This window comes from Diadema antillarum, unplaced genomic scaffold (assembly GCF_040938485.1).
Source record: "Diadema antillarum isolate AM-2024a unplaced genomic scaffold, OU_Dant_1.0 seq00001510_RagTag, whole genome shotgun sequence".
Classification (NCBI taxonomy): Eukaryota; Metazoa; Echinodermata; class Echinoidea; order Diadematoida; family Diadematidae; genus Diadema; species Diadema antillarum.
The window spans coordinates 54,102-126,190 of record NW_027272244.1 but is presented as its reverse complement, the minus strand read 5'-3'; the positions used below and the strand labels follow the sequence as shown (position 1 = coordinate 126,190).

Here is a 72,089-nt window from a genome sequence, read left to right as displayed (position 1 = left end):
CTTCTTGACCTTAAGATTATGATATTTCAGCTAAGTGATCAAAGAGATGACAAATTTCATTAGCACTGAGCTACCAGACACTCCTACATGTATACAAATGTCTGACGATGCATATCTCGTATTCACACAAGATCGTAATGTAATATCAAAACTTTCCATGTTCGCGCGCACAGACACACACACAGATCAAACATACCGATGTGTTGGCTCAGTGAGTAGAGCGGCTGCCCTCACAATCGGGAGGTCGTGGGTTCAAACCCCGGCCGCGTCATACCAAAACACGTTAAAAGATGGGAGTTGCTGCTACCTTGTTTGCCGTTCAACAGTTGAAAAGGTTAGAGCAACGTCGATCTGGCGCTGCTCAGTGGCTGCCGGGCCCACGATCAATTGGGCAAAAAGAATTTCCTTTCTTGGACAATAAAATTTGGAGTTTGGAGTTTGGAGTTTATAAAAGACAGAGAAAGCACTAACAAGACTATAGGGGCAGCATCTAGTAGAAAATAAATAGGGTGCCAGCAAAGAAAAAAGAAATTATGACAAATTTAAGAAATTGAAAAATGAGGCCATGTTCAACAACCACGCTGTCGGTCTTAATGTTGCGGATTTCACATCATGTATTGTTTCTTTTTGTAAAGAGCGTACTGGGACAAACGAAGTTGAATTTTAAGCATCCAATGTCAACAAAAAAGAGAAGTTCAAGGTTTGGGGCCATAAAAATATCAAAGTGTTTTTTTAATATTCGTAGTCTAGCTTTGGGGGTATGTGATACATATCATTCTGTCTTGTTGAATATTAGATCTATTTCAATTTTTTTTTCTAAAATAAAGATTCCAGAAATTCAGGCAGTTGACAATTATTCAATGTATGCATTAGCAGGCTTACTCTTAAGTTCATTAAAGATGAATCATACATATTATCTAGAATATTACTTCCTAAGAAAGGCAGAGTGTTATGCATACATTAATTACTAACTTAATTGAGGTTTGAGGAAAATCGGTGTATCCTTTTAAAGGTTATACTTTGTTTAAGGTTCGGTGCTGCCTTTGCTGGACGAGACAACTACAACAATTCGTGACTTCGTGTATCAAAAAATGATGTAAAGAAAATGTAATACTACTTTGAAATGATTTTGTACCTTACGACTAGCTACTTGAAGACAGATGGAAAGGGCATTCGTCAATTGGGAGTTACTTCATTCGAAGTTTTGGCCGAAACTTGATATTGTCAGAGTGTGTAAAGGTATGCATTGCTCATCTTGTGCCTCTGATCTCACTGCTCAAGGGACCCCCGTCGTATGATGAAAACGCTATTATGGACTTGAACAGGAGGGTCTTGGATTCGAATATTCTCACATTGTTAGCATTTTTAAACAGTATACGTCCCCTCTTCTTCTGTCTTGCCCATGCTCTAGATCATAACGAGTTGCTGCCAGTCCTGAGATAGGGATGTCATGATGGTGGTAGAACATAAAGGAAAATAATGTTTTTATACTGCAGAGGATTCCAAGGGTATTTAAGCCAGTATGAGCTTAATATCACCCAGTGGTTCTAAAGGTAAACGTGAATTTCAGGGAATTTTAGAAAGTTAACACGGTTAAGGAGAGCGGTCAGGATATGATCAAGGCATTGGCTTCTGGCCAACAGTGCAGACCAAATAGCATGGTTCAACAAAAAGAAAAAAAAAATCTTTCACAGTGATACGACGCCCAACTCTACAAGTGACTGAGAGCAAGCATAAATGGTCGGTTTAATGTCAGAAAATGATGTAACTTTCACGTGATCGAGGATAAAATTATCCACAGTATTCAAGTGACACCGAAATTCCTCGTATAGTGCCATCACGAATGTCTATAGCTTACATTTCATAATATGCAAGATGGCGACAGGGAGAGAGAGAGAGAGAGAGAGGCAGACACACAGACAGACGACCACATTATACATAAATAGCTTAATTAAGATACCAAAAAAATCCTAATAACTATGTTTATATTTATTTCTTATAGGAATTGGCCATAGAGAGAGAGAGAACGAGACAAGAAGAGAAGACGAAACAGCAGCAGCAATAGAAACCATGAGATTTCAACAAAAAGTTCTGGGTTTTTCCGGTGGTGTTATGACCACATTTGGTCTCGGAAGTCTGATTCTGGGCTGGCAAGTGTGGTCGACTGTTGTCTTAGCCTCTCTTACAGACGCCACAGAGGTAAACGCTGCGGCAGGCGTCGCCATGTGGACCGGTCTCGTGGTAAGCAAATTAATGACACTCGGATACACCTCTACAAATTCTCATAAACTTTGAAGAAGTTACTTTTATGCGAGTGTGCTTGAGTGTTTGTGCTTGAATCTGTGTACGTGTTTATAACACGTCTGTGCATAGTTCGCTGGGACGTTAGTCTAGATGAGTAATGTATTGTGCGTGCATGCATAATTACGATACATAATATCATCTTCAACAGTCTTATTTCTCATCTAACGATTATACCATCTTTCCTGTGTTTTACATCGTACACCCTTTCTCTGATGCGTAGGCCTACTCCTCACGGAGTGATATAGTTGGTCATTTATTAATAAACGTGATTAACTTAATCAAGAAGTTTTGATAATAAAAATGTACAGACTTTTTAAGAGTATGCAAAGTTGTTCCAGCGGCCAGAGTAGTAAGCAACTTATAGAAACCAGACTGCAAAGTTTGGCTGCAAAAGCAAAACAGGCAGAGCAGGATCATTGCACGGGCACTGATGTTGCAGTTTCATTATATCCGTACAGATCAATATTGAGTTGATTGCGAAATCTCTTCACAATGAAATTTCTTATCCAATGTCAAAAATACTTAAAGGTCCAGTTTACCACTGGTATCAGTAATTTAGAAAATGTTCAAAGTATCACTTTTCATGCATATATGCAGGTCTGTTGTATTACATATCATCCTATAATATACAATGTTCGCAATAAAGTATAAAATGTAAGGATGTGCAATGTAAGTATTTTTCACAATGATACATAACTGTATATATACGGTTTAGTCTGGAAACATGCCTATTATAACTATTGATCACATTTTGTGTATTTCAAATACTTAGTATCAATTATTCGGCCGGGTTCCATTTTTTACAGTGATTGTTTGTCTCCATAACTCACATTAATTAATTTTTAGAACTATTTTAAAGCACTAACGTTGAGTTTTTTACTCATCTGCAAATGGTAAATTATGCCTTTAATCAGTATCAATGTTTACAGCTAATACCTGAATTCTTAATTCCTTACTTTTATGCAACAACAGATAATCATGTGCGGAATCAGTAATATCATCGCCGCTTTCGACTCAAAGAAAAAGACGCCATCCCTCTACGCGCTTCCGGTAAGAGAGAATAGTGACCGTGGTCTTGTTTCATAAAGTTGTTTGTAAAGTTACGAACGACTTTGATACGAGCGACTGGAGATCAGTTCTGGTGCTGAATTGCGGAAATTCTAATAAGTATAGCTCATCAGAATTGATCACCAGTCGCTCGTAAGTTGTTCGTAACTGTACGAACAGCGTTATGAAACCGGACCAACAACAAGTCGCCAGACATGGATTTTTTAGTTGAGGACAGATACAAATATCAGCATATCCGCTCCATTTTTTTTCTATTACTGACATGATTATCAAAGTCAGGTAATAAAACCCTTTAAATTATACGGCACTTGATCAACAATTCGTGTTTTAGAGATATCTAAATCACCAAAAATATTTCAGTAATTTTCTTCGCTTTTCTGCAAAATCTTATCACAAATATCTCATACTAAATGAAAATGGGTATTTTTTTTTCATTTTAAAACGTAAGTCTTACGGAGCTAAAGGGTGGCATTTAAAACATACCTCAAACACGTCAAGAGAAAAACGAATCGATCCTCAAACAATGTAGGAATTCTAAAAGAAAACAAATAAACATTTATGTTTTTTCTTTTAACATTTTACATTCTTGCTTATCTTTTTTGGCTTGATGTGTTCCTCTTGCATTTCAACAAGTAGTGGAAGATTTATTAGTAACTATAAAAAAATATTGAGCAAATGAAATAAACGTATTCTTTATACTAAGAAAGTCATTCTTCTTAAGCTATAGTGGCGTTGTATTCCGCATGTTTGATGGAAGAGTGTGCTGTACGAGGAGTTTTGCTTGCTTATTCCAACTTTTGGAAAGCAACGCGATGGTACTGTATAAGTTGTATATTTAATATAAGTCATTTTTTGCATTTTTGACTAAATGCAATACAAACCAAATTCACATGCAAATGGATAATTCCTATAAATCATAAGCTTAAAAAAAAAAACCTTTTCCATGTTCTTCAAGCCAACTCCCTGGTATATATCGTCACTTACTTCATTTTTAATACTTCACTTAAGTTGTGTAGTATACCCGTGATCCTTGGATGATGTCCCGTCAGGGCTCTATATTCTCCATTACACTCGCTATGTCCTTTATGTCTTTGAGTCCAGTGTTTGCTCTAAGGTGTATCTACACAATAATGTGTGTTGAGGGCGTCCTCGTCGCGCTCTCCCATGTAGTGGTTCCCATAGTAGGACTCAGTGCAGTGTTAGCTCAGGGTGTCCTTTGGCATGTCCGGTAAGCCTTAGCCTCCTCTGAGCTACTTTGGAGCTGACTTTTTGTAAAGTCCCATACAGTTCTGAGTTGGTGATCCTCATCATTGTATTGGTTGATGTTTAGAGCCATCCTCAGCATCTTTTTGTAACAGGCATCTAAAGCTTTAGTTTGTTTGTTTGTTTGTTTTTTATTGTTCCATATTCCACATTTCAACAAATACATAAAACATAGACATCACGATACAAAAGCCTGGATGAATTGTCACGTACAGCTTATAAGACAATAAAACATGTGAAATATGAGGAATCTACATAGAAGCATTGCTTGTAGGGTGTAGATTCCCAGATGCGGATGTGAGATTATTTCTTACTTGGGTATGTAATTAAAGGAATGACAATTTCTGAATTGGAGAAATATAAACGCCAAAAAGTAAAAAGAAAAAGAAAAAAGAAAACAATGAAAACAATGTCCGCGGCACAGACTTCTTGAGTGTTGCGTGATCACCCGAGCGAGGTACAAGTCAGATGCAGTGTACAATAGCAGAGATACCAAATGTGTACAAAGGAAGTTCAGGAGATAATACAGAAATCACGAGCGAGGCACATGTTACATAATCGATAATGTCAGTAATGTGAAGTATGAACAGAGAATATCGAGGAGGATTGAAGTGATTCGTCTAGTCATAGTCCAAGTTCCCGGCCTATACATGAATACTGACTCAACTGTGGCAGTGAAGGGGCGAATTTTACGATCCTGTCAGGCTCAATTTCCAGACAGCTTTTAAGCTATAGACATGCTGTCCATGCTTTTTACTTTTCTCCTTTTTTTTTTTTTGAAGTTTTCAGTCTCGGTCTTCTTCATGAATCTCGTTGCCATCGCAACGGCTGCCATATGCATCGGCCTCCTGACATGGTCTCTCCACGAACAGTATCTCGAAAACGAGCAGACCACTGATAACGGTATGGCGGTGGTCGGACTGTACTCCACCCTGGTCGTCGCCCACTGCCTGATTCTCATCTTCGCCCTCCTAGCGATGTCCGTAGACTGCTGTCTCTCAGCTGTTATGCAGCCCCCCATCGTAAGTAGGATATTTTATAACTTTCTCTTTTTCTCTTTCTGTCTGTCCCTCTGTATGTCTCCACTCTTTCTCTCTCTCTCTCTCTCTTTCACTTTCACATGTGTGTATGTGCATAAATTTGTAAGCTGATTGATTAAAAAGATGATCAAAATATAACAAATACCTATAATAAACAATTGTGACCCTGCATCACAAAACCAACAAAAAGTCGCCTGACTAGGATTTTCAGTTTAGGGCAGATTCTGAAAAAGCTGACTTTAAAATGATATATAACACAATTCAATTGGACTCTCCTAACCTATCTAGATATTCATAAGAAAGCACATACTCTGGAAATGTGAACTGAGAAAAGATGCTCTGAAGTACTGAAGTATAGGGTCTCTTCAAGCACTTAATCCTTACCAATCTGTGCTGGCTGTGCGATGAATGGGACAAAAAGCAGGATGTAAACCACTGGAGCACCAACAATGACGGGATTATTTAAACACATTCCACCCATGAGTAATGCCAACTTTCAAAACAGTAGCATTATCCATTCAAAAATTAATTAGAGTTGAAAGTTAAGAGTATGCAAGGATTTTCAAAAAAAAAAATGGAAAGGGGCCTCCAAGACATACCTGAAGACACTACTCTCAAAGAAAAAAAAATGTTGTAGAAACACTGCTGAAAACACACTTTCCCATTTATTTTATGATCCCAAACTTGGGGATAGTGTAGAAGAAGGATAACTCTGTCAGATAATATTAAAAACTATGGATTGATATGGTTGACCCGTTTCACCTTTTTGAGTCCTCACGTAAAATCAAGGGGTGCGACTTTTTGTTGGTTTTGTGATGCACGGTCACAACTGATTAATTGTTAACTTGCTTTGCAATCGAATTCTTCGCATGCCGTGCACTTTAGAATTTAGCAGAAATTTGACAAAATGTTGTCGTTTAAAAAGAGTGATTGAATTTATGGGGATTTGGAAGAGATATGTCGAGTTTCAAGTTGATATAATTATATAATGAAATGCATGAAGTTTTTAGATTCCTCCTGGTCTTGGTGTTATCTTTTCTGCTATGACTTTTTTTGGTCTTTTCCATCTCCTCCTTCTCATTGTTATCCTTGCAGCCAGAACCTGTTTATGGACTGACCAAACCGAACGGCCTCTCTTTCATGAACTAGGCTCACCACCTTTGAACCAACTCTTCCTTTCGTGTGGGGAAATTATCCATAGTTCTTAATCTGAAATCTCATGTTCCGAGTTCGCGAAGGTGATTTAAACTTAAAGACCATATTACAAATTTAGACCATTTTCTAAAATAAGCATGAGAAAAGCGTACCTTTTACATGCGCGTATCAACGCGAATTTGTTACTGGACGTCACCTGTAACAGTTGGTGTACGCAATCTGTCAATCGTATCTCCGCAGACGAATTTTACAGCTAAATTTAAAGCACCTCCGTGAATTTGGGCCATTACGTACACAAAGATGAAAAAGTTAAGATTGCTCTTAGAGAATTATGTACACCTGGTCCATTGAAACACGATTTTATGCTTCAAAAGTGATCATTCGTGAGTGTAAGGTCATTATCATGATAGTAATGCATGTACGAACTACGTCACTTCAAATGTCATCTTAAAAGGCTTAACAAGGTCTTTCCTTTTTTATGTTTCATTAAGACTCTTCAAATTTTCAGGTCTATCTTGGGAATAAGAATTCATCTAGGACTATTAATGTTTGAGCTTTATTCATCTTGGAAATGTATGCTTTTTTATATTTATCATGTATTCTAAAATCATATTTAATTTACACTACCTTCATCCACCTTATCACTATTAGATTGTAATTTATGTAAATACAGTTTCATACTCAGACATCAATGTACATACTCGCATTTAGCCTGGAATAATGATGACGTGTCGTACTTCATGGTAAATGCTGAGAAACACATGTATTCTCAGGTTTGTTGTTATTTTTTGGTTTAATAATTTTTTATGATATGCAAAACAATAATTTTTACGGTACCAGGCTGTGCAGACAGAAAAAAAAAATAGATAACGAAAGTGTTCAACAGCAACGCATTTCCAATCACCATTAAGATTTTGTAGAGATACTATGAAAAAAAAAATCGGCTACCTTGAAAATCAAACGATGATTGAAATAGCAGTTCACATTCAAACGTGCCAAGAATAATGACATTCATATAATGCTTTTTTTTTCTGGACACTTCCAAGTAATTTGAAGAAAAGAAAAGAGTGTACATTTTCGGCAGTTTTGGGACAATCATTTACATATTAATTCCGCCACATAAGTGATGTTGAAGTATAAGTCTTCCTAATTTAGCATACACTTGCATTGTTATGTTTCCTTCTAGAAACTATTATATTTATGAAAAACATTTCTGTCAGTGCTCCCCCTGAACATCCGTGTTGTTGGGGCATTGCAAATTTGATGATTGATATTCGGAGGGTAGTTTCCTCATTTTGAAACAGCATTGTTACTGATTTCTATGGGAGAAATGTGTGTGTAATAAAGTATGAAGAAGGAGACATGGTGCTTTCTTTTCTCGTCCTGCCGTTTCCCATTGTTTGCCCAACAACGGTGAGTCTACTGGTATACCGTAGTTTGTGTCTGGATTATAAAGTGTCATCTAAATCGAAACATTACACTTGATAAGGCAGGACCGGTTAGATAATCATCTTTTAAACGACGGGTATTTCAGTTGAATATTTGATTTGTGTGTGTGAGTATGCCTATGTGTTTGTGTGTGTTTGTGTGTGTGTGTGTGTGTGCGTGTGAAAGTGCAGCTTGATTTTCTATTTTTCTTCTGCTAACTTCACGTTCATGTTTGCTATTATCTGTACTTATCTTAGAGTACTTTCTAAGTGAGAGAAGCCCGTGTTAATTAATCACAGCTTGCATGTAAAGATATTGACGTGCTGAAACCATTTTGATAAACACAACACCGTTTACAAACTGCACTGTACTTTTGCTCTGTGTCAGGTGCTTTACCCCTTACTACGCGCTCATTCTTACACCCACGTAGACGGTCCCGAAAGGTTACCTACCCGATGGAAAGGTGCATTGTTGTGGTTGTATTGTTTTGTGTGTGTGTGCAGTGGCGTATCTAGGGGGGGGGCACGTGCCCCGGGCGCCACTCCTTGGGGGCGCAAAAAACGAAAAAAAAAAACGAAGAAGAAGAAGAAAAAAAAAAGAAAAAAAGAAAAAAGAAAAAAAAAAGAAGAAGAAAAAAAAAAACAACTCGCCGGGGGGGGGGGGAGGGGCAGAAAACCAAATCAAACAAGATAAAAACAAAACATGATGATCACACGGACATAATGACAATGTTTATTGTGTTCACACAAGAATTCCATGTTCTGTCAGCTGAAATACAAAAATTTTCGGCTCGCTCGCTGCGCTCGCTCGCCAAACTTTATATGTGACCCTGCACCTCAAAACAAACAAAAAGTCGCCAGACATGAATTTCTAGTTAGGACCATATTCTGAAAGAGCAGACTTTAAGCTTTAAAATGATGTATAACTTAAATCAAATGGACTCTCCTAACCTATCTAAATATTGGAAAGAAAGCACAAACTCAGGAAAAGTGTGAACTGAGAAAAGAGGCTCTGAAGTACAGTGTCTATTCAAGCGCTTAATCTTTACCAAACCGTGCTGGCTGTGCGATGAATGAGACAAAAAACAGGAAGTAAACCACCAGAGTAACAACAATGAAGGGATTATCAGATTAAAGTGAAATTAACCATGCCTCATTAACACATTCTGTCCATAATTACTGCCAACTTTCAAAGCAGTAGCACTATCCTTTCAAAAGTTATTAGAGTTGAAAGTGAAGAGTGTGGACAAGGTTTTTCAGAAATGAAAAAGGGATTCTAAAGACACACCTAATCACACTATTCTACCAAAAATGTTCTAGATAAACTGCTAAAAAAACACACTTTCCCGCCCGTTTTATGACACCAAATTTTAACATAATGTCAAAGAAGACCCGCTCTTTCAGAAAATATGAAAACGTCAAGTTCGGCTAGGTTGACCCATTTCACTTATTTTCAGTCCTCATGCAAAATCAGTGTGTGCGACTTTATGTTCGTTTTGAGGTGCACGGTCACATATAAAAAAAGAAGGTAAGAACAAAACGTGATTATGACGCTGTAAAATGACAATGTCTATTGTGTTCACACATGTCATTTTATATCTTGCAGGCAATATGTTTCACGGAGCAGCGGCTGCAATTTCTTTCGTTTTGAAGCTATCGCCAATTGGATCAAAAGAAGGCGCCAACGGTTTCGAACATGGGGGGGGGGGGGGGGGAGGGCAGAAAAAAAATCAAGCAAGATAAGAACAAAACGTAATGATGACGCGGAAATATACAAATTTCGGCTCACTCGCTCGTACAATTTAGAGTATTTTTTTTAAGTCTACAGTTTGTTGGTATAAATCGTTATCTATAAGGCCGTCACTATATCTTGATTAGAATTGTGAGATTTAATAAGCAAAAAATGACAAGAATTCCATGTTTTGTAAGCTGAAGTACAAAAATTTTCGGCTCGCTCGCTGCGCTCGCTCGCCAAACACTCGCCAAAATTTATCCAAAAAAAGAAAGAGAAGAAGATAAAAACAGAACGTGACTATGACGCGGACAAAATGACAATGTCTATTGTGTTCACACATGACATTTTATATTCAGCAGGAAAATTGTTACACGGAGCAGCGGCTGCGATTTCATTCGTTCTGAAGCGATCGCCGATTGGATCAAAAGAGGACGCCAACGGATTCGAACATACGGGGGGGGGGGGCGCAAAAAAAAATCAAAAAAGATAAGAACAAAACGTTATGATGATGCGGAAATATACAAGTTTCGGCTCACTCGCTGGTACTAATTTAGAGTATTTAAGTGCTCAGTTTGTTGGTATAAATCGTTATCTATAAGGTCGTCACTATATCTTGATTGGAATTGTAAGATTTAATAAGCAAAAAAATGACAAGAATTCCATGTTTTGTAAGCTGAAATACAAAAAATTTCGGCTCGCTCGCTGTGCTCGCTCGCCAAAATTTATCAAAAAAAGAAGATAAGAACAAAACGTGATGATGACGCGGAAATATACAAATTTCGGCTCACTCGCGCATACTAATTTAGAGTATTTTTTTTAAGTCCTCAGTTTGTTGGTATAAATTTATCTATAAGGCCGTCACTATTGATTAGAATTGTAAGATTTGATGAGCAAAAAAATGACGAGAATTCCATGTTTTGTAAGCTGAAACATAAAATTTTAGGCTCGCTCGCTGCGCTCGCTCGCCATAATTTATCAAAATTCATTACATTTATATCACCCTCAAAAGACCCCCTTTTAAGTGCTTGAAAAAGCATATCATGTGTACTTTGTTTAAAGTCCCTACCGGGATGTGGTTGGGGTTGAACACTTTTTCAGAAATTAGGGGCGCAATTTTCGCGCTCGCCCCGGGCGCCGTTTTGCCTAGATACGCCACTGTGTGTGTGTGTGTGTGTGTGTGTGTGAGAGAGAGAGAGAGAGAGAGAGAGAGAGAGAGAGTGTGTGTGTGTGTGTGTGTGTGTTTATGTGTGTGTGTGTGTGTGTGTGTGTGTGTGTGCAATAAATATTCAGACTATTAGGTACGTACTTGAATATTCTCGTTTGATTCAAGGGAACATGTGACGATATGTTTTATGCATTTTACTGTCAGAAGCACCACGACGTGCACACATACATGCAAATTTATAAGTAAATAGATATGAATACTATTATATATATATATATATATATATATATATATATATATATATATACATATTCATCTATACATATATTTACATATACACAGAGAGAGAGACAGACAGAAAGACCGACCGACCGAAAGACAGATTGAACACATACTTTTTCTACTTATCTACATATGACAAATCACTAGATATGTAGAATTTAATATTAAACAATAAAATATACACATATTTAAGTATGCATATGACATGACGCGTACTGATCAAAAGTCACTCTAAGGAAACCGGTCGAGAAAGGTTGAGAAAGAGAAAAAAGAAAGAAAAAAGAAAGACAGAAAGACAGACAGACAGAAAGACAGAAAGAAAGAAAGAAAGAATTAAGAAAGAAAGAAAGAAAGAAAGAAAGAAAGAAAGAAAGAAAGAAAGAAAAGAGGAAGCACATGTATAAAAGACAGAAGGAGGTCAAATGTAAAATGGAAGGGGGTCAAAAGAAAGAGAAAAAAATCACATTTAAATTCAGACTCGGCTTCTGTAGGCGTGTTGGTACTCCAAAGCTGTATACCTACTACTTCTTTTCCATGTGTGCAAAGCACTTCACCTACACAGTGTGGTGGCTGCTACATATAAGCTCAGTTCTTCAAAATTGCATGCAGTGTATATAAAGTGTTGAGTGAAACAACCGTTATTCTTCTTGTTCAACAAATTCTGTTGTATAAGAACCCCATTATTCTAATCGACATCACTGCCAGATTCTACAAATCTTCTTAACTCGTGGTTACATGATTTACAGATGCGGTGATTAATGTTTAAATCCATCAATACCATTAGTTTATATCCCACGTGTCTTACGAGTCTGCATAATCGAGTCACAAAATCATGGTAATGTTAACACTTATTCAATACTTTTATGAATGGATAGGTGCTTATTTTGCTTAGAATATTTAAATTGTATGTGTGCATGCGCGAGCGCGTGTGTTTGTGAAACGTTACATTTATTTGATCTAAATTGTGAATTCGACCTTTACCTCATAAAGTGGTTCCCCGTATTTGTAACATTGCAGCTACACGTGTCAGTAATCTATGTCCTTCGAATATAGCCAAATAATTACAGTTGTACACCAGATGAAGGGATTTTAATTTTTCTGCAATTCATGAGAGAGAGAGAGAGAGAGAGAGAGAGAGAGAGAGGGAGAAAAAAAAACCAAACAAACAATGGTCCCGAAAACCTCTAACGTTACCTTACATGACTAATTTCCATCTATATGCCCTGATACATAATCAAGGACAATCTAAAGATATAACGTCAGATTTTTGTCTACTTTCTACTTAATCTAATGTTTCTAAGAGCATAGACTGATTCCTTGAAAGCTCTAATGGTTAAATATAGGGTTACTGCACATCTAAAAATAAGGATTAAACAAATGATTTTCATAAAATGAGCTACGTTAATTACAATGTAAAGTTTTACATGTTGGTTCACTTTAATAGTATGCGGACATTTGAAAACAAAGACATTAGTCATAAATAACACGATAAAATCGAGACTACCATTAGCCTACAGCTATGAGTTTGACCTGAGCAGTGTAATTAAAATGTTCGCTATCCAAATATTTTGTGGGGAAATTTGTACACATTCAACACATATATTCAATATTCCCGTCTTTCAAATCTCATTTTGTTTTCTAAAATGTCAATTTCAAATACTGCATAAACCCTTACTGTATAGTCAGTGAAGTAGTCTAGTGTCAAATTCACTAATCTCAGTTTTACTTGACATAGTAAAATCACGAGGGCCGTTTGATATACCTCGTGTCACCTCGTTTCTATCATATCCTCCGGAAGTCATATCGGAAACATGGAGTACGATCTTTATATGGTAATTGTGTGGAGACGTATTCAAGAAACTGGTACAGTTTTTTTTACATTTGAATTGGACAATTATATATGCTATGCGATGTAATTGTATTTGGAGTAAATACGTTTGTGTTTTCTCATTTTTTAAGTTCGATTCCTATTCCGTGACATTTTTTTTTTAATTCATGATAATACAATCTATATTGTTCAACAACCCAACCACTATGAGAAACAAAAACAAAACAAAACTTTAACACATGTAATTTCGTTTGATTCCATTTACTTTCCTTTCGTGACCTTTCACGTGAGCTTACTATAAAACAGTTAGGTGTGAATGTTAACTATGAAGTAATGAAACATTGCCGTAAAAAAAACCCAGTACGAAGTGAGGGAGAAAATACAGTAGACATATAACAGAGAGTTCACGGTAATATCATTTGATGAGGCAACTAAACTCCAAACTATTACCTCAAGGCTCAGCTTATAGTTTGACATGGCCACATAACACTTTCTACGTACAACTGCTAATTGATTACCTTCTACCATAGCCACACATTCTGTAGACGTGCAAAGCATTGTGAGAGTTGGGTATGAAACAAGCAGACTAATTGCCGTCTCATCTTGAGGACATTTTGCAGCATATTTTCAAGCTAGCTTAATTTCTAATTTTCCACTTCTCCTCTCTATCCCGTGAAGAAGTTCTGATAGCTAAACCCCACTTCAAAAAATAATATCCAAAATTTCGTATGAGAAGAGTTTACAAGCACATCCATGATAATACGATGTATGGCAAATGGGCAAATACATCTTTTATTTTTGTAAAGAAAACACACACACTCACACACACACACACACATACACACACACACACTCACACACACACACTAATTCTTTGATTTGTTGGATATTATATTGATTTCCAGCGTGTCTTCATGTGAGGATGCCTAACCCCGTCAAGTGAAGAGTTTGTTCGCAAAAACCGATAAGTCCATTTTTGAAGATTTTGAAGTTCAATCTCTGTCATAAAGTACAAAATAATACCTTTTAAATGATATATTGGTCACTACATATAAAGGTATATTTTTGAAGTTATGGTCAAAAGAAGCAACAATTTTCTTATTATTCTCTTTGTTTTCTTGACCTTTAATCGCAAATATCTCCATTTGGCAAATATGGACTTATCGGTTTTTGCAAACAAACTCTTCAAGTGGTCCCGTCTCACATCCAACTGGACCCTATGGAAGACCTGCCACATAGTGTACCTGAATATGGGCTATCCCGCCATCTTCTCAGATGGAAAATGGGACAAAACAAAAACAAACAAACAAACAAATTAAGAACATAACAAAACAAAAGTCTTGCTTTCTGCAGAGAGCTCAGTTTTCTTTGAAATTTCATTTTTTGGATGCGATTATGGGATACAATTTCAGTGGATATGACTTTTTAATAATCAAAACTTCGTTGTCACCCCTTATCCTCCCCACTCGCTAGCTCTAACTCTCTCTGTGTTTATCTATGTCACATACACACACACAAGCACACACACACACACACACACTAGCAGACACATTTTACCTTCAGATATACTATTCATGATGGCAGTTCTTCGGAAAGTCAACATTGTACCTAAAAACTAAAATAAAAAATGAATAAACACAACAAAATAATAAGTTACGTTATAAACGCATCAATATGCTATATCCTTGAATATTGACCATATCCGCCACGGACGCTTTACATCTTGAATATGGCTGGCTGTCGATTGTAGGTGTCATACGGGTTGCCATCTCTCTGTGGATATATATAAAAAAAAGAAATGATTATAAGAAGGGACTGATTAAAAAGAAAACACGGCAAGAGGAAATGATACAAAAATAAATTTAAAACTTATGTAATGTGCAATTACATGTACTTTGTCTGTAGTATATTGTTATGGTATTCTTTTATCTATTTTTTTTCACCGATGTATTCTAATGATTATGAAATTGTCATCACATCTGTTGTATACTTTAGTTATTACTGTGTGTTTATTGACCAGTATTCGAAATTAGATTGATGGTTATTAAAAAAAATAATAATTATGGTTATATTTGCAGTCAGGAAGTATCTTGTAGCAGGAAAAAAAAAATATATATATAGGCCTACATATAATTCTTGATATACCAGAATCAGCTGAACTATATGGCTTTTTTATCTACGATCTGGAGCATACTTTGTAAAAGTTTTCATAGCGCCTCTGCAAAATAAATTCAAAATGTTTTCAATTTTACTGATAAACTACACGGCATCTGCTTCAATAGTTCCTATCAGAAAGCAAACTAAGGAGAAAAAACTTTGGCAAATCCTATATAATCATGATTATCATCATCCCCATAAAAAGATGATAATGATGAAACATTCCCAAATAACTTGAACGTTCATTTAAGGTATAATTTCCCTTTGTTGTTTTTGTTGTTACAGGGGTCAATATAACACTGCCATTATGCCATAATGTTAAAACATGCAACTTAATGTTGCGTCTTACGTTGTGCATGTTTGGTGGAGGTACCATGGGCCCGCCCCAGCCAACGAACCCGTTGCCGCAGCAGTCGACGAACAGCGCGCAGACTGCGAAGACAAAGACGAGGCAGGCCAGGATGACCACGGTGGCGTACAGTCCTACCACGGCTTCGCTCAGGGTGTTCGGGGGAATCGTAGAGTCGAGGTAGACGTCGTGGAGAGACCACGAGAGCAGACCGAGGCAAATCGAGGCGGCGGTCAGAGCCACGAGGTTGGCAAAGACCACGCTAGCTGAAAACTGCAAAATGAAAAGCGTAAATTTGATGCGATGGTATTTAAAAGAGACGTCTAAATGATTTTCAGGTTTTTTACATTTGAACAACTATATTAATTATGCTTAGGACAGAGTTTCAGAATTTATGATCATTGGAATGAAGAATACGAACATTTTCAAAATGTATAATAAATTGCAACGAACGAGGATGATGACATGGCATTATCACCATAAGAATGCATGATTTGGGGCTAAAGGAAGCAGAACAAAAGGAGGAGGCATGCATACAATTTACACAGGTGAACTCGCAAGCAAGCAGTATTGTAATGGAATTACACTGCTACCTTTCTGAAATATGTGAGGCTCCTATATCATCATCCTTGTTCACTGTAACTAGTTTAAGATTTTCAAAGTATTGCTTCTCTGCTCAAGAACCACAAGAGATTCCACAAATCTATACATGGAGCTGTAATTTTATGTACTACATGATGAAAATTTATGCAAATAGTCTGGAATATCCCTTTAATCAAATTGGATGGGAAATGTGTGATGTTGTGAAAGGTTATGGTGTATTAGATCATTTCGTTTCTTAGAGTGACACGAGCTGCGCAGGCAAGGTGCATTTAAAATTCTGTGTAGAAAAAAAAAATCATTGCAAAAAAAAAAAAAAAAGAGAGAGAAAAAAACCACATGCTACCTTATGTAAATGAGCCGAAATATAGATTTAAGTGAAGGCGAGAAATTATGATGCAATTTCCTCATCTTATAGCAAAAAAATACTTTTGTAATACGACAATTGTTTACGTTATAATATTACCTACAATCACACTTGTCACGCGGTGTATGGGTGTGTACATCTGCGTGTGTGTGTATCCTTTATGACTGTGGTGAATAATATAAGGTCTATAATTGTGTGTCTTTGTGTGTGTTTGAGAGAGAGAGAGAGAGAGAGTTATTATTTTGTATGAATTTATAGTCTTTATACAGAATACCTCAAAACCAAACTATTCCTGATGTTGGTATTAAAACCGAGATTAGACAAATGCGCATCGCTAATTTGTTAACGTAATTTGTTACTAAAAACCGTGGGTTTTACTTCAGAAAAAAAAAAGTACTTCCTCTTGCTTTCCAGACTCAGATAATCCACGAGTCTCAGTTTACTAGTGAGTATACTATTCTCATAGAAGTAACCAAGCCAGTAACTTTGACTTACCGGAAGTAGGTATAAATCTCGCGGCTTCTTGGGTGTGTCGAACGCCGCAACGAGATTGAGCAGACCGCACATCATGATCTGTGGAGAGGGTAATGCATGTTGACCGTGTTATCAAAGTAGTAACAAAGCCAGAGAGAAAAGGTAAAACAAAACAATATAGCAGATATTATCTTCCTGCGGTACCAGGCTTCAACGGTCATTCGGTAAAAAGGGAAATACTGAACAGTGACATTTTCCATTGAAGGATGTAGACATATTTTGTCTTGTCCTGTAGGAGCGCGACGTAGTTAAACACGGAATTCGTTATGAACACATATGACATTTCATTGTTTATTAAAAAAAAATTAACAAACATGATAGATCACAGTACACTTTGATCATAAATAATTGAAAAAAAACCGATAATGAATTTAATATCGATTTATCATACAGTGTGATAGAATTCAACCATCTTTCGATGCAAGACAGAAAGCATTACATGGAATTGCTCTTTTAACCCACAAAGACAAAAAGAATGGGCTAGACACGTTTTTCGTGAATAAAGAGATAATTAACAAAGTTGTGATTATCACCCTATATACAGGCATGGTACCAAAACTGCTTGCATCATAATGGCAACGTTTCTTTCATTTGAACAAAATTTTGTGAGATTTTGTTTCGTATTTCTATTACATAACATTAAAAAAGCATGTTACTTTGTAACTGATCAGCAATTTGACAATCTTTTTCGAAGATCACAGATAATATTTCTGCAAAAACATTGACATTATTGTTACTTTTTTTCTAATTTTCCACATCGAATAAATCTAACCAGTCACACAATGTGTCTCTGAGGAAAGATGTGAGGGCAAATTTGGCGTTGCCAATTTAAGAAGTAGGTGATAATTTTTACATCCCTCCCCCCGACTTGATTGGTTACGCCTTTGAGTGCTTTGAGACCAATGGACACATGCAGACATCCCCATAGCATTGTACCCATGTCTGCAGTCCCTGTTGCGGGAAGGGTTAAACAAAAGAGGGCGCCTACCACTATACCAGTCCACATGGGTATGCCGGCTGCCCCGTTGACACCAGTGAGACCCTGTAAGTAGGCCGTGTCCTGACCGAGGATCACCATCAGCACTGCCGAGGTGAGCATGAAGCCGCCGGTGAATCCGAGAAACTTCTGGCGGAATTTCATCTTCGTATTCTTCGTATATGTGACCGTGCACCTCAAAACGAACATAAAGTCGCACACACTGATTTTGTGTGAGGACTGAAAATAAGTGAAATTGTTCAACCTAGCCGAACTTGACTTTTTCATATTTTCTGAAAGAGCGGGTCTTCTTTTACATTATGCTAAAATTTGGTATCATAAAACGGGCAGAAAAGTGTGTTTTTTTAGCAGTTTATCTCGAGCATTTTTGGTAGAATAGTGTGATTAGGTGTTTCTTTAGAATCCCTTTTTCATTTCTGAAAAACCTTGTCCACACTCTTCACTTTCACCTCTAATAACTTTTGAAAGGATGGTGCTATTGCTTTGAAAGTTGGCATTAATTATAGACAGAATGTGTTAATGAGGCATGCTACATTTTAGTTTAATCTGATAATCCCTTCATTGTTGTCACTCTGGTGGTTTACTTCCTGTTTTTTTCCCATTCATCGCACAGCCAGCACGGTTTGGTAAAGATTAAGTGCTTGAATAGACACTGTACTTCAGAGCCTCTTTTCTCAGTTCACACTTTTTCTGAGTTTGTGCTTTCTTTCCAATATTTAGATAGGTTAGGAGAGTCCATTTGATTTGAGTTATACATCATTTTAAAGCTTAAAGTCTGCTCTTTCAGAATGTGGTCTTAACTAAAAATTCATGTCTGGCGACTTTTTGTTTGTTTTGAGGTGCAGTGTCACATATTATGATCACAACCTGTCACACATAAAAGCACCGATAATGTGCACTGTGAAAAGTCCAGTGTTAAATATGAAACACTGAGCTGGTGCACATTTCTGGTGTTAGATTAACATTTCTGGGTGTCACTTTAAATTCTTTTTTTTTTTGAAAAGCTAATAAGTTACTGCTCTTCTTGTTGACTTAAACTTCAATAAGATGAACAAGAACTTTTCGATAAACTACTTGATTTTTGAGGGAAAAAAAATGTGTGAACATATTGGCACCACTGTGACAAGTTGGTGTGGTCTCCTATCAACACTGAGTAGGTGTTTTATACAATCGACATTAACACCAGCAATATCAAATCAACACCATGCGGTGTCATCGTTAAATTAACACAGCGCAGTGTCAAAAAGGCCATCACCTACAGTGTCAAATTAACGCCAAGAAGTGCCAGGTAAACACTTTCCAACACCATCACAACATACTTCCTACACCTGTATGTGCGGCCATCTGTAAACACTTGATCGGTGTTAGATTTAAACCCCATAATGGTGATACATCCAACACCAGTGTTTTTGCAGATCAGTATGCGTGTGTGAGAAGACCTGAGAGTTTATTGGAATGTCGTCATAACGATTTGTTGTTGTTTTTTATCCACTTAAAAAGAACATACTGAAAAGAAGAAATCACAGAGATGATCATTACATTAATATAACACTATAGTTACTTAATTATCTCAATATTTGTGGACTCAGTTACACATAACTGAAGCGTAGACATGATACAGAAATACACATGTAACCTATAAATAACTTTACATGTAGAATACGCATTGACGTTTGTGCAGTACTGCAAATGTAGTCCAGTGGATAGCAATTTTGAGAATAAAAACCAGAGCAATATTTGCAAACGACACAAATTATGAATAGCGTCGACCTCAAAATTTCAATGCTGCATCATGCGTCATTGACAGTTTCAATTGTCCGAGTTCACTCATCCTTGACGCGAGAAAGTTTCCAAAAGCTTTTGTTTGGAGTTCACAGCGTATAAACCAATAACGATGCAGTGGTTTCGTTTGAAAGCGGGAATATAGGGTGATACTAATTTGGTAAGGGCAGTCGCAATGTACAGTTTTATATATCGTATAGAAGAGTGTTTGCCATGGGTTTTGCATACTGGAATGAAGTTAAAAGATGTGAAGGCTTCTAGGGTTCTAGTTCTGTCGTTAGTTTTTTGTTTGTTTTAGTCACTGTATACCCATACGCTTGCCTTCCCGTACACTCTTACATCTTTTTCTTACTTTATCGATAATGGTTTTGAGGGGGAAGCATATTACAACGTCTGCTTTTTAACTTCCCGTCCGTCTTCAACATTTTCAACATTTTCAACATCTTGCATTAAGTAGCAATAATTTATTTCTTCCTCAATTTATTGTGTATTATTTTTGATGTATGTAAACTATGTATTCTTATAGACGATTATTGCAGATGGTATTGTTTTCACCTTGTTTGTGCTATGTTTTGTACACTGGCACTCTTGGTTTATAATGAAATAAATGAAATGAGAAATGAAATGAGAAATGAAATGAAAATGGGGTAGCTTCACTCGTACTGAATTTAACTAATGATAAATTTTGGTCATAGTTCGATCAACTCTATTATTTCAAAGCGGGCACAGAATATCAATGACGTTTTCGGGCTGTGTTCTTGAGATTTTAGAAGTACAGCTCAGTATAATGGGTCAGACGTAGGTTGAGAACAACGTACATCCATCCAATGTTCGTTGTTCCGTTATTTCAGAATCGTAGTACGTGTATATCCTTTGAGCGGTGTAAGCCATTGAATCCATGATGTGACTAGAACATTAACAGTGAGAAATATTAAGGTCATGTCAATGACTACTATCCCAGTAAGAAGAACACAAACTGAATAATGTATCTTAACCGAATGCCTAATGTAACTTGACTTGTCCTAAGCAGTGTCTATGTAGAATTCCTTATAAAAATGACTGATACACTACCAAAGAGAGAGAGAGAGAGAGAGAGAGATAGGGAGAGATGGCGAAACCAAAAATATTCCAGCAATTTCTATTCTGCAGACCCTTTAGTCATTCTTTGATATAACATGTCTTGCACGGTTAGAAAAAAAAAAAAGAGAACAATTGTGACCGTGCTGCACCTCAAAACGAACATAAAGTCGCACACACTGATTTTGCGTGAGGACTGAAAATAAGTGAAATGGGTCAACCTAGCCGAACTTGACTTTTTCATATTTTCTGAAAGAGCGGGTCTTCTTTTACATTATGCTAAAATTTGGTATCATAAAACGGGCAGGAAAGTGTGTTTTTTTAGCAGTTTATCTCGAACATTTTTGGTAGAATAGTGTGATTAGGTGTGTCTTTAGAATCCTTTTTTCATTTCTGAAAAACTTTGTCCACACTCTTCACTTTCAACTCTAATAACTTTTGAAAGGATGGTGCTACTGCTTTGAAAGTTGGCATTGATTATGAACAGAATGTGTTAATGAGGCATGTCAAATTTCAATTTAATTTGATAATCCCTTCATTGTTGTTACTCTGGTGGTTTACTTCCTGTTGTTTGTCCCATTCATCGCACAGCCAGCACGGCTTGGTAAAGATTAAGCGCTTGAATAGACATTATACTTCAGAGCCTCTTTTCTCAGTTCGCACACTTCCTGAGTTTGTGCTTTCTTTCCAATATTTAGATAGGTTAGGAGAGTCCATTTGATTTGAGTTATACATCATTTTAAAGCTTAAAGTCTGCTTTTTCAGAATATGGTCTTAACTAAAAATTCATGTCTGGCGACTTTTTGTTTGTTTTGAGGTGCATTGTCACAATTGACGGAAAAAGAACAATTTACACTCTTTCAAAAAATTAACGCAATAATAATATTTTCAGTGAAGTATAAGGCCATGCTCTTTACTTTGATTCCCTTTCCTCGATTTCACTATTATTAACACTTTTTTTTTTTTTCACTGCTCGCAGGTAGGTCTCACGTCATTGAAAAACGAATTGGGCAGGTCAATGCCCGGTAAAGGGGATCAAAGTTAAACATAATTCCGAACGCACGTCAAACTCACTTTCCTTATAATTGCGTAATGACAATGGTCTTGTTTCCTTTTCGTTTATATCTTTCTTTGCTTTGAGTCATACACATTTCATTTCTATAAGTCCTAACGCTCTTCAAGCTATAACTGCCAAGGACATTCACTGATCTAGGTGTATGCTATAAGCAATGATACAATGATTTCCTTTTGGTTACACTTCCCTCAATGTTGTAAGAAAGCGTTTAGAACTTACATTTCCAACAATCTAACAACTCAGTTTGCCACGAGCAAGCTATAAACAGAAATATCGTATCAAGCGAAGAAGCATCGTGTACTCTGCAACGTGCACCTGTTACGATTTTATTTACTTTCTCTTTAAACGTTCAACTTGGATTTACAATGGATTTAAACTTTTCTTAACGAAGAGGCACGAATCATTTTCACAATGTAATGCATTGATTTAAAACTACATAAATCTACACTTCTTCTCCACCTCCCCCCCCCCATATCATTACTGTACTGTAAATTGAATAAGTTACACAAGACGGTGACACATTTAATTTCCATCTCTCCTATAAATAAATTCTATCTTAATAAGCCTTATCGCGGGCAAAACTGCCTTTTCTATATAATTCATTTGTACTTAAAAAAAAAATAATTTCTGCATAGATGCTATCAGAAATGCAAGAATGAATCAACACTTTAACAATGTTTATAAGAATATTAAAAGAACCAACGTACGGTTAACTTTCAGTTTTACTTCAACACATTCATTTCCAGTAAATAATAAGCATAACTTAACTTACCACGGAAGAAACAAATCGCCCCGTTTCAGCTCGTCCACTATTACGCAAAGAATCCCTAATATCACGTAAAATAACTCCTCATTATCTATGTCACTGTGGAATTCTCAAGTTGTTCTATACCAGAGTGCACTCTCAACCGAGTTTGTTCACAGACTACCAGAATATAGCACACTCGTACTTACCGCTCGCTATTCAACAGCACTGTGATCTTCGGACGTGTAATATGGGTTTGGTCAATATGCATTCTTTTTATTCTCGGCCTGTTTACTTAATGATGATTTCTGTCGTCGGTACCTAGGTCGAGGCAAGGGAATGACGCCTTTTCTCGTGTTTTTCATTGCCATATAGAAAGGGTTGACATTTGTTTTGTTTGCGGACGTGCTCTTCGTATATCTACATTGTACCCCCCCCCCCCTCTATCTCTCTCTCTCTCTCTCTCTCTCTCTCTCTCTCTCTGTATGTGTGAAACTGGGGATATGGTGGATCCTGCATGGGTTCTTTCAGAAACCTGCATGCAAGATGCCAAAGGGTGTTTGTATGTGATGGTATATCATGTGTGTGTGTGTTTGTGTGTGTGTGTGTGTGTGCGTGTTTCATAAAACAATGTAGTGCAAGAAACAGCCTTTATAAGCAAAGGTTTTTAAGCAAAGCTAGATTAATATACTGGCCTTCATGCAGATCTACTTTGTTTTTTGGTGTGTTTTTTTTAAATCCAAAGCTAGCACCTATAAGACTGCCACAATTTCATTTCAACGTGATTAAACATACATGTTTTATGCTAGCGTAAATCTCTATTTCTTTACATTACCCTTTATGATCTTTTTTTTTGTCTATTCTTTTGTCTCAGTCACAAATCAAATGATAGACTATTTTAATGTATCCGAAATCGTAAAAAGAGTCTAAACTTATACAACTTGGTAGGTTTCATAAGATATGATAGATCCTATGTATCCATGAATATACGATCTGAAAATGGATAGGCTCTATCCTAACACTGATTTAGATCATGATGATTACGATGATCATTATTTGATATTTGAAGTATGATACACTGAACTGTACTTATTTTATACTATGCACGCATTTGAATTTATTTATGCGTCTGTGTGTGTGTGTGTGTGTGTGTGTGTACTCCATTCTACAGGAGTGAAATCCTTTAATTCATCACATTTTCCAAGCAACTACAAGTAAAAACCCTTGCACACTGCCTGTTTTTGCTCAGTGTTCTGTCATTTACTACTCACCACCAAGAACGATACGATATCACTATCATATCGATAATGTCGATAGTTAGTAGAAAGAAAATTCACATCAGTAGCAAGAGCCCATTTCTCTCTCTCTCTCTCTCTCTCTCTTACTCTCTCACTCTCTCTCTCTCTCTCTCTCCCTCTCCCTTATGTGCATCTACACTCACCCTTCTTCACTATCTAGTAAGAAATAAATTGAAAAGGTCAGGTTCTTTTCTACCTGTCGTTCTTAGTCAACGAATTGCATTATTTCATCGAATTATTTTAAGCTTGAGTATGGAATTGCGTTTCTCTTCATTGAAGGTGCATTACAAAGTAAACCATTCCTTCTTTTTTTCATCAATCCTTTTCTGAAATTGTAATTATTCACTAATTATCCCAAGGAAGACTGTCGTGTACATGTTTGATTGGATTTTTTTAAAATCTCTTCCACTTTGACATTTGATTGATTCCCACTGAAAGCGAATAATCGAGAAAAGTTTTAGAAATGGATCAGAATCATCGAGTTGTTATCAATGTATATATTCCACATCACAATAAAAAAACAGCCAATTCATGACGTCTGATCCATTTAAGACTGTACGGCCTAACCTGCGTTAAAGCTGATACAATTTAGAATCCCATGTAACAACAGCAGCAATAACAAAAAAAAAAAAAGCATTTAGTGTCAAAACTCGAAATCACCACAAAAAAAAAACATCACACTAAAATATTCGATCCGATAAGAAAAGGTATTATTGAAGACATAATTTACTATTTGAAGAGTTTGTTTGCAAAAACCGATAAGTCCATATTTGCCAAATGGAGATATTTGCAATTAAAGGTCAAGAAAAATAAAGAGAATAATAAGAAAATTTGTGCTTCTTTTGACCGTAACTTGAAAAATATACCTTTTTGTGTAGTTACCAATATATCATTTAAAAGGTATTATTTTGTACTTTGTGACAGAGATCGTACTTCAAAATCTTCAAAAATGGACTTATCGATTTTTGCAAACAAACCCTTCATTTGCAGATGAACAGAGGCCAGGCTTCAGTGCCAATAGTTCTAAAATGTGAGTTAGGGATAGAAACAACCAATGTGAATATATGTTAATCATTATAATCAGTATCAAATTTTGTTAATTTTAGAAAATGTGAACAACCGTTGTAATAACACAGTTTTTAGAATAACTCGTCTACAGTTATGTTTTGTTGAAGAAATTAAACAAATGATATCTCCTTATAAAATGTTTGTGATACATCTGAACTACACATTTGCATCAAATGTAATAATTTGGACTTTTTTTAAAATCAATCCTCCCAATGGCAACACAAACTTTGGTCTAGCTCATTGATGAACACTCACTAACATTGTTTTCTATGTACAATAGTATGCACTCGGCTCTGGGCTGAAGGTGGTAAGACCCCTGTCTCTTCATTAAGCCGGGGGGGGGGGGGGGGGGGTCGCCGTGCTCGGAGCTGCTTAGAAAGTTTACATGACCTGAGTGTGCGTGGAGTTATACGTTTAAAGACAGCCAATCCCTTTTGCATGCACCTTTTTTTTTGAAAAAAAAAAGTGATGAGGACACTTAGGTATTGAAAAAAAAACAAACATTATTTGGAAACGTCCTGTAAATTTTGAACTCAATAGGATCTTTATTTGTTTAGTCAAATTGACCATTAAGATTTGACTTTTTATTTCGGAGTAAGAAAAACTTACAAATCTAAACTACTAGTCTAGTTTTAGAGACTTGTGTGATGCACATAGTTGAACATGAAGTTCATGTAAGTGGTTTGTTGTTATTTACCATCGATAACAAAGAAACAGAAGCTAGTGAACCATTCTATTCCGACACCTTGAACATGATATGTTTTATTCGAAAAATAAGTATCATATTACAATCACAGGAAGATTAATGTATGCAGCTGTCCCTAGTACACGGAATCCGTAACACGGTGAGCGTTTGGTGCATTATTTGAATTTCAACTGCTAACAACCTTCAAATATCACAAAAAATCTTATAGGTTTACAATCGTCTTATCATTCTGGTGGAATATCATGTTCTGTGTTATTTTGGAAAGAATGAAAAAAGGATGGCACATCTTTATATGTAAAATTTAAATGATTCGTCCTGAGACTTCAATGCATTGGACTTATGTTGTGCTGCCTTTATCCATGTTTTCTGACTACAGCCTTTAAATCAGGGGGGCGTTTCATCAACGAGTTCGTCGGAGGTTTTCCCCGACAAATTTGCTATCAGCCTATCAGATGCAAGGATTTCAGTAGCTCCTTGCGTCTGATTGGCTGATAGCAAATTTGTCGGTGAAAACCTCCAACGAACTCGTTGATGAAACGCCCCCCAGGATCCACATTGTATAACAAGAGAATGTGCATTGATAGTTCCATTGATAAAATTACTATATTAATGTCAATATTTGAGTATGTGTTATGTAAGTATAAAGTATTCTGTAAAGCACTCTGTATTTCACTTGTGTTATACCATATCGTACATGTTATCGTATTATATTGTATTATATTGTATTATATTGTATTATATTGTCAAATTTACCAAGACATTATGTATCAGTAATTTGGTGACAGAAAATTGCATAATAGCTACGTTAACATCGCATTCATGATGGTATTGAAATTGACATATCATAAATTCTGTAGTACAATAACATTCTTCTCTGAATTTAAGGGTGAAAATGACAAGCAACACTAGTGAGAGTCATCGTATTTCTCAGGCTTGGATACGTCTATATTGCTGTTGACGGAGATTCATGATAGCCCTCTAGCGGTGACATTCTGCTAAACCGCTTGACTACGTCTGTCTTGGACGGAGACTTCTTTATCTTCTTCTGAGCAGCGACAGCTGACTTTACCAAAGATGACCTAACCATTCAGGATTGCATGAACGATTTTCGTGTAAAATTCCTCTTGCAGACTTGCTCCATTGATAAAATCACTGATCTCCCACTGTAGCTTCATCACTATTGATATCCTTTACCATTTCTCTGAGCTCAAAATCTTACAGTGATAGTAAGGTTTTTGGTTGGGATGGGAAATTCAGACTTTAACTTTTTTCAAGAATTAGAATCAAGTATTAAAATACATACAATACTAAGGGGAATTGAAAGTTGTTTTTTTATGAAAAAATGAGATATCCAAAAACGAAGTAAAGCAACATAGTTTTAATAAAAAGGACCTCTTCGTTTCTTGATATCTCAGTCATTTCAAATCGATTTTTTTTGTTATACAAACCTTGAATTCCTCTTGCAATTATACAATGTATGCTCTTTCATATTTCATAAGATGTTTTTCATTATTTCACTAAAATGTTGCAAAATTGAAGCCCCATCTCTTCCAAAACCATACCATCACTTTAAAGTCGACAATTCTAATATCTCTTTGTAGTTTCATCGTTGTTTCAATTACTACGTTCTTTCTTTTTGTTTTCTTTCTTTTGGTTGGCAATTGACATTTGTAAAAAAAAAACACACACAAAAATCACGTACTGTTTATGCCCTTTCCTAGTTAAGTGGAGTTACCTCATGGAATAGATGTTATTCAAGGAGATCAAATTGTTTGCTTACACTTTACATATTTTTGTACCACAACAGTGATACAGAATATATTAAAGCATTTGGCGCCTTCCATTCACGTGTTTTGTTATAGTTTGCCTGGTTGATCATAGTGAAACAAAGAGAAGATAGACATTCATAAAACCCGAATAAGTTCATTCTTCTCCTTTTCTCCTACACCAACATCATACAAATGAAGTTAATTCTTTATATCCAAACAAATATGCAAATGTACAAACATGTATGCAAACCCACTCGCGAACGTACTCGATATCATGCCTAACTGTAATTGTGTCTGTGAAAGTCAATCCATGCATCTATGTACGTATCTATTGCGCCTGGCTATTACGCTGGCTATGTATCTGGTATCATGTGCATTTGATGGGGGGGAAGTACAGTGATATTATTCTCACAAAGGATGACAAAAGTCAACAAAAACCGGTAATACGCCGAGCAGTGAAAACAATAGCAGTGAAACAAGAGATGGTACAGCGATAAAACATCATTATGTCGATAGACAGGAAGAGCTGGTGTGGGATATAAGATCTAGGACTGATTACCAGTGTTTTCTTTTCACAGTGGAATAACTCGTCCATTTTCACAATCGAGCCATTATAATATCTCTTTCAACGGAGATCTTCATGACCCTCTTACCATTTTGTTTCTTTCGTCTTTCATACTGCAAGTGAATAAAACAGTTGTTAATCGATTATCTTTTAGAAAACCTTCTCATAGTTTGATGCGTCTTTCTGAATACTCCATTAATCATCTACATTGCAATAAATTACATCCAATTCAAATTGTGAAGAAACCAACGACATGTTATCTTTATTTTCTTTTTTTCACATTAAATACATTATGTACTGACTCTCTTATGTGCTTGATAACCGTAATTGTCACATATATTTGATCATTTTATTTCTGAAAATTCCTTCAAGCTCGAGTCAAATGCCCCAAAACTGTTATTTACATTTTTTTTTTTGCTTTATTTCCGTGTTTCTTTTCTTACATATCATGATAGTGGAAATATTTGATTAATGCTACTTGGCCTCCAACCCTAAATATGAGCCTTCTGTAGCTTCTTAAGAATCGTTTTGTAATTCAAAACAAACGAAACACTGGAAAAGACGACTACTCAAAAATTGGAAATTGGCAGATTTTTTTTTAACCCTATCTCTCTGATATACAAGAGGAAATGAAATAACAACTGATATATATATATATATATATATATATATATATATATGAAGAGTTTGTTTGCAAAACCGATGTCCATATTTGCCAAATGGAGATATTTGCAATTAAAGGTCAAGAAAAATAAAGAGAATAATAAGAACATTTTTGCTTCTTTTGACCATAACTTCAAAAATACGCCTTTATATGTAATGACCAATATATCATTTAAAAGGTGTTATTTTGTACTTTATGACAGAGATCGTACTTCAAAATCTTAAAAATTTGACTTATCGGTTTTTGCAAACAAACCCTTCATATATATATATATATATATATATATATATATATATATATATATAGTGTCAGCTTGAAGGAACCTGAATGGCTCATTAAGTCACGCGGATGAATCTTGTGGATTTCATCATGTAAGATGTCTCTTTCATATGCACGTACCTTCCCGTGACTCAACAAAGAACAATAATTTTTATCGGGTGGTACCGAACTACATATATTACGAGGTTCGTGGTAAGCGAGGGAAAGAAGGTTATGTCTGGAGATTGGCGAATCTTACAACATTTCACGATTTCAACTTTTTCCCATTTTTTACAGAGATACTCGAGAGTATGTGTGAGAAAATATATATAAACCGATGTAGACTTTCTCTGTTTTTTCTTCGAATTATTGATATGCACATAGAACATAGAATAACTCCACGAAAAACCGCGGAAACTCGGGCATAACGACTGCTTTTGTGTTCAGTGTTTTTTTTTTTTCGCTTCGCTTTATGTCATTGAGTAATTGGTGAATGGTTTGATTGACTAATTAGCTAGTTGATCTTTTCCCTTTCTATCCATCAGAATTCTCACATCATACAGGAATCTACTCAAAATGAATGACATCCGATTGTTGGTCAAGGTTGGGCTTCTTCTCGTCAATATTCACCTCGGTGGTAAGGACCAGAAACATTGTTTAAGACACCGTTTATTTCTTCTCTTTCATTATTGAACACTTTTTGTCGTTTTGGTGTTTGTTTTGTGTACAACCACAAAGCCTAAGAAAAGAACAGAGTATGAAGGTTTTGTTCAAAAGTGATAGTTTAATAACGTTTAACAGAAATTTAAGAGCGGATTTAAGATATTCACGTGCATACAACTTGATGCTTCATTGGGAATGGACAATCACATGTAAATCAGATTCTGTCAACCTTTCTGTTGATTCCATCTCGATGTCTTTATCTAATACAAAGAAACACTTAATATCAATGATGCTATTCATTGTTTGCCTTAAAAAAAGTTATTATGAATAATGGATGCATGTCGGCAGGTATAGAAGACATTCTTCTCATTTTGTCACGTTCGATTTTACCGGGATCTATCAACCGATCTCCCTACATTTGTAATGTTGCAGCTGGAATAATGTTGGAACTCGAGGTACCATCGCCTCTACGGGCAGGCCGCGAAGACACTGCGGTGTGTACAGGAAAAGACGTCTCGGGCTGGGGAGCGCCGACCTGGCAGTTGAATAGCGTTGAAATCACTGAAGGGTTCACCACAGCTAGCAGTGCCATCGTACAAGATATAGTACAACCATCACGTTATTAGATTGGACGATGATTTTAGAGGAAATGGTATTTCAATTTATCACTATAAGGACTTTCAAGCAGACATGCAAACCAACCCTGTTGTGCAATTTATATCTGCAAAAATGTAGGAGCAGGTTTAAAAAACAAGACTTTTGTGGTGCAAATTTGGTGACATTTTCTGCTCCCCGCCATATCGAGATCGTCGTGTCGGCATGGTGCCAAGGCAAAATAAGACTTGAATTTTAGCAAATATTTCATTAAATTGTGCCATTTCAGATCATGAAAATGAAATAGACATACATAAAGAAATATACATATATACATGTAATGTACATACGTAATACGTAAACATATATTCATTGTACATAATGTTATATATGTTTATTCATATATTTTTCATAAGCTCATAAATGCACAAAAATAATAATGACGTGTCCTTACAAAGTTTCCCTACCATTAGTCACCATTAGTCTACATTAATTCATTCACAATGTAGATCACAAGAAAAAGTTAATAGCAATGGCTACGCAAATGGCTACTTGGAAAGTAGGGCATGTGCTTTTGTGTGTGTTTGGACGTAATAGTGATTCGTGAGCATGTTGAGAAATACACTGAAAATCACATTAAAATTTTATTTCTTTCAATTACTTACATCTATCTGTGAATCAATTTGTTCTGATATAAACAGAAACTGAAATGTTGCAAGGGAAAATGACACAACAGAGACAGAAAACGCTTCAGAAATCAAACCTGGAAGCCCAGACGGAAGTAACCTTTCACCTAGTGAGACACCCTCGATGGATCTCCGCACATTAATTCCACAAATAGCTCGTTTATTCCACTTAATATGATGTCTGAAGAAGAACAGATACTTCCTCTACCAGCACATAAATACCGAATCCGAAGATTAGACGGATTTTAAGAAATATTGGGTGTAAAATTCGTCTCTCGTGCATCAGAGCTCAGCTGAGTGAAAAGGAAGAAACTTTACAGGCTCTCAATGGACAATCTAAGGACTAGTTATAGGAGAGACACGAACATAAGAACAAATATACCTGATAACCCCTACTACAACCAAATATAAGAGGATGAACTTTGAAATTCTACTATGACTTCATAACTCTGATATGACTTCTACATTAGAAATCATTGATAAATTACACAGGAAAAATCACCTTCCCGTTCACACTCATAATGATAATGAGGTTATCCACTCTCAGTGTGGAACTCAATGCCCAGGTTGATCGGATATGAACTTTGGCCGACATGAAGAGAGCAAATCAAAACGGTCCTATTTGTAATCTTCACAAACATTGTGTTCGATTGGATTACAAGAAATCTTGGCCTTAAAGAATTATTCTTCAAAACCTTGTTGCTTATTTTGCCATTCATAATTTCATAAACATGATAAATCTGCTTCTTTGAAGGCATGGTGGTGAATATTTCCCAGCGAGGCATTAGGCATATTATGAGGCTTTCATAACGGAACCTCTACGGTGTGTGTTTAGACTGATCGCAAAAATATTCAAAGAGACAGATACATGTCAATTAATTTATGCTAGGACTGCCTTGAATGTAGACTAGTTTAGGACATGGTACCTTAACTCGTTCTGCTGACCAAATGTTGAACCAAAATGATCGTCACTGTTATTGGGAGACATTCATTTTCTGCCAATTTCTTATAAAGGTTACCATTAACCTTCTTGTACCAGCCGAGAGTCGTGTTCGTAAGGTTACAAAAACTTATCAGTGCAGAGTCTGAAGGTCTGGAAATAATCAAGGCAAAGAAGGAATCGATGGTATACTTCCTGTGTAACATATCGGTAATCTATTACAAGCGTCATGAATGTTTAAATTGTCGACAAGACCAAAACAATAAAGAACCTGCCACATGGACGGCAAAATGGAAAAGCATTGGAGGTTGAAAACGGAAGTGAACTTTCACCTACATTAATGAGTGAGCACAAAAACAGACTTTTTAACACCCCTTAAGGTTGACATTTTCTTCAACTATAGTAGGTGTATAGTGATTGAATACTTGTCTATCTTACCTACCTTGAAGTTAGTCCAACAGGTGTTTATTTGGTGTACATGAGTAACTTTGTTATACTCCCAGATAGAACGTGCAAGGAGAGTGATATGTGACATGATATAACGTCCGCTCTACGACTACGTGTAGATGGGCCGCATTAGAATTAACTATGCTAAATTATACATTTGTGATGTCTTCCTTTTATCAAACTTACCCTGAATATAAAACTAATAATGTCTGATTGTAAAAACACTGAAAGTTCATGAGACAATTGTCATAAACATATCGTCTATCAAAGAGTATATTCTGCCACTTCAATCTATAGGGAGTGTTTTATTTTTAACCCTTTGTGTTACGGTAGCACTGTAGGCTTAACAAAAGAAAGAGAGTACCAGTTGCAGTGGTGATAATTGTTCAGGAGAATATCATTAGGAGGGGTTTTCCTACCACTAAAATATTTTTCCTGACAGGTTTGGATTTCTGACAGACGGAAATGACAGCATTACGACCACCGAGTTCTTGGTAATATCACGATGCTTCCTGAACCATATTTGCTGCTTTTTCAATGGATCAGTGGTAAGGATTACTCCCGACTCTTCCCACCATCCAATCTCTCTAACAAATCGCCATTTTAACTCGATAAGAAGATGATGCTCTGTGGAATGGATGACCAGCTATATTAACTAACAGAGTCAGACCAAGTTTGAGAGTAAAGCGGCCACACTAATCTGCCTCGGTGGAACAAGTACGTGCGACGATTATGCGGGTGAGTACAATTCATGCAGCTTGATATCTTGGTAATGTTCCAAAACACACATCAGGCATTTAGGCTGAAGCGAAACGTGCATTAATGTGCGTTTTATCTTGCATCAATGCATGAACTATTCTACAATGGGAAACCTTGAATCATCAAGAGAGAGACAGAGAGAGAGACAGAGAGACAGAGACAGAGACAGAGAGAGAGAGAGACAGAGAAAGAGAGAGAGAGTGATGTTTTTTAATTTGTGTTTAAAGGGTGTGTTCAGTTGTGGTTGAGGTCAGGATTTACCTTTTAACGTCTTGCGAGATATTCAGAAACCACTCTATGAAATGGCAAAGAGCATGCAATTGTAATTGGTATCAAAAGTTTATTTGATGAATATCGGTTTTGAAATGACTGAGATGTCAAAAAAAAACCACAAAAAAAAAAACCAACAAAGAGATCGTAATAAAAGGCGTGGCCTATCGCTTTTTATCATTATCACTTTTTTGGATATCTCATCCATTTGAAAACCAATTTTCATCAAATAAACATTGAATCCTTCTTGAAATTATATGCTCTTTCATATTTCATAAGAGGTTTCTCATCATCTCACTTAGGAATGTTCAAAACATGAATCCCCACCTCAACCAGTACTGTACAGTCCCTTTATAATGTGGCACTATTTGGCACATTGAAAGAAAACATCTCCTTATTCCCATAAACATTACCTTGTATCAGTCTGTGGAACAGAAATAATATTGTTTCTCCAAAAAACTTCGAAGAAAAAGATCAAAACGAACTTTTTCCTATTGAAAGAAAAAACATCACATAGTAGCCTTCCCACACCTAGTTGTATACTGCCATGCATCTCATCTCATTTGAACAATTATTGGCCAAATGTTGTGAATTTGAATCTTACCATTCTTTGTGCAGTACTCGAACCAACTTAGTTTGGAAACCTTCCATTTGAACGATCAATGCCATGAATCCTTAAAAAATAATGTTAGGGCAATATATTTTCTTCGTTCTTTTTCCCCCATACTATTTAACAGGTCCCCATGCAAAACCAACAGCTCTATACTAATAATGTTGCTGAATCAGGGTTATCTAGCCGTCTTATCTTACATTACTCTCAGCAGTATTGCGTTATTTGCTCGGTTATTCTTTGCGGAGAAATTACTGGAATAACTCACCTGTGATTTCATCCTATATTTTTTGGAACAACTCTATGAACAAAATTTCTCTCTTTTCCACACACACACAAACGCGCGCGCGCGCACACACACAAACACCTGGGGGCATTTAATGAAGCATTTTGTTAGATATTATGTCTGACAAACTGTTAAAAACTACTGAAATCTGTGCATCTGATTGGCTGAGAGCAAATTTGTCCGACAAAGTTGCCAGACAAAAATGCTTCATGAAATGCCCCCCTGAACACACATATTTTTCATCATGTAGGACTATAAAACATGGATGAGTTGGTCTTTCAATTTTCCAATGCAAAATTTGTGTGAAATAAAGCTGATAAGTGTAACATATAGAGGGCATAGCGTATGTTTCTGTTATCTTTCTTTAATTTCCATTTCATGTAATTATCCTTTCACCTTTATATTGTTTGTAGTGAGGCTGGTTGGTGGATCAAACGAAAGGGAGGGTCGAGTTGAGATATTGTGTGACGGGCAATGGGGCACGGTGTGTGACGCTTGCTGGGATATCAACGACGCGAACGTGGTGTGCAGAGAGCTCGGCTACTCATCGGCCTCAGCTCATTATAGGGGAGCCCATTTCGGACAGGGATCTGGACCTATCTTGCTTCAAGAGGCTGGTTGTGATGGAACGGAAAACTCCCTGCTTCAATGCCCTCGAACATACTGGGGATGTGATACTACTTGTGATCACAGTTTAGACGCCGGGTTGAGATGTGAGGGAGACAGTAAGTTGGAATCATTCATTCACAAAAGTTCAAGCTGTGTTCGGTCATGATGACGTTATCATGCGTATTCTATCATATTTATTTCGTGGTTAATATGTAAACATTCCTGCAAAAAGATGGTGTTTCCCTTAGCGTTTTATGTACGTGTGTTTATTTTCCTTTTCTGCTTCAAAACCTGTAGTGGTGATATTTCCCTATTATAATGTACATGTAAATTCAAAATCTAACATGAAACATGTAAAATTTATGTACTCAAATTTATGTTAGCAGCAAAAATACGTAGTAAAAAGATCAATATGCAATACTCCAAAAGCATAATTATACTGCTATGATCGAGCCATTAAAGGGGAAGGCTAGTAACTGATCAATGGGAATCAGTTGAAATGTTGGGAGATGATTGTTCCAATCCTTATGGAATTCATTCAAGAGTTCATTGTATATCTATTGATGCGTGAAAATGATTTGCTTCAGAACGGTCTCATATTCAAGTAATGTGCAGATTAATGCTCCGTCACTGACCAGGGACGCTAACCTGGAAGCATTAAACTGCACATTACTTGAATATGAGACCATTCTGAAGCAAATCATTTTCACGCATCAATAGATATACAATGAACTCTTGAATGAATCCCATAATGATTGGAACAATCATCTCCCAGCATTTCCACTGATTCCCACTGATCAGTTACTAGCCTTCCCCTTTAAGGTAATATTTGAACAAATAAAAATGGGGCAAGCTGGATGCAATCTTTGAAGAATATTTTAAAATAGTTACATGTAGGTCAATACTCTAAGGTAAATAAAAACTGATTTCTTTGCTACCGATGTTCACTAGTTTTATATAATTATATCTTTACTATTAGTAGTAGTATTATCATCATTAGGTACTTTTAGAACTTCCAAGGTTCATGGTCAGTGGCAATAACAGGCTTTGCAAAACATTTGTACTCAAGGGATGGAATTTCCAAAAGACTTGAGCCCCTTATAATAATGGTAATTATCAAACTACAGATGCCAACTTGGATGCTCTCCTCTGAACAGATTTAATCTTCTTGCATCGCTCATTGTAAGATCATTCCATACACAAGAACATACTATGGTATGGGGCCTTAATGTCTAGATTTTTCACAATCAATTCTGGAGATGATAAAGCAGAAAACCTGCCAGTTACATATGAAACACATCGTTGGGAATATATTACTGCACATTGCTGTATAACTGATATATCTTTAATGATAATTTCGATTTGCAAGTGAGTATCCTTGCGGTTTAGTTTACAGCATTTGAAAACTAGGCTGAATGGACACAAATCATTTTTGAACTAATTATTATCAGTGTATCGAACTTTTAATGTTATCTTGGTTCCTTTCTCCGCTTTAAGAAACCACCAATTAGTTTCAAATGTTATACGAGAAGTAACGTTGGCGAAAACTGCGAATTTTCTATCCGTAATTTCGTGAATTATCGACATAAAGATACACTGATGTAACCTAATATTACATTATGTTAAGGAACCGCCAGTGCAGGTGCGTACAACGTGCGTAGCGACTTGACATTGATTCCCACGGCAGCGGACCATGGAGGCGTCCTACAGTGCAGCCTTCAGAGCAGTGAACAGTCCAGCACGTTACAAGTCCAATGTAAGTATTAGTCTTGTTGAAGTAGGTAGATAGTGAATAATATGTTTTGCCAACAATGTTTCTGTTGATAATATATATATATATATATATACGCTTTCATATTATGCGGTTCGCCCCTTTCACTGTTTTCGGTTATTTACTTATATATTCATTGAGGGCCTATGCAAATTTGTACATCTTGATCTGCGATATTTATATATATATATATATATATATATATATATATATATTTTTTTTTTTTTTTTGTACTGTATTCTTCCAGGTTGTCCTTTCTTTCCTTTGCCTATTGTTGTTGATAATTTGGACAAGTTGCGCCTTGAGTATTTGATTATTGGATGAATTTGGTGTCTTAAGAATTCCACGCATCATTATTATCATTACACACGCTCACACACACACACACACACACACACACACACACACACCATAAACAAAAAAAAAGGAACGTGAGAAAGTAACAAAAGAAGAAGTCGGTTTTTGTTTTCATTTCTATTCAGCGCCTGCTCATTGACTGGCATTAACGTAGCACATTGATATCCCCTGGGAATTGTGTTTATATATAAATTCTAAATCTTTAATGATAACCTGGTATTGCCTGGCTGAACACTTTGAAGTTTTTGTTTGAAAGATTATAAAGTGTCCAAAGGAAAGTAAGTATTGAAGTTTAGAAGATAAGTAAACAATTATTACCCATGCCAGCGTCACTCTTTATAAAGTGCATAGTTTTAAGCTAGTAGGTAGTATGTCCTTATATCTGGACGAGGTAGATAAACATCCAAATGAAAGCAACCAGTGATTGCTATGTAGACTTACACATGAGAGTGAAAATAGGTAAGGATATCAATGGTTATGAACTTATCGAAATGTTATGATTTAAGTATTCTTATATAGATAAATGGAATAGCAGGAACTTTAGTGATAACCTGAAACATTATCATTGACATAACTAAATGCATTACTTCACTGTTAAAACATCGGTGTTAGATTTAATACCATGGGTGTTAAATCTAACACCGATCAAACTTCAATAGAGGACCACACCCACAGGTGTAGAAAATGTATTGTGACGGTGTTAAAAAGTGTTCACCTGGCACTTCGTGGTGCTAATTTGACACTGTGGCTGGTGATATTTTTGACACTGCGCTAGAGTTAATTCAATAATGACACCGCATGGTGTTGATTTGATATTTGTGGTGTTAATTTCAATGGTATAACACCCGTCCAGCTCCAATAGGGGACCACACCAACTGGTGTTACTGTGGAGTAAATGTGTTTACACATTTTTTTTCAAAAATCAAGTACTTTATCGGAAAATTCTTTAAATTTTGAAATGACACCCGGAGGTGTTAATCTAACACCATGAATGAGCACCGGATGTAACACCAGCTCGGAGTTTCATACTTAACACCCGCCTTTTTGCAGTGTTGTTACCGCGAAAGATAGATAAAGACTGGGAATATCGACTACCTCATTATTTTTCAAGATTCCAGGCGGTAAACTTTCTAACCGTGTTTTGTTTGTTCTACATCATTTAGATAAAAGAAAACGTTAAGAACGCTGATGACTTAAAATGCATGCATTTTTTATCCAAGACTCCTTAGCAATAAGTCAATTATAAGCACCATGATTCAGAAAAAAAAAAATCAAATTTTCCTTCGCCTTAGAATTCAAGTAGGAAATTGAAAAAACAAAAATATCCAGCTCTAAATTTCCTACCAAAATATTCCAATTTCCTGGTTTGAAACCACATCTCTTTTTTTTTTCTGTTTCAATAACTTAACGCCTTACACTAATGGTCTTTAAGATAACTTTTGGCATATGACGTACGTACATGAATATGCAGCAACATAGCACTACCCAAGCTTTATTGACTTTTATTGATAAAGTGGCACATGCTCTTGACCATGCTTCACACACCATTGGTGTTTTTATTGATTTTTTCGAAGGCTTTTGACACGATAGACCATGATATTCTTCTTTATAAGTTAAGCCATTATGGCATTCGCGGGACGGCTATAGAATGGTTTAGAGATTATCTTACTGATAGAAAGCAGTATGTTTATTTAAATGGTCATGAGTCCTCCATGAAATCAATTACATGTGGTGTTCCCCAGGGTTCCCAGAGGCCTACTCGGCCCGCTATTATTTATCTTGTACAGAAATGACCTCCAAAATTCGTCAGAGATTCTTTCGTTTATATGCTTTGCAGATGACATAAATTTATATCTCTCACATCGTAATTCTAACACGCCTATTCATATGTCAAACAACGAACTGAAACTTGTTCAGTCCTGGAGTCATGGCATGAAGTTATCACTAAACATTGATAGAACATATTATATGCTGTTCAGTAACTCTTTGCAATTATTCCTGGTCATGTCCAAATTAATGACATTAATTTAACAAATGTTGATAGTATTAAGCTTTTAGGACTGCATATATGATAACGATTTATCTTGGAAATCTCACATCAGCTTTTTAACCAAAATTTGATCTAGGAATAAAGGAATTCTAAACAAACTAAAAGATTATATCCCCATCAACACATGAAGACTTTGTTCACAAAAACCGATAAGTCCATATCTGCCAAATGGAGATATTTGCGATTAAAGGTCAAGAAAGATAAAGAGAATAATAAGACAATTTTTGCTTCTTTTGACCATAACTTCAAAAATATGCCTTTATATGTAGTGACCAATATATCATTTAAAAGGTATTATTTTGTACTTTATGACAGAGACCATACTTCAAAATCTTCAAAAATGGACTTATCTGTTTCTGCAAACAAACTCTTCATATTGCAAATTATACACTCAACCATGATATCCCCTTACCTCAACTATGGAGTTCTGGCACGGGGTAACACGTCCCAATCTTTGCATGACTCGCTTTTTCTTCTACAAAAGCGCGCTATTAGAATAGTTAATAAGACTGGCTATTTCAATTCAATTCAATTCAATTTTATTTCCATTTCCATTGAATAAACAGAAAAAAATATGTACAATACATTTACAGAACGAATTTATAACAATTTCAAAGAAAACGTACAAGTGGTCACGAGTAACAACAGAATTTCGTTTCTAAGGTATATACCTAATACAAAGATTAGAATGGAAATGGAGGGTCCCACTTAAAAAGCAAAGCTTGTAGGGTATGGGACCCTCAAAAGATACGTACACAAAGTCAAAGAAACCAATGTCAACTGACATGAAATTAACTTAGGAAGGGGAAAAAAAGAAGAAAAAGAAAAAAACAAAAAAGGGAGAGATGAGACTATGGTACAACACACGCCATCGTGGACACAAGCATACTGTACTTCATGATGAAAATGCAATGACAAGACAATACAACGCTCCCTGGTTTGAAATTGCGATTGATTGGGTGCATATGCCGGTATGAATGCAAAGGAACGGATATAAAAAAAAGAGAAAGAGAATAGACTCACTGTTACTGGTACAATAAAAGAAATATCTGAGGTAAACTTATGTTAGACAGATTGTTTTCCTTAAAAGATGATTTCTTTGTGATATCTTAATACTTGTAAAAACAAACAAACAAACAAACGACTTGATTGAGAGAATGAAACCGAACCTAATTTGGTTGTATATCATAAGATTTCAACAGAAAAATAAATAATTTGTTCTTAAAAGAATTCAAAGTTTGTGCTGTTATTATGTCGTTGGGAAGTGAGTATTTATCTCATACAGATACATTTTTCCATAAGAACAAAATCTTGAAAACGTCAGATTTGTTTCATTACAATTGAGGGATATTCATGTATAAATTATCCAAAAATGATCTTCCTGATATTTTTTTTTCTTTTGCATATATTTAGAAGAAATTATTTTATTCAGAATTATCCCACTTGCCAACGTGACGCTTATCACCTTCCAGGTACCCGAACCATTTTTGCGAGAAAAAAAAAAATGTATATACAGAGCCGAAATACTGGAACGATCTCCCCATAGAACTCGCAGGTTGTTGTCATTGTCGACCTTCAAATACAAATTAAGACAGACTTTATTGAATAATTACATTGCGTATGTCCATTGAAATTTCCTTCTATCTTGTTCATGTGCCTTTTGCTGCTGTGTTGGTTGTTGTCATTCAAATCAGTTTAGCCTCTCTGTTTGCGCTCTTAAATTCCTCCACACCAGTACCCTTTTTCGTACCCTAAGACTTCAGAACGCGTGAACAGCTGGCTTTGTTGTACTCGTCTCAGTGGTATACTGGCTAGTAATTATATTTATTTTCTTTTTTTAATGTTAGTACTTGTATGTTCACACTTTAGGCTTCCCGCTTCTCTTCCGAGGACTCGCATGTCGAGTTGTTCTTTTTTTTTCAGCATTATTCAAATCGTATTATTACACCAAATTGTCAACATTGCTAAATCAACTGTTCTTACGTATGCAGAATGTGGTTATCTGTTTATCATTATTTATATTGAGAAAACTCTGTTATTGCCCGGGTATATTTGCCTTTCATTTTTGTTTTTCTTTATTTTGGTCCTACGTTGCAACCGTGCTCCTCATCTGTATCTTACACTCTGTTCAGTATTTGGGACCTAAGCTTAACAAGCTCGCTTTTAATTAGGTTCCATCATATTTCTTTAGCATTATACAAAGAGCCAAACTTACGAAGAGTGACCGCTGTGTTTTATATATGTTTACGTTAATTTACTGTGCATCCGAGTCGGATATTATGATTCATTTCATTCTATTATATTTGATGTACATTCCTTCATTGAGAAATATGAACATGAAATAAATTGAATTCAATTCAATTAAATACTGGAAGATGAAAATCGAGTTAAGTCAGCGCTGAAGTAACTATAACTGTCTACTATTACCACTTGTCACGTGACAGACGCCCCCGCGGACAATATCATCGTGATTCAGATCAGCCACGTCGAGGATGAAGAGGAAACAAATGACCTTAAGATCACGTGTCATGTCAACACATGTGACCAACCGGTACCACCAATCGAGGCATACGAGATTGCAATCGATGACGTCATTCAGTCATCATCAAGCTCGCCCACCGTGACCCTTGACCCTCTCCCCAGTGGATGCGTGGAGATCTCCTGCACTGGTATTAACGAGATTGGTAACACGACCACTGCACAGACTTACTGTACAAAAAGCTGTGGTAAGAGAATATTGCAGTTTTGAATCCTGTTATAATATATAATGTTTCTTCCTATCATATATATATTTTTTCTTTGATCAAAGTTCTCACTATTTATTATTTGTTTCTGGCCAGTTTTCCCTTTCTTGTTTCAATATATATATGTATATATATATATATGTATATATATATATATATATATATATATGTGACCCTGAACCTCAAAACAAACAAAAAGTCGCCAGACATGAATTTTTAGTTAAGACCTTATTCTGAAAGAGCAGATTTTAAGCTTTAAAATGATGTATAACTCAAATCAAATGGACTTTCTTAACCTATCTAAACATCGGAAAGAAAGCACAAACTCAGGAAAAGTGTGAACTGAGAAAAGAGGCTCTGAAGTACAGTGTCTATTCAAGCGCTTAATCTTTACCAAACCGTGCTGGCTGTGCGATGAATGGGACAGAAGAACAGGAAGTAAACCACCAGAGTAACAACAATGAAGGGATTATCAAATTAAACTGAAATTAGGCATGCCTCATTAACATATTCTGTCTATAATCAATGCCAACTTTCAAATCAGTAGCACTATCTTTTCAAAAGTTATTAGAATTGAAAGTGAAGAGTGTGGACAAGGTTTTTCTGAAATGAAAAAGGGATTCTAAAGATACACCTAATCACACTATTCTACCAAAAATGTTCGAGATAAACTGCTAAAAAAAAACACACTTTCCTGCCCGTTTTATGATACCAAATTTTAGCATAATGTAAAAGAGAAGACCCGCTTTTTCAGTAAATATGAAAAAGTCAAGTTCGGCTAGGTTGACCAATTTCACTTGTTTTCAGTCCTCACGCAAAATCAGTGTGTGCGACTTTATGTTCGTTTTGAGGCTGGTGCACGGTCACATACATATTGCTTACTAATATCTTTAAACCTGAACATGGAATATCTGTTGTTTTTTTTTTTCCTTTTGGTTTTTTTTTTTCCGGGGGAGGACTTCTGTGAGCATACATGTATCTCCAAATACACACAAGCACACACAAACACACACACACACACACACATACACAAACGAACACATGATATGTATATTATCAGGGAGGTCACCTCCCTGATATTATTCATTTCATAATATATGTATATGCCTATAATCATAATTGTACACCTTATTTTGCCACATCCTTCAGCGTGGCAGTTAGAGTTGTCTAATCCTCGAGCAGTTTCATCTTTATAGTAAATTCGTTTTCATATAAAGTCCCACCCAGACATCTCGAGATCTACGACGGAAACGGGAGGCTGTTGGAAGAAAACGTCACTGTTCGAGAAGGAGACGATTTGGTTGTCAGGTGTATCGCCCGTGGAGCTAAACCTGCTGCATCCATTGCATGGTACCTCGACGATAAAATGGTTACGGGCGACCTCATCAATATAACCAGTAACTCCCAGGATGCACGTTTGAATGACACGAGTTATCGGCTGGTCATTCCTGCCTTGGAGACACAAAACAATCTGCAGAAGATAATCTGCAAAGCCACGATCGAACCTGACGTCACAAAAGAAGTCAACGTAACAGTGCACGTTTGGAGTGAGTGTTTTTCTCCTTGATAGCAGATTGTTAACGTTTCGAGAAGAATGTGACACGAATGATATTCCTTTCGTATTTCTTCGTTACGCAGAAAACTCAACTGTAATATGACATGAAAGGATATTTTGTGATATTAAGGATGTAGAACGCGTTGAAATTTCACTTTCAGTCTAAAGAAAATGTAAAAGAGCACTAAATGTCGTCCTAACCAAGCTTGATTGTTCTGTCATGAGTCGTAAGACTAAAGATATAATAGCACTGCCTTATGAAAAAAAGAGAGTGTTTATGCAGTCCCATTCTGGCTTTAAGCAGTCAGTCATAACGTAGGTCAAACAAACTTTTGAATTAAAGGTCAACCTGACAGGCGAGTTTGGCTGGAGGGTCTAGATGATGTGGATCCGTCTACCACCGAGCGAAAATTTCGTTGTGGCATTCAAGGGGGCTATCCGAGTCCGCAGATCACATGGTTTCTTAGCCAGCAAAATGTCACAATGAACTCGTCTACCAACCACGCCTCCTTAGCATCCGGGCATTTCAATACCAGCAGCGAACTAAGTTTGACGCTGACGCTTCAGGACAACGGAAGGACACTGAGGTGCGTCATCAACCATGTGGCTCTTGATGAATCGCTATTACAAGAAGGAGTCTTGCGCGTCTGTGAGTATTATCATTTTTTTTACTGTTCTTTGAATGAAACTGAAGTTGATGCCAGAATTACAAAACCTTCTTTTGATTATACAAGATGTATATAAATGGTTTCTCAACTTTCGATATCAACTGTAAACAAATTTCGATTCGAATGGCGGTAAACAGGGAAGGATATTATTTGAAGTATATGATTGATGATACTTTGGCACACGTATTTGATTTTTGCTTGGTAAATGGAAGAAACACTTGATTTTTAGATAGATTTCCGAAACATGTCCAAATAACATGAATAACAAAACATTCATTTGTATTATTCGAAGAGAGCAATAGAACATCGAGGTAATGCATAATTATTTGAATAATACAAGAATCCGTTTCATAATTATGGTTCCCTGTGATGATCCTTATGAATTAAGTGCTTTGTTGTACATTTTTGTGTGAATTTATGTTTCTGCGTCTGTGCGTGTGTAAGGACCTGCATACATTTCTATCTACGCGCATCGTATGTAATACCTCTCTCTTTCAATTTATCCCTCACTACTCGGTCACTCAGGTGCTAAAGTTGACGTTCATGTTGCAATATCTAAAATCGACACATCGTCGGTGATTTTGCAGTCAGACATTAAACCACGAGTAGGTTCGGAAGCAATACACTGCGACCTGAAAACCTGCAATGTCAACTCAAGTAAGTAACCTTTTCAAATATTTTTGAGTGTACTGCACAATCGTATGTCCGCGTTCGTGTGCTCAAAGGCGAAACGACGTGAATCAAAAAATACTTTACCGTACCATATCGTACCAAATTGTATCATACCATGCCAGTTGTGGATAACTCTTAGTAGAAATAATTCATTCCTCGAATACCTCACCTATGTGCATTTCTTTCATAATTTCATTATAAAATTCATGCACCTTAATAAGACCATATCTATGATTATAATTTCTACATAAATTTTATCAATTTCATTGACAGGAAATGTTACCGTTTTGAACCAGTGCATCACCACTCCTGTGTACGACATTGGGCTTGACAATCATTACCAAGTGCCCGACCTGGAGCCGTCTACAAGGTACTCCGTGCGGCTATCCTGCCGTTACGGATGTGGCGAAACATCCAAAGAGATACAGATTACAACATTGCATTTGGAGAGCAACGTCGAGAACAGTAAGTTCGCCTCTTTTATTACACACGCAAAATCCGTGTCAGTTTTATGTCATTATGCTTAGTTTCATTTCATTTCATTTCATGCCATGTCATGTCATGTCATGCCATGTCATGTCATGTCATGTCATGTCATTTCATTCATTTTATTTCATATCACTTCACTTCATTTCGTATTGTTTATTTACTATTTTCAGCCAACCGCACGGTTTGAATAATACAACACTTATATTTGCTCATCATCACCTTTGGTCCCTTTCACGCACGCACACACACACACACACACACTCTCTCTCTCTCTCTCTCTCTCTCTCTCTTACAGACACATAGACACACAGACACACACACACACACACACACACACACACACACGCGTTTGTATTTACATAAACAGACACCAATAACTAATACTCACGACACACCCAGTACCTACACATGAATTGAAAACATGGTTAATCTGTCAGGTAAATGCAATAAATACGCCTTCAGTATATGACTCCGTTGTTTATTCCTCTGAAATGGAAAATAATATTTTGAATATCTCATTAAAAAAAATCGCTGAATAATTTACAATTTCATGTAATACTCTCGTCAATCGAACATCTTGTATGTAGCAGAGAAAGACAACCTATAAAAGTAATATGATGTGCACTCTATAGACAGACATTTTTTTGGAGTAATAGTACATATTTCATTATTGTCTGATTCGCATAGACTATGCCTAGAAGCAAAATTATTGCGGATAAATGGACTTTGTGTTTCTACAGGTCAATATCATCGCAGCACAATGGACATCTCATTGCACTGCACACCCTCTGCACTGATGTTCACTTTGGGAGTGGCGACATTTCTGTATAGTGCAATTTATGGTAGTTTACTTTAAGCTGTAAGTTTACCTAGGGCTTACTCCCTATACGACAGCCAAGCTCCGTCCTTAAATATAGTCCCCAACATTTTTTTTTAAACAATTATTTGTTTCTTGTTCAAAATATTGTTTAAAGTGTTCATTTTTGACATAACTAATAGACTGCCATACTGTAGGCCTACTTACAATATTCAATTGTATTACAAATCAAGAGTTTGTTCGCAAAAACCGATAAGACCCTATTTGCCAAATGGAGATATTTGCGATTAAAGGTCAAGAAAAATAAAGAGAATAATAAGAAAAATTTTGCTTCTTTTGACGATAACTTAAAAAAGATGTACCTTTATATGTGACCCTGCACCTCAAAACAAGAGCCAGACATGAACTTTTAGTTGAGACCATATTCTGAAAGAGCAGACTTTAAGCTTTAAAATGATGTATAAATCAATTCAAATGGACTCTCCTAACCTATCTAAATATTGGAAAGAAAGCACAAACTCAGGAAAAGTGTGAACTGAGAAAAGAGGCTCTGAAGTACAGTGTCTATTCAAGCGCTTAATCTTTGCCAAACCGTGCTGGCTTTGCGATGAATGGGACAAAAAACAGGAAGTAAACCACCAGAGTAACAACAATGAAGGGATTATCAGATTAAACTGAAATTAAGCATGACTCATTAACACATTCTTTCCATAATCAATGCCAACTTTCAAAGCAGTTGCACTATCCTTTCAAAAGTTATTAGAGTGGAAAGTGAAGAGTGTGGACAAGGCTTTTCAGAAATGAAAAAGGGATTTTAAAGACACACCTAATCACACTATTTTACCAAAAATTTTCGAGATAAACTGCTAAAAAAAACACTTTCCTGTCCGTTTTATTATACCAAATTTTAGCATAATGTAAAAGAAGACCCGCTCTTTCAGAGAATATGAAAAAGTCAAGTTCGGCTAGGTTGACCCATTTCACTTATTTTCAGTCCTCACGCAAAATCAGTGTGTGCGACTTTATGTTCGTTTTGACGTGCACGGTCACATATACATAATCATATACATTTACCAGACCCATCTGGAATGATGTAATAACTTTATAGGTTTGCCACCTGCAAGTGCTTTGGATTTTAAAGACTTCTAATTTGAGTTCTGGTAATTCCCACTATAGGGAGTTTTGGAACTTTACTCAGTGGCACTGTTATACTGTTATTGTAAATGTTAACACTCTTACAGGGTTTTCTTATAATACCAACATTGCCTATGATATTTTTTTCTTCCAAATACGAGTGTCATTTCTCTAACAAGAAATAGAACATTCTTCTGTCATTGTCACTGCAAGTATCTTATTTTCACTAGAAACTAGTGGCGAGTCCCCCGCATCTGATATTTTGTCGATCAAGACTTCGGAGTTCCTAAACAAAGACCGTCAGATGAATCTGCTAATCCTGTGCAGAGCGAACCTGAGCGACCAGCCGTTCCCGTACCTCCATTTGTATTCAATTGAGGTGGATGGGACCATCCTTTCCAACGCGAGCTGGACCTCGGCCGTCCTGAGACCACGCCCAAACAGGTGTATTAATGTCACGTGTTCCGCAACTAATGGCGTCGGAATTACTTCCGCTTTGACGAGGCACTGTCCGAGGGGTGAGCAATATGAAATCTAGAAATGTCAGCTCTTTCTCTTCCATTATCTCCCAGGCATAAAGCAATCGAAAGTTTCCGTCTTTCAAAATCCTTTGCCGGACATGTTCTTGTAGGAGCGTTATCGATGGTGGGTTAAAGGTGGGAATATCTGTGATTTACTGGGTTTGATCCCTGCCATGTAATATGTACTTTCCTCCTTTTATTAAGATTAATCTGAAAAGCAGCCAAACAATCATTATTAGTGAAGGCGGGTTTCTTTTTAGATACAACGAAATCCTTTGGATTATTTTCTTATTCTCCTTTAGCGTCTTTCCGAAGTAAGAAACGCTTGACGTATTCATTACAATGAATCCAACCCTAGGGAGGCTTTACATGGACATAAATACTTTTTAAGGATATAATAGATGTCTTCTTCGTTAAGTAGTTATGTGTTTTACACTGTATTATGTGCCATCTAATTGCCTGCTTTAGCGCTGACATTTTTTAGTAAGCATGTCTTTCAGCTTATGCGGTTTCTTTATAATGTTCTGCTTAGGCAAGTTTGATAGGCTTGTTATGGGTGGAGATAAAACAACGAAAGGGAAAATAAAAGAGCCTGTTTGATTTCATATATCATTTCAAAAAAGAATGTTTTATGGTTATAATATTATGTCCTTTCTTTTTGACTGATATTGTCGAGAAAAGATTTTTTTTCAGCTTTTGAATGACGACAAAAACATTGTACCTTGCACTCATAGATCACGCGCCCCCAGCGAGTAACATCCTCTCCATCGAAACCCAGGAGATCAATGGGGAAGGAAGTGAGGTCATTCTCGTTATCACGTGTCACATCAGCCTTCAAGACCAGCCGTTCCCACACCTTCACACATACACCATCGGAGTCGACAACACCACGATCTCCTCGTCCAGCTGCGCCTCGGCTCTCTTCAGACCACGCCCACATAAAAGGTGCATCAACGTCGCGTGCTCCGGGACAAACGGGATTGGTTGGACCTTCACCAGTCTTAGACATTGTCGAACATTTGACTCGAAGAAAGGTAAGTATTAAAGCCAGATGCGCTGCTGATAATAAGCCATAATCAAAGAGAATATGATTCCTAAAACGAAACAATTAATTTTGTTGAGAGGGACTCTTGGTTCATTACGTCAATGTGACTTTATTTTGCAAGACATGTAAATGACTTATTGTCCTTACGGTCACTCGAATACGAGAGGGACTTTTTATGTTATACCAATTGTAATAAAAATCAGGCCTGTAATATTCAGTACATTTTAAATCTAAATAGATGCACGATTCAATCTACAATACAATTAAGGTAACATTTTCAATTTTGGCCTATATTTTTATATTGACCGCTCTAAGAATACATCTCAGGATTTATTGAGAATATGACATACATTTCAATGAAGGTTACCAAGCACAGAGTTTATGATATCCTTTGGTGTTCTTCAAATCTGAAGAAAAAAGAAACTATTCATGTCAAAGACATTATTGATAGGGGCATAATTTCACAGTTGAGCTGCTTTTCGTTAACCGTTCGTAAATGTTAAATCGTAACGATCGAAGATATATCTGCCGGCATAGTTGCAATTTCATAAACTGTTTCCCCACTACACAACAAATAATTAGAATGTTTATTGAGCTTTCCCTCGAAAGAAACACTAGAACACATTGAAACACGTATTTATCTCCTAAAGGTGATACACCCAGTGCGCTTGACCAGACAAAAAAAACAAGAGTTTTATTTTACAGCTTTGAATCTAAATTTTCACCTTGTACGTCGTATTAAAGATCCAATTGCTGGTCTTCGTCGAGGAGTTCTTCAGCAGCCATCGACCACGTACGCCCTGCTCGTCGCCGTGTTTTTCCTGTCGTTGTTGACCTGTGCGACGGTGATCATGAGGAGGAGAGAGGTCACTGTCTTTTAAAAACTAAACACCTTCTACATACCTTCAACTCTTCTTTTACTTAATTAACTGAGTCCGATAGGATTTTCCTGCTTTTTGCTGTTGTTGTTGTTCATAAAACGAAAGGAGGATGAAAGTTTTATTTTATTTTACTAGCCTTTCTTCATGTTCATTTATAAAACATTACATCTGTTTGTTGTCTTTTATTCTGCTTTATAGTCAAAGAAAAATTATTTTCTATTGTTAAGCCAAGAGGAGGTTGGATTGCCTATTGCAAGTATAAATTGCATGTGATTAACGAGTATTGATCGATTTGATACGATGTGACTGAGTTTGAAAGTTTAAGTTCGAAATCGTGACAATTTTGTATAATAAATATGGCACATCAATATGCTCGTATCTTTATCAATTTACTAATTTAGCACTTTGTTGGCATAGAGTATCGTTTTTAGGCCTCATTTTGAAATTAGTTGCTTCTTCCAATATTAGTAAAACAATAAATACATAGATAATTAGAAAGCAAGAAAATGTCTCATTCATTTTCTTTAAAACAATATCAATTATTGTTTCCAACTTCTCCGAGTATTATCGTTTAATTATACTGAAATTATTATACTGATCTTAAAGTCACATGATATGTGCTTAAAACCTATGAAATGGGAGTTGCACCGTCACTGCATTGTTAATCAGTGAACAAGGCAATAAGATTATTTTACTTTCATGCATGACTCTATTCTTGCTTAGTATTTAAACCGATGAACTAAATCATTTAACGTGGATCTACATAGTTTTAAATACCAGAATGTGATTACAAAATATGTTACTCAGTAAATAAAAGTTTGCTGAAGATTGACAATGTTGTCTTTTTATCTCTCGTCTGGTTTCATAGGTGTGTTCCAGTTGAAGAGTTCGTTTGCAAAAACCGATAAGTCCATATTTGCCAAATGGAGATGTTTGCGATTAAAGGTCAAGAAAAATAAAGAGAATTATTAGAAAGTGTTTGCTTCTTTTGACCATAACTTCAAGAATGTACCTTTATATTTAGTGACAAATATATCATTCTAAAGGTATTATATTTTACTTTATGACAGAGACCATACTTCAAAAATCTTCAAAAATGGACTTATCGGTTTTTGCAAACAAACTCTTCATAAGTATTAGTCCAAAATGTCCCGTGTAGGTTCGGTTGTGTGTGTGTGTGTGTGTGTGTGTGTGTGTGTGTGTGTGTGTGTGAGTGTGTTGGTGTTTATGTTAACAATATCATGACAACTTTACTGAACATTGCGTACCTAAAATAACTAAATAAAAAAAGGAATATAATGCAAGAGACTCCCTTCATAAGGGCAACATTTGAGTGTGATGTCAGCTTCGATACCACTCAACAATACGAATGACGTCATGACTCACAACGAATGACGAATTGTGAACTGTTCCTCTCTAAACAGGTTTAAGTTTGTCCATGGTGCATCCCTTATATACCTTTCCCAGGTACGGTTTTCACGACTCACCGAGCGTCATTTCACACACTCACTCACACACACACACACACACACACACACACAAAACACACACATGTATATATATATATATATATATATATATATATATATATATACATATATATATATATATATATATATATACTTATATATATATATAGAGAGAGAGAGAGAGAGATTGTGTGTGTGTCCGTGCGTGTGTGTGTGTGTGTGTATGTTGAAAGACTATTGAAATACTCATTTGAATGACTTGAATTCCTGTATTTGACTTTCCCATGATAAGCCATTTTTTACTAATCGCAAGTCGCGATTGAAAATAGTATTCAAGCACAGAGCGTAGTTGGTACGGTTGTATCAGAAATCGGTAATGAGGTTTCAAAATATGAAAACTATCTGCGATTTAAAAATGCGAGTCTATTTCCTACAATAAAAAGTGATTCTCCCATTGGTAACATGACACAAAAGCAAACTTCCATCATCCACATTTGTTTTCATTCTCTTTGTAGCTGATATCTACATGATCTATAAACTATGTTGCATTTAAAAGTATTTTCGAAACATTCGTTCCTTTTAATATTGGTAGATGAATAAGCCTGTGCACTTTTTGAGTTTGATCATCCAAAGTCAACGGCAGAAAGACATCACATATCAGTTGAAAGAACCCATATTTTTTCTCCTCCACAGTTACACAATCTCACCCTCTCCCACTGTTTTGTAGTAATTTAACACACACACACGCAGAGAAGATAACTTATTTTCTAATGTAGTAATCACAAATGAGAAGTATGAAAATAAATGAATTGAATTGAATTTCGTAGATGTCAACTTGATTTGCAATGGAAAGTTATTTTACGTATCCCTTTACTATGAAGTTATTTTTTTTCTATTAGTAAGGCGTTTTAGATAGTCAACAATGCTTGTCTTTAACGTTTTTGCAGTGTAAAGAGTGAGAGTGTGTTTGGGTAATGGTAAGAAAGCTGTGTTCCTGGATAATGGTAAATGTGCTCTGTTTATCAAAGAAAACATACAATAAGATATCAAATTCTAGTCACTTATTTTCTTTTAGACAATAGAGAAAGACATGTCTGTATGTATGTGTGAGTGTGAGTATGTGTTTATATGAGTATTTTGATCTTTTTCTTACGTTTTCACCATTACATTTTAATAATCGATTCCCTTGACCGATATTGAAAACTTGAAAAGTATTAGAAAGTAATAACGACTCAGAATTATGCAGAGAATGATACAGATATACAGGCACTGCGTATAAGTAATAATATGACATAACCTATCTTTAAGTCATATTAATGTCTTCATATTACACATTTTTGCAATTACATTATAGGCGCTACGTCAAAATGATTCTCGGCGTCTTAAATTCATTTTGATTTTTTTAAAGGTATTTGAAAATATGGCTACCAGAAATTTTGCCATTTCTCTTCTTTATGGCATATGTTATTGGTGTTCACAATAAATTATTGAATAGGATGACCAAAGTGAGGAGCGAAACGGTCTTCTTACGTATATAAGAATAAACGAGAAGACGAAGAACCAATTTGCAAAGAGGCGTAACTGCTTTTGAATATGGTTCCAAGACAAGGCTGGACTAAAGTCCATGCACCCATTTACCTGCATAAATTTCAACTGCTGCAGTATATATCATTAATTCAAACAATATTGTTCGGAACCCCCCCCCCCCCCCCTTCTTTTTTTTTTTAAGATGGTACACATTTGGCCAGTTTTAGTGAGCAGCGAATACACAGAAATACTAACACACACACAAAAAGAATATAGTTATTGGATACGGGAGTTGTTCCCGAGGAAAAACACTCAATGGAGACTGGGCTTGAAAATTCCAAACGTAAACCGTATGCTTGGAAATATTGGATAAGAGGAGGTGGCATATATCAGACACGAGGCCAAAATAATGCATGATCATTTTCACCAAAAATGTATTCACTTTCTGTTTCACCAATGTTTCTAGTAGCAATGCAGGATTTTGAACGAAACAACTCCTTAGTTTAAGAAAAAAAAAAAGTTTGCCCTCAGTGGACTGTAAACACAGTACAATGCACAACTTTGATAAGCAGCCTGTCCTCTTAAGCCCTTCTTTACGATGTGACGAAGTCTTAAATTCCTCTTTCGACATGACATGTGGTGAAAATATATCATTTTCAGCGTTTAAACTCTACTCTACAAATAGATCGATATCGTTTGGTTACATGTTAAGTATTTTAGATTTTTCAGACTGCTATACAGTTTGTGATGTCTTTAGTCACCTGTTATTAGATATGTTGTCTCTTTGATTATAATGAATGCACGAATGATGGACATTGACAAGACCCAAATAAGTTTATTCTTCTCATTTTTCTTTCCGTCATAATGATAAAAATCAAGTCATTATATTATATTTGAAAGCACGCATATATATATATATATATATATATATATACATATATATATACACACACATATAACAAGCGTGCATGTACACACACTTAAAAAATGTATTTAATGTTATGTGTGACTGCATAAGTTTACATGAAAGTCGATCCCTGTATATGTGTACACATGTGCCTGTCTATGTATCTTTGTCGTATGCATTTAGGCCCTAATGAGGAAGTACAATGAGAGTAATCCCGCTAAAGAATTTCAGGATGACAAAAGTCAACATGAAACATGTTACATGCCGAGCAGTGAAAACAAGAGCAGTGATATATGAGATGGTATAAAGATAAAGCATCATGTTAATTGACAGGGAGAGCTTGTGTAGGATTTTAGCTGATGCATGATCTAGGACTGTAAGGTAATACTTTGTTCCCCAGCATGGAATAACTCGTCTTTTCAAAATCGAAGCATTAAAATCCCTGAGATGTTACTACTCACAGTTTAAAATTTATTCGTTTACGAATCTTCCTCCATACATTTCGTTCATCTCACATATGTAAATGAATGAATCAGATGTTGTTAATGGATGATTTACAGAACACCTTCTAAAAAGTTGGACACACCTGTCTGAGTACGTCTATAATTTACGGCATGAGTCAATTACATTGCAATGAGTTTCATCCAATTCAAATTACTCAGAAGCCAATGGTATTTTTTCTTTAGTTTCTTTTTCAGATCAAATGCATTTTGAGGTGACTCTTGAATGTGCCTGATAATCGTGATGTTTGCAGAGATGTGAAAATTAATCTATTGTTTTAAAAATCCCTTAAAACTTGTGTCAAATGAAATGACTAATGTATATAAATGTAAATGAATGCCTTATATCAAGTTCTTTCATTCCTACATACTTACATCAGTGCAAATGTTTGATTTGTGTTACATTTTTTCCAAATCTAAACACCATTTAGTAGTTTGCTAAGAAACGTCCACTGGTTAAAATAAAAAAGAACAAGACACTGCAAACGCTGATTACCAAGATACACCACCATCGCAAAATTGCTTGACTTTTCCCCTGTCTTTCTAAACTACAAGGTAGAAGTTGCCGAAAGTAAACCATTCATCGATATATTTAAACTACACTTTATGATATTTGATAGTAAATAAATTGTTCACATGTGATACGAGTGTAAGGCAGACAGGGATGTGCACTCTAAATCTGATATCCTTCACTGAAGCTGCGGATGAAGAGGTCATCAAATGAATATCCATTTGAAGTAAGATATAAGAACCAGATCCTATTAAAAAAAAAAAAAATGTGTTAGCTTTTGAAGCAGGAAACTAAATGACTCATCACGTTGCGCGGATGAATCTTGCGGATTTCATCATGTGAGTAGCCTCTTTCATGTGCGCGTACCTTCCCCTGACTCAATAAAAAGCAGACATCTTGAAAGCATGGTATTGAACTAGATTTAATTCGATCTTTGTGGTGAACGAGATAGACAAGTTTATGTCTGGAGATTGGCAACTTTTTCACGGTTTCAGCTTTTCCTCGTTTTTCAGAGACGCAAACTCGAGAGTAGGTGTGAGGAAATGAATTAACCAATGAAGACTTGTGTTTCTCTTCGAAATATTAATATTCACATTAGGCATAATATCAACTCCTCTTAAAACAATGTAAATTGAATAAACGATTTTGTATTTGATAGGTCTTTCATTGCCTCGCTTATTTTAATTCGTATTGTCATTGATTAATTGATTGATTGACTGATTTTTCCGATTCTATCCACCAGGATTTTCATATCATACAGGAATCTACTCACAATGATTGACAACCGAGTGTTGGTGCGGTTGGGGCTTCTTTTCATAAACATTCACTTCGGTGGTAAGCATAGTTTAAGACTTGGTTTATTTTTTTCTTCTCTCTTTTTTCAAACTTTTCGTCGTTTTGGTACGTGTTTCTGTGTACAACCGCAAAGTCAGAATAAGCAGGGTGATAAGATCTGCAGCAAATCGATTATAATAATGTTTAGAGGGCATAGAGATATTCAAACTCCCGAAAATATCTTATTGTTTCATTGGGCGTGAACAATCAAATGTGTCTCATACTTATACGACATTTTCCTCACTTTGTCATGCTCAATTTTCCTGGGATCTATCGACCGATCTTCCTACATTTCTGTTGCAGCTGGAATAACGTTGAACCTCGAGGTACCATCGCCTCTACGGGCTGGCCGTGAAGACACCGCGGTTTGCACAGGAAATGACGTCCCCGGCTGGGGAGCGCCAACCTGGCAGTTGAATAGCGTTCAAATCACAGAAGGGTTCACCACAGCTAGCAGTGCCATAGTCCAAGATATAGTACAACCATCACGTTATTAGATAGGATGATGATTTTACAGGAAATGGTATTCCAATCTATCACTTTGAGGACTTTCAAGCAAACATGCAAACCAACCCAAACGTACAATTTATATCTGTAAAACTGTAGGAGAAGGTTAAAAAACTAAGACTTTTGTGGTGCAAATTTGGTGTCATTTTCTGCTCTCCGCCATATCGAGATCATCGTGTCGGCATGGTGCCAAGGCAGATAAAACTTTAATTTTTGCAAATATTTCATTAAATTGTGCCATTTCAGGTCATGAAAATGAGACATACATACATACGAAATACGTACCGATATATATATATATATATATATATATATATATATATATATATATATATATATCAATGTAATATACATACATAATTCGTAAATATATATTTTTTGACATATTCTACATATGTTCATTCATATATTTGTCATTCTGCAATTCATAAACTCACAAAGGCATAGAAATAAAAACGACGTGTCCTCACAAAGTTTCCCTGCCATTATTTACCATTAGTCTACATTTATCAATTCATTTACAATACAGATCACAATAAATAAGTTAATAGAAATGGCTGCACAAATGGCTGCTTGGACAGTACGGCGTGAGCATTTAAGTGTGTGTTTGGACATAAAAGTGATTCGTGAGCATTTTGAGAAATACAGTGAAAATCACATTAAAATTTCATTTCTTTCTCTTACTTATACCTATATGTGACAGTAATCTGTTTCGATGTAAATAACAAACTGAAATTTGGCGAGGGAAAATGCCACAACATAAAACAGAGATAGGAAGCCCTTCAGAAATCAAACGTTGAAACCCAGACGGAAGTGACCTTTCACCTAGTGAGACACCCTCGATGAAGCTCCGTACATTTATTCCACAATTAGCTCGTTTATTCCACTTAATATGATGTCTGAAGAAGAACAGATACTTCCTCTACCAGTACACAAATGCCGAATCCATAGATTTGACGGATTTCAAGAAATATTGGGAGTAAGATTCGTCTTCCACGAATCAGAGCCGAGATGAGTGAAAAGGAAGAAACTTTACAGGCTCTCAATGGACAATCTAAGGACTAGATATAGGGGAGACACGAATATAAGACAAAACATACCTAGTAACCCCTACTACACCAAAAATGTAAGAGGATGAACTTTGAAATTCTACTATGACCCCATAACATTGGTATTGCTTCCAAATTAGACATTATCTTCAAAATACATCAGAAAAATCATCTCCCCGTTCACGCTCATAATGATAATGAGGTTATCCATACTCGTAGTGGAACTCAATGCGCAGGTTGATCGGATGTGAACTTTGACCGACATGAAGAGAGCAAAGCAAAAAGGGTCTGATTTTAGTCTTCAGAAACACTATCCCCGATGGGCTTATAAGAAATCGTGGCCTTAAAGAATCATTCTTCAAAACTTAGTAGCTTATTTTACCATTGATATTTTCATAAACATGATAAATCTGCTTCTTTTAAGGCATGGTGGTAAATATTTCCAAGTGATGCATTAGGCAGGTTACGAGGCTTTCATATCGGAACCTCTACGGTGTGTGTTTAGACTGATCGCAAAAATATTCGAAGAAACAGATACATGGCAATACATTTTTGCTAGGACTGCCTTGAATGTAGACTAGTTTAGGACGTGGTACCTTAACTCGTAAAGCTGACCAAATTTTGAACCAAATGATCGTCGTTGGTGTTGGGAGACATTCGTTTTCTGCCCATTTCTCATAAAGGTTACAATTAACGTTCTTGTACCAGCCGAGAGTAGTGTTCTTGAAGTTACAAAAAGTTATCAGTGCAGAGTCTGAAGAGTTGGAAATAATCAAGACAAAAAGGGAATCGATGGTATACTTCCTGTGTAACATATGTATAATCTATTACAAGCGTCATGAATGTTTAAATTGTCAACAAGACCAAAACAATAAAGAACTTGATACGCGGGCGGCGAAAGAGAAAAGCATTGGAGGCTGAAAGCGGAAGTGAACTTTCACCTACAATAATGAGTAATCACAGAAACAGGCTTTTAACGCCCCTCAACGTTTGAATTTTCTTCTTTCATAGAATTTGTATAGTGGTTGAATACTTATTTCTCTTACCTGCCTTGAAATTAGTCCATCAGGTACGTAGTTTGGGGTTTATGTGTAACTTTGTTATCTTCTTCCATAGAACGTGCTAGGAGAGTGATGCGTGACATGATATAACGTCCTCTCTACGACTACGTGTAGATGGGCCGCATTAGAATTAACTACGCTAACTTTTACATTTGTTATGTCTTCTTTCCATCACACTTACCCTGAATGTAAAACTGATAATATCTGATTGTAAAAACACTGGAAGTTCATAAGACAATTGTCATAAACATATCGTCTATTCAAGAGTATATTCTGCCACTTTAATCCAGATGGAGTGTTTTATTTTTAACCTTTTATGTTACGGTAGCATTGGAGGCTTAACAAAAGAAAGAGAGTACCAGTTGCAATGGCGATAACTGTTTAGGAGAAGAGCATTAGGACAGATTTCCCTATCACTAGCTTCTTTTCCCGGACAGGTTTGGATTTCTGACCGACGGAAATGACAGTCATTACGACTACCGAGTTCATGGTAATAACACGATGCTTCCCGGACCATATTTGCTGCTATTTCAGTGGATCCGTGGTAAGGATGAATCCCGACTCTTCCCACCATCCACTCTCTCTAACAAATCGCCATTTTAACTCGATAAGAAGATGATGTTCTGTGGAATGGATTACCAGCTATATTAACTAACAGAGTCAGACCAAGTTTGAGAGTAAAGCGGCCACACTAATCTGCCTCGGTGGAACAAATACGTGCGACGATTATGCGGGTGAGTACAATTCATGCAGCTTGATATCTTGATAAAGTTCCAAAACATACATCAATCATTTAGGCTGAAGAGAAACATGCATTTATGTGCGTTTTATCTTGCATCAATGCATGAACTATTCTACAATGGGAAACCTTGAATTATCAAGAGAGAGAGAGAGAGAGAGAGAGAGAGACTGAGAGAGAGAGAGAGAGAGAGAGAGAGAGATTATTTAGTTTGTGTTTAAAGGGTGTGTTCAGTTCTGGTTGTGGTGAGGATTTAGCTTTTAACGTCTTGCGAGATATTCAGAAACCAGTCTATGAAATGGCAAAGAGCATGCAATTGTAATTGGTATCAAAAGTTTATTGATGAATGTCGGTTTTGAAATGACTGAGATATCAAAACAAAAACCAAACAAGCAAACAAACATAGAGATCGTAATAAAAGGCGTGGCCTATCGCCTTTTATCATTATCACTTTTTGGATATCTCATCCATTTGAAAACCAATTTTCATCAAATAAACATTGGATCCTTCTTGATATTATATGTGACCTTGCACCTCAAAACAAACAAAAAGTCGCCAGACATGAATTTTTAGTTAAGACCATATTCTGAAAGAACAGACTTTAAGCTTAAAATGATGTATAACTCAAATGAAATGGACTCTCCTAACCTATCTAAATATTGGAAAGAAAACAGAAACTCAGGAAAAGTGTGAACTGAGAAAAGAGGCTCTGAAGTACAGTGTCTATTCAAGCACTTAATCTTTACCAAACCGTGCTGGCTGTGCGATGAATGGGACAAAAAACAGGAAGTAAACTACCAGAGTAACAACAATGAAGGGATTATCAAATTAAGCTGAAATTAAGCATACCTCATTAACACATTCTGTCTATAATTAATGCCAACTTTCAAAGCAGTAGCACTATCCTTTCAAAAGTTATTAGAGTTGAAAGTGAGGAGTGTGGACAAGGTTTTTCAGAAATTAAAAAGGAATTCTAAAGACACACCTAATCACACTATTCTACCAAAAATGTTCGAGATAAACTGTTAAAAACACACTTTCCTGCCAGTTTTATGATACCAAATTTTAGCATAATGTAAACGAAGACTCGCTCTTTCAGAAAATATGAAGAAATCAAGTTCGGCTAGGTTGACCCATTTTAGTTATTTTCAGTCCTCACGCAAAATCAGTGTGTGCGACTTTATGTTCGTTTTGAGGTGCACGGTCACATATGCTCTTTCATATTTCATAAGAGGTTTCTCATCATCTCATTTAGAAATGTTCAAAACATGAATCCCCACCTCAACCAGTAATGTACAGTCCCTTTATAATGTGGCATTATTTGGCACATTGAAAGAAAACATCTTATTCCCATAAACATTACCTTGTATCAGTCTATGGAACAGAAGTAATATTGTTTCTCACAAAACTTCGAAGAAAAATATCAAAACGATCTTTTTCCTATTGAAAAAAAAATCAAACAGTAGCCTTCCCACACCTAGTTGTATACTGCCATGTATCTCATCTCATTTAAACAATTATTGGCCAAACGTTGTGAATAATTGAATGATATTTACCATTCTTTTTGCGGTACTCGAACCAACTTAGTTTAGAAACCTTCCATTTCAACGATCAATGCCATTAATCTTTAAAAAAATAATGTTAGGGCAATATAGTTGTTTCGTTCTTTTTCCCCCATACTATTTAACAGGTCCCCATAAAAACCAACAACCCTTTACTAATAATGTTGCTGAATCAGGGTTATCTTGCCGTCTTATTTTACATTACTCTCATCAGTATTGAATTATTTGCTCGATTATTCTTTGGGGAGAAATTACCGGAAAAACTCACCTGTGACTTCATCCTATCTTTTTTGGAACAACTCTATGAACAAAATTTCTCTCTTTTCCCACACACACACACACACACACACACACAAACACCTAGGGGCATTTATTAAGCATTTTGTTAGATATTATGTCTGACAAACTGCTAAAAGCTACTGAAATCTGTGCATCTGATTGGCTGAGAGCAAATTTGTCCGACAAAGTTGTCAGACAAAAATGCTTCATGAAATGCCCCCCTGAACACACATGTTTTTTATCATGTAGGACTATAAAACACGGGTAAGTTGGTCTTTCAATTTTGCAATGCAAAATTTGTGTGAAGTAAAGCTGATAAGTGTAACATAAAGAGGGCATAGCGTATGTTTCTGTTATCTTTTCTTTAATTTCCATTTCATGTAATTATCCTTTCACCTTTATATTGTTTGTAGTGAGGCTGGTTGGTGGATCAAACGAAAGGGAGGGTCGAGTTGAGATATTGTGTGACGGGCAGTGGGGCACGGTGTGTGACGCTTGCTGGGATATCAACGACGCGAACGTGGTGTGCAGAGAGCTCGGCTACTCATCGGCCTCAGCTCATTATAGGGGAGCCCATTTCGGACAGGGATCTGGACCTATCTTGCTTCAAGAGGCTGGTTGTGATGGAACGGAAAACTCCCTTCTTCAATGCCCTCGAACATACTGGGGATGTGATACTACTTGTGATCACAGTTTAGACGCCGGGTTGAGATGTGAGGGAGACAGTAAGTTGGAATCATTCATTCACAAAAGTTCAAGCTGTGTTCGGTCATGATGACGTTATCATGCGTATTCTATTATATTTATTTCGTGGTTAATATGTAAACATTCCTGCAAAAAGATGGTGTTTCCCTTAGCGTTTTATGTACGTGTGTGTATTTTCCTTGTCTGCTTCAAAACCTGTAGTGGTGATATTTCCCTATTATAATGTACATGTAAATTCAAAATCTAACATGAAACATGTAAAATTGATGTACTCAAATTTATGTTAGCAGCAAAAATACGTAGTATAAAGATCAATATGCAATACTCCAAAAGCATAATTATACTGCTATGATCGAGCCATTAAGGTAATATTTGAACAAATAAAAATGGCGCAAGCTGGATGCAATCTTTGAAGAATATTTTTAAATAGTTACATGTAGGTCAATACTCTAAGGTAAAGAAAAACTGATTTCTTTGCTACCGATGTTCACTAGTTTTATATCATTTTTATCTTTTACATAGTACTATCATCATTATCATTAAAGGTTCTTTTAGAACTTCCAAGGTTCAGGGTCAGTGGCAATAAAAGTCTTTGCAAAACATTTTCAAAGATACTCAAGGGATGGAATTTCCAAAAGACTTGAGCCCCTAATAATAATGGTAATTATCCAACTACACATACCAACTTGGATGCTCTCCTCTGAACAGATTTAATCTTCTTGCATCGCTCATTGTAAGATCATTCCATACACAAGAACATACAATGGTATGGGGCCTTAATGTCTAGATTTTTTCACAATCAATTCTGGAGATGATAAAGCAGGAAACCTGCCAGCTATATATGAAACACGTCGTTGGGAATATATTACTGCACATGGCTGTATTAATGATATATCTTTAATGATAATTTCGATTTGCAAATTAGTATCCTTGCGGTTTAGTTTACAGCATATGACAACTAGGCTGAATGGACACAAATCATTTTGAACTAATTATTATCAGTGTATCGAACTTTTAATGTTATCTTGGTTCCTTTATCCGCTTTAAGAAACCACCAATTAGTTTCAAATGTTATACGAGAAGTAACGTTGGCGAAAACTGCGAATTTTCTATCCGTAATTTCGTGAATTATCAACATAAAGATACACTGATGTAACCTTATATTACATTATGTTAAGGAACCGCCAGTGCAGGTGCGTACAACGTGCGTAGCGACTTGACATTGATTCCCACGGCAGCGGACCATGGAGGCCTCCTACAGTGCAGCCTTCAGAGCAGTGAACAGTCCAGCACGTTACAAGTCCAATGTAAGTATTAGTCTTGTTGAAGTAGGTAGATAGTGAATAATATGTTTTGCCAACAATGTTTCTGTTGATAATATATATATATATATATATATATATATATATATATATATATATATATATAAGTAACAAAGCTGCAACAAAGTTCATGCTGTATTCACCAACGGTTTATTTCTTCACACAAATTTTCGGGCGTCTCGCCGCCCTTTCTCAAGTGTTGAGTATCAACACTTGAGAAAGGGCGGCGAGACGCCCGAAAATTTGTGTGAAGAAATAAACCGTTGGTGAATACAGCATGAACTTTGTTGCAGCTTTGTTACTTATCTTTTTATCTTGCCAACACGTGGACTACCTTATCAACATATATATATATATATATATATATATATATATGTATATATATATGAAGGGTTTGTTTGCAAAAAACGATAAGTCCATTTTTGAAGATTTTGAAGTACGATCTTTGTCATAAAGTACAGAATAATACCTTTTAAATGATATATTGGTCACTTCACATAAAGGTACATTTTTTAAGTTATGGTCAAAAGAAGCAAAAATTTTCTTATTATTCTCTTTATTTTTCTTGACCTTTAATCGCAAATATCTCCATTTGACAAATATGGACTTATCGGTTTTTGCAAACAAACTCTTCATATATATATATATATATATATATACGCTTTCATATTGTGCGGTTCGCCCCTTTCACTGTTTTCGGTTATTTACTTATATATTCATTGAGGGCCTATACAAATTTGTACATCTTCACCTGCGATATTTATAATATTTTTTTTTGTACTGTATTCTTCCAGGTTGTCCTTTCTTTCCTTTGCCTATTGTTGTTGATAATTTGGACAAGTTGCGCCTTGAGTATTTGATTATTGGATGAATTTGGTGTCTTAAGAATTCCACGCATCATTATTATCATTACACACGCTCACACACACACACACACACACACACACACGCACACACACACACCATAAACAAAAAAGGAACTTGAGAAAGTAACAAAAGAAGAAGTCGTTTTTTTTTTTCATTTCTATTCAGCGACTTCTCATTGACTGGCATTAACGTAGCACATTGATATCCCCTGGGAATTTTGTTTATATATAAATTCTAAATCTTTAATGATAACCTGGTATTGCCTGGCTGAACACTTTGACGTTTTTGTTTGAAAGATTATAAAGTGTCCAAAGGAAAGTAAGTATTGAAGTTTAGAAGATAAGTAAACAATTATTACCCATGCCAGCGTCACTCTTTATAAAGTGTATAGTTTTAAGCTAGTAGGTAGTATGTCCTTATATCTGGACGAGGTAGATAAACATCCAAATGAAAGCAACCAGTGATTGCTATGTAGACTTACACATGAGAGTGAAAATAGGTAAGGATATCAATGGTTATGAACTTATCGAAATGTTATGATTTAAGTATTTTCATGTAGATAAATGGAATAGTAGGAACTTTAGTGATAACCTGAAACATTGTCATTGACATAACTAAATGCATTACTTCACTGTTAAAACATCGGTGTTAGATTTAATACCATGGGTGTTAAATCTAACACCGATCAAACTTCAATAGAGGACCACACCCACAGGTGTAGGAAATGTATTGTGACTGTGTTAACAAGTGTTCACCTGGCACTTCGTGGTGTTAATTTGACACTGTGGCTGGTGATATTTTTGACACTGCGCTAGAGTTAATTCAATAATGACACCGCATGGTGTTGATTTGATATTGGTGGTGTTAATTTCAATGGTATAACACCCGTCCAGCTTCAACAGGGGACCACACCAACTGGTGTTACTGTGGGGTAAATGTGTTTACACATTTTTTTCAAAAATCAAGTACTTTATCGGAAAATTCTTTATCGTCTTGTTGAAGTTCAAAATTAACAAGAAGTGCAGTAATTAAGAAACTATTCAAAAAAAAAACAATTTTAAATTTTGAAATGACACCCGGAGGTGTTAATCTAACACCATGAATGAGCACCGAATTTAACACCAGCTCGGAGTTTCATATTTAACACCCGCCTTTTTGCAGTGTTGTTTCCGCGAAAGATAGATAAAGACGGGGAATATCGACTACCTCATTATTTTTCAAGATTCCAGGCGGTAAACTTTCTAACCGTGTATTGTTTATTCTACATCATTTAAATAGAAGAAAACGTTAAGAACGCTTATGACTTAAAATGCATGCATTTTTGATCCAAGACTCCTTAGCAAGAAGTCAATTATAAGCAACATGATTCAGAAAAAAAAAATCAAATTTTCCTTCGCCTTAGAATTCAAGTAGGAAATTGAAAAACAAAAATATCCAGCTCTAAATTTCCTACCAAAATATTCCAATTTCCTGGTTTGAAACCACATCACTTTTTTTTCTGTTTCAATAACTTAACGCCTTAGACTAATGGTCTTTAAGGTAACTTTTGGCATATGACGTACGTACATGAATATGCAGCAACATAGCACTACCCAAGCTTTATTGACTTTTATTGATAAAGTGGTACATGCTCTTGACGATGCTTCACACACCATTGGTGTTTTTATTGATTTTTTTCGAAGGCTTTTGACACGATAGACCATGATATTCTTCTTTATAAGTTAAGCCATTATGGCATTCGCGGGACGGCTATAGAATGGTTTAGAGATTAGATTATCTTACTGATAGAAAGCAGTATGTTTATTTAAAGGACAAGTTCACCTTCATAAACATAAGGATTGAGAGAATGTAGCAATATTAGTAGAACACATCATTGAAAGTTTGAGGAAAATCAGACAATCCGTTCAAAAGTTATGAATTTTTGAAGTTTTTGTGCAGTAACCGCTGGATGAGAAGACTACTCCAGTGTATGAATAACTTAGATGTCACATGCGTACAACAATATAAGGAAAATATAAAGAGAATTTCACAAAATGCCATCTTTTGAAAAAAAGTACACATTCCCCTGACTCGTTACCGACAAATGTTATGGGTAATATTATTCCCCCGCCTTTAGAAAGAGGCAAGTCAAGAGCTCTTTTATTATGCGAAAAAAGTGAAAATATGTTGAATTTTCTTTATACTGTTGTACGCATATGACTCACAAGCTGTAGTAGTCTCCTCATCCAGCGGTTCCAACACAAAAATTTTAAAAATTCATAACTTTTGCATCGATTGTCCAAATTTCCTCAAGCTTTCACTGATGTGTTCTACTAATATTGTTGTCATTCAAATCAGTTTAGCCTCTCTGTTTGCGCTCTTAAATTCCTCCACACCAGTACCCTTTTTCGTACCCTAAGACTTCGGAACGCGTGAACAGCTGGCTTTATTGTACTCGTGTCAGTGGTATACTGGCTAGTAATTCTATTCATTTTCTTTTTTTATGTTAGTACTTGTATGTTCACTCTTTAGGCTTCCCGCTTCTCTTCCGAGGACTCGCATGTCGAGTTGTTCTTTTTTTCAGCATTATTCAAATCGTATTATTACACCAAATTGTCAACATTGCTAAATCAACTGTTCTTACGTATGCAGAATGTGGTTATCTGTTTATCATTATTCATATTGAGAAAACTCTGTTATTGCCCGGGTATTTTTGCCTTTCATTTTTGTTTTTCTTTATTTTGGTCCTACGTTGCAACCGTACTCCTCATCTGTATCTTACACTCTGTTCAGTATTTGGGACCTACGCTTAACAAGCTCGCTTTTAATTAGGTTCCATCATATTTCTTTAGCATTATACAAAGAGCCAAACTTACGAAGAGTGACCGCTGTGTTTTATATGTTTACGTTAATTTACTGTGCATCCGAGTCGGATATTATGATTCATTTCATTTCATTATATTTGATGTACATTTCTTCATTGAGAAATATGAAAATGAAATAAATTGAATTGAATTAAATTAAATACTGGAAGATGAAAATCGAGTTAAATCAGCGCTGAAGTAACTATAACTGTCTACTATCACCACTTGTCACGTGACAGACGCCCCCGCGGACAATATCATCGTGATTCAGATCAGCCACGTCGAGAATGAAGAGAAAACAAATGACCTTAAGATCACGTGTCATGTCAACACATGTGACCAGCCAGTTCCACCAATCGAGGCATACGAGATTGCAATCGATGACGTCATTCAGTCATCTTCAAGCTCCCACACCGTGACCCTTGACCCTCTTCCCAGCGGATGCGTGGAAATCTCCTGCACCGGTATCAATGAGATCGGTAACACGACTACTGCACAGACTTACTGTACAAAAAGCTGTGGTAAGAGAATATTGCAGTTTGAATCCTGTTATCATGATTTTCTTCCTATTATATATATATATATATATATATATATATATATATATATAATAATAATAATAATAATAATAATAATATACATATATATATATATGGGCATTTCCGTGAGTTGTGCGACATGACCACCAAAATTTTACCCGCATATTTCAGGACAGCTGATAATCTTACTTTGTTAGCCATAGTTTGAAGTGTGTGAAACCAACTTTACCTTTAAGAAAAGTTCCCTTTTGTGCATTTTTATACCTTTTGAAACCAGAAAGCATTTTTTGACCTAAAAATCCCTAAGAATGCATTTTTGTTGCTCTTTGTGATTATTTTTTATATTTGAGGCTCAAATCAAACTTTGTTTGGTTTTACAAATCAAAAATATATTAATCTAGCAGTAAATAAAGTGGAGACCTCGATATAAGATATGTACTTCGGACACCAGCGTGCTCTTACATAGCTCGAGAAGCTGCTGTAACGTGAGTTACCGAAACATGAACTTTTTAACCTGGCAATTTTACTATGCCCAACTGAGACATGGTATTTTGGATTATCAAATAACTATGCAGCACACATCCAAGAAATATGATGGGACTTATAGTCTTTGCTTCAAATTCTCATAACAGAGGTCTTAAAATTGTAACGTGAGTTACCATGTAACGTGAGTTACCACAATGTAACGTGAGTTACCGACATGAGTTTTCTTTAATACCAAGAAATGATATGAAGGTTGTGATTGTAAGTAACCAATGAGTACATGATTACTGAACTCTTGTATTAAGATTCTTTTTCCAGTAGATTGTTATTCTCTTGGTCTCTCTCTATCACCAAACCAACTGGTCTACATGTACAATGTATTAATTACACATGTTCATCACATGTGCTTCAACAGGTTCCATATTTACTATTTAATATTACAGTGCATGTAAACTGATCTGTTACAAAAGTTGTTAAAAGACATTTCCTCTAAAGCTGCATGGACCTTGTTCCAGCAAATTATCAAAATTTTGTGATAACTATTAATAGCCTCCTGATTGGGGTAATCACTGCATGATTACTCTTGAAAAGTTCTTGTTTTTGTAATTCAAGTGATTACTATTTGACATTTCATAGTTTATACCTACCTGTATAGACCAAAGCCATTGTTTATGAGGCTGAGACATTTACACGTGAACAGAATTTTAAGATTGGAGCTCGCTTCCTGCTGTTTTTTCTGAGATTTTTGAGAACTGAACATTGTGAATTTGACACGCTTATGTGTTTTATACTATTCTACTCTGAGGTTTTAGCTATATTGTTGCAAAATCCTACAATGAAACTTTTCCATGTTTACTATAATTTACTTTACATGCTGATCTACATTGTATTACCAAAAACTTGTTGAATGTGAACCTCATTATCAGACATTTTCTTTAAGAGCTGGACAGTCATGTACCTTAAAGCAAACTATCAACATTTTGTGATATTAATAGTTAGCATCCTGATCACAAAATATTTACTATTCATGTTTTTCATTGGGATTTACTGCTTCAGTCTGCTTGATTACTCTACAAAATACTGGTATACTTTTTACATGTATGTACAATTCAAATAATGGCTACTTGACATTTCATAGACCAAAGCCATTGTTTTTTAAGGCTTAAACATTTACATGTATGAACATGTTTTATTAAACTGACCAATACTGGTAGCAGATAACTAAAATTTATCTGCAGTTTCTGTAATTCAAGTCTAATTTCTGTACCAGTTTAGTATAAGAATTTGTAAACAAATCAAACATACAAACAATTGATTATTGAGTAATTCAAACAATTATCAAACAATTGGAATATAAATTGCATTGTTTACAAGTTAAAAGATTTATTGAAATATTCATTTTCTGAACCTTTAAACTCTCCACAGACTACATGTACAGGTCTCTAGTCTCGTGACTCAGTGTATTAAATGGAATAGTTTATGGATGACTTGTTTTATCTAGATAGCCTGAAATCCATTTAAATCTAGTAAAATAAAAAAACAATCAAATCAAATTCTCAATTAAATCCTCAATTTCTGATGCATTTGTTAACTGGAAAAGAGTGTAATTTAATGAAATAGACCCTGTTTCATATCATTTTGTTGAATACAATGTTTGTCTCAGTACAAATGAAAGCTTGGAAAACGACTCAATTAAGAATGAATTTATCTTCAAGTTGGTATTCTAAATGTAAAGTTTCCTGCCTTTTGGTAATCTCATGGATAAAATGGGATTAATTACTGTCAGATCAATGTTCAAATCAATTTAGATTCTTTATTCATGGAGTTTGTTTGTGAAAAAAAGTTGTCTTGGTAAGTTTTCTTTGGATTATTAAGACAAAAAATCGTCTTGTGCTCATGTGGACAAACTGTAACGTGAGTTACCGTAACGTGAGTTACCGCTTCACATGACGATACCTGGAGAATGTAAGACAATTTGAATTTTTACCATACTCGGTGATGTATGTTGTTAGTCCATGACTTTGACACAATAGACTTTAAAGTCTCTCTGTTTCATGTTTGAGGAAACTTTTGAATATAAGACATGCCAAATTTTTGCATGTCCAGATTGTGTAACGTGAGTTACCGACATTTGTAGTGTTTTTTCTCATAGTTCTCATAAGAGTTTGTGGATGTAATGTTGCTGTGAGGTAGGATGGAGGTGCATGATACTCATTCACATATAGTAACTCATATCACTAATTAGGTTTTAAGGATATTGATCTCAACGACCTAATTTTTAGTTCAAAATGTAACGTGAGTTACCGTGGAAATGCCCATATATATATATATATATATATATATTTACCAGAACCACCTGGAATGATGTAATAACTTTTGTAGGTTTGCCACATGCGCGTGCTTTGGATTGGAAACACTTCTAATTTGAGTTCTGGTAATTCCCACTACATGTATAGGGAGTTAGGGAACTTTTTTTTTTTCAAATACGAGTGTCATTTCTCTAACAGGAAATAGAACATTATTCTTCTGTCATTGTCACTGCAAGTCTCTTATTTTCACTAGAAACTAGTGGCGAGCCCCCCGCATCTGATATCTTGTCGATCAAGACTTCGGAGTTCCTAAACAAAGACCGTCAGATGAATCTGCTAATCCTGTGCAGAGCGAACTTGAGCGTCCAGCCGTTCCCGTACCTCCATTCGTATTCAATTGAAGTTGATGGGACCATCCTGTCCAACGCGAGCTGGACCTCGGCCGTCCTGAGACCACGCCCAAACAGGTGTATTAATGTCACGTGTTCCGCAACTAATGGCGTCGGAATTACTTCCGCTTTGACGAGGCACTGTCCGAGGGGTGAGCAATATGAAATCTAGAAATGTCAACTCTTTCTCTCCCATTATCTCCCAGGCATAAAGCAATCGAAAGTTTCCGTCTTTCAAAATCCTTTGCCGGACATGTTCCCGTAGGAGCGTTATCGATGGTGGGTTAAAGGTGGGAATATCTGTGATTTACTGGGTTTGATCCCTGCCAGGTAATATATGTACTTTCCCCCTTTTATTAAGGGTAATCTGAAAAGCAGCCAAACAATCATTATTATTGAAGGCGGGTTCCTTTTTAAATGCAACGAAATCCTTTAAATTATTTTCTTATTCTCCTTAAGCGTTTTTCCGAAGTAAGAAACGCTTGACGTATACATTACAATGAATCCAACCATAGGGAAGCTTTACATGAACATAAATACTTACTTAAGGATGCAATATATGTCTCCTTCATTAAGTAATTATGTCTTTTAACTGTATTATGTGCCATCTATTTGCCTGCTTTAGCGCCGGCATTTTTTAGTAAGCATGTCCTACACATTGTGTCCATAAAACCGGATCCATGTCCATGTTTAAAACAATAAAGGGCTTTTTGACAACTTGGGTGGAAAAAAAAAATGTATCACATCCTATGTATATCTCTTTCCATTCTTCAGACCTACCTGCGCCTAACATCATCTTTATCAAGGTAGAAGAAGACAAGGATAACTGGGGAACGAATCTCAATATCTCGTGTCACGTGGATCCGATCGATCAACCGTTTCCACCGATCGATATGTTCGAAATCATTGCTGATGGATATAATCTCTCAACATCCAACGCGTCTTCAACGATCATAGAAAATCAAATCAACCGGTGTATCGATATATCGTGTACCGGTTTCAATCAATTCGGGGAGACGGTTTCTACGCGGAACTTCTGTCCACTGAGAACAGGAAAGTTTCTTATAGCTTCTGATAAGATAAATGACAATAAAAGAATATTTCTTATTTGACTGACATTTCATGTTAAATTCGTTGAAATGATTTAACATTTTTCAGCTTATGTGTTTTCTTTATAATGTTCTGCTTAGGCAAGTTTGATAGGCTTGTTATGGGTGGAGATAAAACAACGAAAGGGAAATTAAAAGAGCCTGTTTGATTCCATATATCACTTCAAGAAAGATTGTTTTATGGTTATACTATTATGTCCTTTTTTTTTGACTGATATTGTCGAGAAAAGATTTTTTTCAGCTTTTGAATGACGACAAAAACATTGTACCTTGCACTCATAGGTCACGCGCCCCCAGCGAGTAACATCCTCTCCATCGAAACCCAGGAGATCAATGGGGAAGGAAGTCAGGTCATTCTCGTTATTACGTGTCACATCAGTCTTCAAGACCAGCCGTTCCCACACCTTCACACATACACCATCGGAGTCGACAACACCACGATCTCCTCGTCCAGCTGCGCCTCGGCTCTCTTCAGACCACGCCCACATAAAAGGTGCATCAAAGTCACGTGCTCCGGGACAAACGGGATTGGTTGGACCTTCACCAGTCTTAGACATTGTTCAACATTTGACTCGAAGAAAGGTAAGTATTAAAGCCAGATGCGCTGATGATGATAAGCCATAATCAAAGAGAATATGACACACACAAAAAAAGGTTTTATATTACTGCTTTGAATCTGAATTTTCACCTTGTACGTCGTATTGATAAGTTTATCGTTTTCTCAAAATTATT

At 36.0% G+C, this 72,089-nt stretch overlaps 3 protein-coding genes across 3 annotated transcripts; 2 read left to right on the top strand and 1 right to left on the bottom strand.

Moving 5' to 3' along the window:
• Positions 1-2,070: 2,070 nt before the first annotated feature.
• On the top strand, positions 2,071-6,824 carry LOC139710222 (uncharacterized). Its single transcript, XM_071622153.1, has 4 exons — positions 2,071-2,241; positions 3,277-3,354; positions 5,418-5,657; positions 6,771-6,824. Exons 1-4 carry the CDS (start codon positions 2,071-2,073, stop codon positions 6,822-6,824), a joined length of 543 nt encoding a protein of 180 aa, XP_071478254.1.
• A 7,909-nt stretch (positions 6,825-14,733) lies between these two features.
• Positions 14,734-18,415, bottom strand: LOC139710219 (uncharacterized). Its single transcript, XM_071622151.1, has 4 exons — positions 18,263-18,415; positions 17,236-17,313; positions 15,774-16,046; positions 14,734-15,040 (listed from the first exon to the last, which is right to left on the bottom strand). Exons 1-4 carry the CDS (start codon positions 18,413-18,415, stop codon positions 14,984-14,986), a joined length of 561 nt encoding a protein of 186 aa, XP_071478252.1. The 3' UTR covers positions 14,734-14,983.
• An 11,439-nt stretch (positions 18,416-29,854) lies between these two features.
• LOC139710221 (uncharacterized) lies at positions 29,855-49,945 on the top strand. The gene is made up of 9 exons (XM_071622152.1): positions 29,855-29,915; positions 30,374-30,546; positions 33,271-33,346; positions 34,947-35,258; positions 36,770-36,898; positions 41,765-42,046; positions 47,630-47,917; positions 48,655-48,954; positions 49,710-49,945. Exons 1-9 carry the CDS (start codon positions 29,855-29,857, stop codon positions 49,844-49,846), a joined length of 1,758 nt encoding a protein of 585 aa, XP_071478253.1. The 3' UTR covers positions 49,847-49,945.
• The last annotated feature ends 22,144 nt before the right edge of the window (positions 49,946-72,089 follow it).

Bases quoted from the DNA above. Each gene is read 5' to 3' on its own strand.
- LOC139710219 (XM_071622151.1), bottom strand. From the start codon at position 18,415: ATGAAATTCCGCCAGAAGTTTCTCGGATTCACCGGCGGCTTCATGCTC. The intron at 17,314-18,262 runs GTAGGCGCCCTC...CCCTCTCCACAG, and splicing joins CCATGTGGACTGGTATAGTG to ATCATGATGTGCGGTCTGCT. The intron at 15,041-15,773 runs GTAAGACGCAAC...ATATATCCACAG, and splicing joins CTCCACCAAACATGCACAAC to AGAGATGGCAACCCGTATGA.
- LOC139710222 (XM_071622153.1), top strand. From the start codon at position 2,071: ATGAGATTTCAACAAAAAGTTCTGGGTTTTTCCGGTGGTGTTATGACC. The intron at 3,355-5,417 runs GTAAGAGAGAAT...TTTTTTTTGAAG, and splicing joins CATCCCTCTACGCGCTTCCG to TTTTCAGTCTCGGTCTTCTT. The intron at 5,658-6,770 runs GTAAGTAGGATA...TTATCCTTGCAG, and splicing joins CTGTTATGCAGCCCCCCATC to CCAGAACCTGTTTATGGACT.
- LOC139710221 (XM_071622152.1), top strand. From the start codon at position 29,855: ATGAATGACATCCGATTGTTGGTCAAGGTTGGGCTTCTTCTCGTCAAT. The intron at 35,259-36,769 runs GTAAGTTGGAAT...CATTATGTTAAG, and splicing joins GTTGAGATGTGAGGGAGACA to GAACCGCCAGTGCAGGTGCG. The intron at 48,955-49,709 runs GTAAGTATTAAA...GTCGTATTAAAG, and splicing joins AACATTTGACTCGAAGAAAG to ATCCAATTGCTGGTCTTCGT.